Below are 72,089 nucleotides of genomic sequence, written 5' to 3'. Positions count from 1 at the left end.
ATTTTCAGGTGGATGTCACAGTAGAAGCTGCTGCTGAACAGCATAATATACAGTTGATAATCCATCAATTTCTTCCAAAGATGAAGAAAAACTGAAGCCTGTCAGTTCGAAAGAATGAAATAATTACCCATTTGAAGGGTTTAACTTCTCGAACGAGGCTCCAAAAAAACTAACAAACTTAAATTGTTGAGTAGATCGTTATAGCTTGAGTCTATCAAAGTAATAACCTCACATCTCCTTAGGAATTGTTGGCAGCAAAACTTAAATTGTTGATTTATTTATTGAGTAGATCATCTGTATCCATATATTTATTTGTTAATTTAGTTCATGTAATTTCTAAAGGCTTCAATTTATTTTATTTTGTCTATGAATTTTATTTTATCCTTATATTTAAACATATTAATAGAAATGGAATACTAGATTCAAATATTACAACAGATAATGTATCTGTTGCAGCAGATAACATATTTATTGGAAATTATCAAATAGATTTCGGCATATGTTGCAATATGTAGGTCATCTATTAGAAATTATCAAACAATTCCTCCCACTATTTTAATTTATTTCAATAGATGACCTATTGATTGCAACAGATAAATTTAGATATAAACATCTACATAATACAACAGATGACCAACCTATTGCAACAGATAAACTATTTAGAAAAGATAGCCTGACTATTTGTTACAACAGTTAGACAATCTATTGCATTATAAGAAATTCATTTTTTATCAAATATAAAAAATTATCACTACATGTTAAGTGAAGTGACTTGAAATAAAAAATTGTTATGGTTTTTGTGTTTCTATATCTTCTTTTTTATACACAGACTCCAAGCATCTAGTTAGTACCCCATAAACCCAAACCTCTTGTATCCTTGCCACAGCGTTATCGCACAGAAAGGTCATTAGTTCAGCCATTTTTGTGCCAGTCAGCAAACATTCGATGTGTCCAAGCACGTACGACCCGGATGTGGCACCGATTTCACTTTTTGGAAGGTCCTTATCCTTATTTCAACCTTCAAAATCCCATGTTTGCTTCATCAACACTTTCGCTGGCAAATGATTCATAAGTTTACTCTACCTCAATAAGTTGGAGAACAACTCCAACAGTGGCTACATATGGGTAAGAAAATCAACCTCATCAAAGACAGGTAAGTTGCAATCATAAACCTTCATTTTTTCCTCCTCGAGTAGTATCTCAAGAACCAGAAAATGTTTGACTCCACGTTCATGACTACAAGAATCCTCTTTGCTTTGGTCCAGTCCTTGTCATGTGGTTATGTCATCTTCTCTTTAACATAATTAATCATATCTTCATCCCATTGGAACCCAGATACTAACGAATCAAATTTCGATCCACCGAGAGTTGATGCTAGCTTAATAAGTTCATCGTACCTATTCTTGAAATTGTTGTAGAAGTGAAGGTCCATTATTCTATCAGCAACATCATAAGCTTCTAGGTATGTTAATTGTCTGCCCCTCATGAGATAGAGAATTTCATCAACATACTGTGATATAAGAAGATAATTTTTAAATAGGTGGAAAAATGCAACGGATAGTCCATCATTGCACGGGGTTCTCTAAATCTGTTAACAGATTACCCATCTAATGCAACTTATGGAACAGATGGGTAATCTTTTGCAACAGAACCACCACTAGTTGCAGAAAAATTCCCAGTTGTTGAAAAAGATAACACATTTATTGCATAGCTTCTTGTTCATGGAGTAGATTAGGAGGTTAGATTAGGAAAAATAAACTTACCGTGTCCACGTACCACTGATCCATATCTGCCATCTTCTTGAAGTCCTGGGGGAAACGGTATTCATGGTGAAGGTTTTTGTGCGTTGCTTGGAATTTATTATCTTTCTCAAAATAGCCTTATGTTTGGCGTCAAGTTCCACGTATTTGTCCACCCTCTTTAATGGTCCCTAAACTTGAACAACTTTTGGAGAGGAAGGAGTTGCAGATTTTTTTGGTTTTAAATTGAGAGTATATGTCTAATTGTTCTTTTCTTCTTCCTAACCTCCACTGTAGGAGTGTATGGCTTACTCACCTTCTTGGATGGTATGACAACCCTCTTGTATTTAAATTCTTCAATGGCTTTAGTGATAGCCTCTACTTTTTTAAGGAGTTTATCTTATCTGTCCATACATTTTTTACATTTGTAATGACAACATGAAGGTGAAAAAGGGTGAAAGAGACCACCGTAAAGGTTAGAGGGACCAGTGTAAGGGTGAGAGGGACCAGTGTAAGGGGTGATTTCAAACATATTTATTTTTCTTGAGCATCAACATTCTCATCATCAGGACTGGAAGCAGCAGTAGCATCAGCATGGCTGCCACCAACATTAACAACTCCACCAGCAAAACATCCCCAGAAGCAGCACCCAGATCTATTCCAATAGGTTGGTCATGAAGAGCCTCAATATTAGGCTGACCTTGCCTAACTTCTCTTCTTATGACTGTTGCTCCAGCCAATTCCTTTTGTATTAACTCCACCATTATGTTTTCTATTATATCAACAAGACCTAGAGTAATAAAAGAAGTCATTCTCAACTCCTGCTCAGTAGGCACGATCCATGGATACACAACCTAAAAATAGGATAGATACATTTAAATAAAATAATTATGTGCAGTCAGTTGGGTAATGTACAAACACAGACAACTTATGCAACAGATGATCTTTATGTTGCAATAGATGATTCATATATGGAAACAGATTAACCATCTGTTGTATCAGATTACCCATTTGTTGTATCAGATTACCCATCTGTTGCATTAGTTGCAGTAGATGGGTAATCTATTAAGTCAAGTTCAAAGAACTAAAGCAACAGATGGGTAATTTATTGTGAAAAATGACTCATATTTTGCAATAGATTACTAATATATTCAACCACGGGTAATCTGTGAAGAGAAATTACAACAAATGATCCATCTGTTGCAATATATGAATCATTTGTTTCAATATCTTTCTTTGAGTCAAATTATTTTACTTGAAAGAAGACTTACTGCATTATCCAGAGGGTTAAAGAAATCAACCTCCTTAATTCTCGTGTTGCTCTTTGCAGTCAACCACCTGAGGATCCTTGGATGAGAAACCTCATTCGAGTAATACTTGACCTGCTTTCGGAAGGGGTGAATGACTTTAAATACCCAAGCCAACAAAATTATAAACAAAAAGCAAACAAAAAAGTCATAATAATTATTCAATATAAACTAATGTAAGAGTATACAAATAGTGATTAAATTTACCTTGAAAGCCTAAGAAAAGCCGTACAAGGTGATCATATTTGGGGATAGCTGTGTCAATAAATATTTGACAATTAACTTGTAGCTGTCATATCCCCAGGGATGATTGTTGAATTTCTCAAAATCCTCAGCAAGCCCCAACAAATCATCTACTATGACTTTGTAGACGTCTCTTGCCAATATAACGGAATGGAAAAACCAAACTAATCACAATTGCTCCTTGTACTTCTTTGGTATGTGTTTATCTTTGAGATCTTCTAACAACATCGTGGCTCTGTAGCCACGTCCAGCAATGTCCAACAACCCATCTATTTTTCTTTGCGTTTGTTGGTTGTGGTGGGTAGTCGCTTGGACAATTTCTTCCCTTTATTTGATGGTGGCGGTTTGGCTGTCCTGTTTGTCTTGAACTTTATGCGGGGTATTTCCTTGATGACAGATTCTTTTGGACGATCGCATCTCAAGCCTGTCACTATGACAATCTCTTTCATGCTAAAATATACCGGCATGCCATAGTAGTTGATCTAGATTTCATCCATCTTTTTGCCCTTCCACCCCCCCTCCTTCAAATCTTTATCACCCCTCACATACTTGATCCTGCGCTCTAGAAGATCAAATACCATGCTCATTTGAAAACAAGCATTGTTGTTCTCAGGCATATTAAGAAAGTATCCAAAGCAGCTCGGCTTGAAGAATTCATCTAGTTTTTCCTTTTTCATAGTATTCCAAGAGTCATCAAAAGTATTCCACAACTGAGATTTAAGTACAAAAATCACCAGTTAGTTCTGCAGGGTCATCTATCGACATCACAACTTGAAATCTATCAATATTAATAGTTTTGTTAGGATCATGCTGGGATTTCGATCTGAATTAATTCTCCATTGGTGATGAATTCATCTTTCTCATTTTCTACTTCCTCTTCTTCTTGTTTATATTTTTCTTCTTTCTCCTCACATTTATTTTCCTCACCGGCCTCTACATACCTTTCTCCACCTCCCTCAACATTGTTTTTATGACTTTCCTAGGCTTTACTTTTCCCTGACTCAGATTGTTCAGAAAGTTCCTTTGAATCCGTCTATACCTTAACCTTTTTTGTTAGGTGGTCAGAAGTTGATCCACCTTCAGTTTCTTTTCTTTTGGGAGACATCTTTTAACTGCAAATAATAGAAAAATAAAAAATACATTACAATTGATCTCTGCATAATTTTTTAAAAAAAAGGTAAGACAAATTTCAATAAATTTTTATATGCCACATTGTAAAAAACTATTCCAACAGATAACCCATCAGTTGGAATAGATGAATCATCTGTTTGAAGACCTATTTAATATCTCCCAACAAATGTTCCACCTGTGGCAACAAATGGACCACAAAAGCCACCACCAATTCCATCGAGACTACCAATGCGACCAATACAACTACTAAGACCATGAATGCCACAACCAAGACCACCACCATCACCACCAATACTACCAAAACCACCACCAATGCCATTGAGACTATTAACACCACCACTAATATCACCAATACCACCACCACCATCACCACCAATGCCATCGATACCACCAAAACCACCATCAAAATCATCAAGACCACCGCCAATTCCATCAAGACCACCACCAATATCAATACCAATACCAACACCAACACCACCACCACCACCAAGACTACCAGCTCCACCACCAATGCCACCAATACCAACACCAAGACCACCAATGCCACCCACACCACTGCCAATACTAATACCACCACCAAGACCACCAACATCACCACCAAGACCACCAACACCACCAATACCACCACCACCACCAATAGCAATTAACAACACCACAAACACCATCCAATAATACCATGATAGTCAATGAAACACTGCAATAAAAACTAGGATTTTCTAGAGTTTTTTCTATGTTTTTACATCAAAACTCAAAATTATTAACCCATTCTTGAAGATAATACAACTAAAGGTCATTTTTTTCATCATTAACTAAAAAACCCTAATTTTTAGAAAGAAAAAAAGAATTTAGAACTCTGTTACCTGTAAAGACAGAGAAAACTATGGATACAAGCAAGAATAAAGTCAAAATTAATAACTATGTGGTCGGAAATAGGAAAAAAATTGATCTGTTTGAAGGGTTGAGTAATATGTTGAGTAGTTATTGTTTGAATTATTGAGAAAGAAAGAAAAAAGAGAGAATTGGAGATTTAACATGATGAAACATTTTGTCCACAAATGGATGATTTGTATGGGTTTATTTGTATTTTGGAAAAGAATGACAAGTTTTGAAAATGTTAATTCGGTCTGAATGATCTTAATTAATTTTTTAAAAGAGATAAATTTTAATTGTTTCATCATAATAAATTGTATTAAGTTCAATTAGAACACTGATGAATTTAATATTAGCTTAATAATAAGTAAATATGTATCGTTTCAACTTAGATTGATCGATTGACGACTCAGGTCAGAAGGAACACAATACTAATATCATGCAATTGTAATGACTCAATTGAAATTATAGTTGAACCTGTGAACTCATACATAGTCTAGCTAAATAAATTTAGGATTCAAATAATAATTTAATAATAATTGTTTTAACTCATATTGATTGGTTGATGACTCGGGTAAGGAGAAACACAATACCAACATCATGCAATTGCAATGACTCAATTGAAACTATAGTTGACCCTATTAAATCATCCATAATTCTAGATAAATCAATTTAGATATTTCAAATAATATGTTAATATGAATCATTCAACTAACATTGATCGATTGACGATAAAGGTCAAAAGGAATGCAATCCAACATCATCCAATTGCAACAACTAAATTGAAATTGTAGTTGTACCTATTAAATCATCCACAATCATAGCTAAATCAAATTAGGTATTTCAAACAATGGCTTGATATGAATCATTTCAACTCAAATTGATCAATTGACGACTCAAGTAACATTATGCAATTGCAACGACTCAATTGAAATTGTAGTTGACCCTATGAACTCATCCATAATTATAGATAAATTAATTTAGGTATTTCAAATAATAATTTAATATGAATCATTTCAAATAAGATTGATCGATTGACGACTCAGGTCAGGGAAAACGCAATACCAACATCATGCAATTGCAATGACTCAATTGAAATTATAGTTGACCCTATAAAATCATCCATAATTATAGCTAAATCAATTTATGTATTTCAAATAATAAGTTAATATGAATTTTTTCAACTAAGATTGATTGATAGATAACTCGGATCAAGAGAAACGCAATACCAACATCATCCAATTACAATGACTCAATTGAAACAGTAGTTGATCCTATGAACTCATCCATAATTCTAGCTAAATCAATTTAGATATTTCAAATAATAAGTTAATATGAATTATTTCAACTAAGATTGATCAATTGACGACTCAAATCAGGAGAAACGCAATACCAACATCATGCAATTGCAATAACTCAATTGAAATTGTAGTAAAACTATGAACTCATCCATAATTCTAGCTAAATTAATTCAAATTGTAGTTGAACCAATGAACTCAATTGAAATTATATTAAAACAGATGTTCAACCTGTTACAGCAGATGACTTATCTGTTGTAAATTATCAAATAGATGTTGTCATCTGTTGCGACAGATGACTGGGCTGTTGAAAATTATTAAAAAGATATTGGCATCTATTGCAACAAATGACTTATCTATTTTAAGATTTTTTTTTTCAATTTAAAGTAATTTTCTATCCAAAATAAAAAAGATAAAATACTAAGGCGGTAAAAAATATTTCTTAGATAACTCAAAAATCTCCTCTTTGAGTTATCTTATCTTATCTTTTCAATGTCACCATCTCCTCGTGCCTCTCAAAGTTAATAATGAATATTTAAACACATCTCTAGAATTATCTCTGCTTCAGCCATAAATTAATTCATCTCTCTTTTTTCTCTTTCTCTCATTTTTAGGGTAATCAAGGCTTGGACCTCCTCATATTGGCCTCGAGTTGTGTGATCAAAAGCATAGATGCCCATTTGACTTGTATTATTCTCCCCTTTTTTAAAAGGATTCGACTTCGAATCCTACCCTTTCAAAATCAAATGAAGGACAAATGAACATAAATTCCTCATGGCATGAGGATTAGGGTTAGCATAAGTAATCATTTCATTATGCCAAGGCTGCACACACTTAAGATACAACTAAAGATCCTTCCTATTAATCATTAGAAACTTATTGAAAACGTATAAAGGAGTTGGCTATGGGAATCACCAAGATGTAAGGAAACCACAAGGGTCAAATGGCATCACTAAATCCAAAAGGTACAGTTACCTTCACCTTAGGAGCCATAAGGCACAATTGCTTCATCATCTCTTTAAGAGACCACATTAAGAGTGGTGCCTCAATTGGTGTTAAAGTCCACAAGAAGCATATAGCAATGTCACTCAAACAAGTGAATCAACCAACAAATTTTCTAACTCCACATAAAACAAATCTAAAACCAGCATGCATGTCATCATAGGCAAAGAGGTAGTATGGGAAGGAATCAAGTATGAAGGCATTATCCAAGGTTCTATCATCTATAAGATTGCTATTTGGCTCAAAAGATATACCACATAAGGCGCACAAGGATGGAATCAATACATTTAAGCATATATGACTTCTTCATTTCAAGTAAATCATTAACTTGGCATCTACAAGTTGGGATTCATGCAACTTAAGAACAATTCTGTCCAACAAGGATGAAAAGTTATAAGCAACACCCAAAGGAGACCATGACACATTTTCCCCTGGGTTCCCAAGAATGATACCACCTTTGATAAGGAGGTTATCATCTCTACTCACATAATGAGGAAAGGTATCACACGAACGGAGTTTATTCAAAGTAATTTCAATAGAAGACTCTCTCTTTCATCTACAAGTGGTGAAACCTTGGTCAAGAAGGGAAACACATAATGGTGAACTCTCTTGGAGCTTTTCATGGCTCCCCTTCTTTAAAAAACCTTCATCTTGGTTGGAGTTATTTCTCTTACACAATGTTGGTCCCTCAAGTGGATTGTGAATCCCCGAGAAAGACTTCTCATCATAGGGAAGGATACCAACACCCTCAACAAACTTAACTTGTCATGTGGACCAAGCAATAAGTTGGGTGTGTCATAATCACCATATTCAAATTTGGCACCGGGGTTAAATGGAAAGAGTGGCCATAGATATGGGTCTAGAAAACACTCTTTTCCCTACTAGATTCACCTAACCTAAAATATATCCTCTTTCCATTGGCATATACATCATCAAAATCAAAGGAAGAGTAGAGAAAGGTATCACTCGAGTCAATTTTAACTAAGGTGCCCTCATTTACGTACTCACTATTAGATTTAAAATCATCACCATGAGTATTCTCAATAATAAAGTCACACAAAGTAGAAGAGGAAGCAATTTCCAAACAGTTGATATTTTCTCTTTCAATGGAGGAATCCTCAAGTAGACACATACCACCACCAACATTAAAGGGATTAGTACTTAGGCCTTCACAAGAAGTAAGCTATTCATCCTTATAAGTATCAAAAAAGTGTGGGGTGTCATCTAAAGGATCACATCCACAATCATTTTCTAAGGAACAATCACTTATTAGGTTTCTTATAGATTCAAGTAAATCAAAGTTATCATCACCCAATTGATTATTCCTTTCCAAGACGTCACATTCTTTTTCCTTAAGAGTACTCTCATCTTCCTAGAAGAGATTTACTTCTTTAAGAGGAATGTTGTCACACCATAATGGATTGTTATATGAAATATAGCCCTCAAGAGGAGCTATATCAATAATATTATCCACACCACTAGGTAATTCGCTAGGAGTGAGATCATCATCTTCAAACAAGATATTATTCTTAAAGAGAGAAAGGTATATCCATGAAAAGGATATAGAGCATGCAAGTCCATTATCTAAAACACAATTATCAAGTATCAAAGATGTTTCAAGCACATGATTATCCCTATGAGCCAAGCAAGCATTAGGAAATTCATTAAAATACAAGCTCAAAGGGTCATTCCCAATTTCTTAACCAACATTCTCAATTTCATCACTCACTTGAGGTTCTCTAATCACATTACACACATCCTCAAGTGGTGGAATAGTTTTGCACACAAGTTGATTAATACAATTTCCAAAAAATGATGTACTATCATCCAACATAATGGCTTTAACACTAGGTGGACACAAATTAATCTTACAAAAAAATTCAATTCGGTCACTAATAGGATCAACTAGTGTATCCATACTCACAATATATACATCATCATCAAGAGCCAAAGAATTAATAGACACATGTAGGTAAGCTAGTACTCATACTCAATGGGCTACTAGACACACAATCATCATTCACATGCATAAAAGTGTAAGAGTTAGCTATGTTACCTTGAAGTTCTTTAGCACATTCTTCTTTACCTTGGTGTGAAGGTTCTCCATGAGCCTCGGAAGCATCTAAGATTTCCCTCATCAAATCTTCAAAAGGGAACCTCTTTTGTTACTTGTTCTCATCCGTTTTCCATGTTGGTACCTACACACATGTCCTTATTAACAGAAAGACAAACAATGTTATCTCTAGTTGGTGTCAAACCTCTCACTTCACTCCTCACAACCTTTTTTTTCTCTCTTAGGTAGCAACCTTCCACACCCTTACTCCTCTTAATCTTTTGTTTTTTATTTTCATAAGGCTTAGAATAAGTAGCCATCTTTCCTTGATATTTGGGAAGGGTAGGTGGAAAGAGATGATTTTCCCATTGGTCCTTTGCAAACTTAGGCCAATTTTACATATTTGGGATCTTATGTTGTGCAAACCAATCGGCACCCAAACGTATGTGTCCATATTCCAATGAGAATATGCCACACCGCACCTCCTCATAGTACCCATCTCGGGTGAAGGAAACCTTCATGCTCTCAAAGATTCTATCGCTTTCTAAAAAGTATAGGAAACACTTAGACACTCGAGGTATCCCTAGATAATCAAACATAAGAGGATTTATGTACTTTATGTGAAACCAATCATCAAGTATAAGAACACATCTTGCAAATGTTTATGTGTCAAGTTTGGTGAAGTTATCAAGTTTTGGTGGCATTGTAAAAAGATTTAATAGTGATTGGAATGATTTTAAGGGCTCAATGAACTTTTGAAAGGCCTCTAAAGCGTCACACGGCTGCAACCAAGAATGTAAAGCAATATAGTTATTGTACTAGCTCAAATTATACGGTTGGGTTTCTCGAGGTGATAATTATACAACAGAAGATGTGGTGGAAGAATACCTACAAGGAAAAGCGGAGTTGATGAAAATTATATCATCTCAGGCCTTATTAAAGAAGAAACACAGGGTACCAAGGAACGTGTAGTGAATCTGGACAATGAAATTGACTTGAAACATGAAAAATCTGAATGAGGTACAAATATGAAACTGTATCTAAAAATGAAAATTCATCAATCGTCTCTCTAAAAAAAAAAATACTGCAGTTGGCCATTTTGTTAGGTAAATACGGCTAGTTAGCGTGGTTGGAATGATCACCTGCATGGTAAATAGCAGAACACCAAGTAAGCATCTTTGCAAGCACCGAGGGTTAAAATGATGTACATCAAAGAATTAAACTTGCACCAAGAACTTTTGAAGTTGAAATAAGGAATCAAGCCAAGGCGGCAATTTTAGAAGTTACACTTGCATCCTAGGCCTTCAGTTTATGGTACTGGACACGACAGTCGCAGTAAAAATAAAAAGGCTTGGGATTTTTGCCTAACTTCATACCTTTTTGTTTCCGCTGTTATTGACCTGATCAGAACTACAAACAGAAGGCATGGGATGCAAGTTAAAATTCAAAAATTATCACCTTGGCTTGATTTCTTATTTTAATTTCAGAAGTTCTTGATGCAAGTTTCATTCTTTACTGTACATTATTTCAACCCTCGGTGCCCGCAAAGTTACTTTTTTGGTGTTCTATTATTTTTTTTGGAGGTGATCATTTTGACCATGCTAACTAGTCGAAGTTTTCTAGCAAAGTGTCCAACTGCAGTTTTTTTCTTTGAGAGAAATGACTGATGGATTTTTATTTTTTGCTAGACTTTCATATTTTCACTTGATTCAGATTTCTTATGTTTTAAGTCAATTTTATCGACCAGATTCGTTAGAAGTTCCTTGCTTGCTACCCTATGTTTCCTCTTCAATAAGGTCTCAAATGATATAGTCTTTAATTAACTCCCATTTTCCTCACAGGTATTCTCCTACGGCTGCTTCTAGTATATAATCATCTTCTTGAACAACTCATCCATATAAATTTAGGCTAGGAGAATTTCTATTGGTTTTTCATTCTTGTTTGCTGTAGTGGGAGGCTTCGAAGGTCTTCTCAAAGTCTATTGCACTCTGAAAGTCAATCCAATCTCTATTGGATCTGTGCAATGCCACCAAATATTGATCCCTTTTCAAAACTTGACACGCATAAACATGAGCAACAAACGTCATTAAATTTTAACAGGTTATCGACACCATCTTCATGGTCCTTTGGCCTTATCAATTCGAACTATCAAACTTAACTATACAATGTAGGATCTTATTTGAATAATCAATGCCTAATCGATTAAAAATTGCATTCACAAAAATATTATACTTTATGTGTATTATCACGATGACTTTATCAGTAATACATAACTCCCACAAATAAAAGTGGATCCATCCATCTACACGCACCTTATTCTTACTACCCCATCTATGGCTTAATTTGAAAAATTAGATAACTAATTTATTGCAACAGATGACACATCTATTAAAATTATCAAACAATTATAGACATTTGTTACAGCAGATGATCAATCTGTTGCAATAGATGACTTATCTATTGGAAATAATCAAACAGATATATGCATCTATTGCAACATATTACCAATATGTTGTAAATTATCAAACAGATCGAATATATTTTGCAACAGATTACCCATCTGTTGGATTTATTTTAGAGCAATTTTCTTTATGAAATAAAGTAAAGATAAAATATTGTAGTTAAATCTTTTTTTTTAATTTACATAATCGAAAATTCATCATATTTATTTATTAGAGGATATATTTATTAAAAAAAGGGTGACCAGTCATGACTTTTTTACTAACCCATTCAAATTCAATCCTCTATAAATAGGTCTCTCCTTACTCGTTCAGTCTACTCCACTTCTAGATATGACTGATTCAGATTTGGACAAGGTGATTCTGCACGACTCCTTACAGGAACTTGAAAGGTAGATTCATGAAATCCGATGGGAGTTGGGTGCCATGAGAGCAAGGCTGAGGAGGGACCTGCTTCTGCCAGATGACATTGGCCCGTTGACAATAATAATAATAATAATAATAATAATTAAGTTATATTTTTTCTTTTGTATTATATATTTTATTTTATTATATCGGATCTACCTAAGGAAGGGACCTAATTATGTTTTATTTTTTATTGTATATTTGTATATGATGGATTCAAAAATCTATGTTTGGTCAACTTTGGCTTTTTAATTCTTATTTAATTTTCATTCTATCTATTTCTTATTCTCAATATATCGACGGTTGGAGGAAGGGATTGACCATTTATTGTAACGGATAGATGATATGTTGCAACAGATGGTTAATCTGTTGCAACGAATGGACCATATGTTGCAACAGATAGTTAATCTGTTGGAACAGATGAACCATATTTTGCGATAATGGACCATATGTTACAACAGATGGTTAATTTATTATGGCAGATTAACCATATGTTACGATGGATGAAACATATGTTGCGACAGATGGACCATATGTTGCAACTGATGGATGTAAGAGTTGCAATAATTCAATAAAAACGGTTATATTATTGAAAACTTAAAAGTCATGTCTTTTCACAATAATTAAAAAGTCATCAATTGAATTTAATTATGACTTTTCACAATAATCACAACGTCACCAATTAGATTTAATGAAGGAGGTGAACAGTCATGACTTTTTTCTACTATATTCAGATTCAATCCTCTATAAATAGGCCCCTCTATACTCGTTCGCTCTACTCCACTTTATTTATTTCTTGAATTTTGTCTTTCATATTACATCTTTAACCACTTCTTTTCAAAGACTAGATTCCTTTCTCACTAAGGTAAGTTTTTTTTTGTGTGTGTGTGTAAATCTACCAGTTGGTAGTATACGTTGTATTACATTCAGACTCCTTTCTTTACTTTTGTGTTTACATTTTTTATCAATTCATATGTGTTCTAGCTATGGCGGATCTAGTTTGGGACATTGCTATTCTGCGAGACATCGGGTGGTAACTTCAGAGGTCGGTTAATGAACTCCAATGGGAGTTGGCAGACATGCGAGCAAGGATACTCCGAGAGATTCGCAGGTTGAAGAGGGCCCTGCTACTGTCGATTGACGATTGGCCGGCTGATGATAATAATAATAATAATAATAATAATAATAATAATAATAATTAGATGATGTTTTTTCTTTTAGCGTATGTATTTTTATTTTTCTGTATCGGATCTACCTACCTAATGTATTTTATTATTGTTTAATGAAAAATTTATGTTTGGTCGAATTTAACTTCTTGATTCTTATTTAATTTTCATTATGCCTATTTCTTCTTCTTAAAAAATATGTCGACGTTTAGATGTAAGGAACAAGTTTGAATCCAATATCAATAGCAAGAGTTTTGAGTTCTTTCAACAGATAAACCATCTGTTGAAACAGATTGGTCATCCATTAGGTTTCTTACAGGAACTATATTGTGTTGCTCCACTAGATTAACCATCCGTTGCAACAGATTGGTCATCTGTTGGAGGAATACATTCCAGTTTGATGAATTGTATTTTGTTCTTCCAGCAAATATCCACATCTTGCAATAAATAGTTAATCTGCTGAAAATAATTTTATGGTCTGTTGTGTTTAGTTCCTGTTTTACCTCTTTTTATTGATGCACAAGTTAATAAAAAAGATATTTTATATAATAAATAATAATATTTACGTTCACAACAATGATTTAAAAATTAAAAGTTCATAACAAACAACAACACAAGTTTTATTATTACAATGATCATGGTGGATTACGATCCGGACATGTTGTTCTTTTTTATGGCCAGCGTTCTTACATACGGAGCACTTGTTTTTTTTATGGGAATGATTCTCTGACTCCAGTCCTCCTCTTATATTATCTTTTTCCTGATTTAATAGTGCTTGAATCAATATATGGAGGAGGTATTAATCTCCCCAAAAACTCTACAGGAACAACCCAAGATTCTTCAGGAGGCACCGGATTAATATTCTCACTATATGTCATTATATATCATTCCATCGAATAATATGGAGACGAGCACTCATAAATTTTAGTTCCATATTGTGCACTATGTTAGGCTCAAAATGCTGCCATAGCATGTGGACAGGGTATTTTGTCCAAGGAAAAAACTCTGCACGTACAAGATCTTGTTTGAAGATGGACCGTGGAAATATTACCATGACCGTCGATACTGAACTTGTAATCTACTATTTGATGAGCAAATAACCTATTCCTCAGTTTGAAGTTTGTTGATATTTGTTTTTCCGCTTCTAGAACAGATCCGGTTCCTGAGTTCGCAAATTGCATACTCTTTTCATAAAATAAGTTGCCATACTTCTTGTTTATTTCATCAAGCACCATTATGGGAAATTCTCTTTCAATGCCAAATAATGAATTAACTAATTCAACTATGTTTGACGTCATAATATTATACCTATACATAAGAATCACTTAGTACAACATCATACTAAACTTGTAACTCAAATAAGACATTAAATTCATAAGAATGTACCTATTTAACAGACAGAATATCCGGCTCCATCTCTCGAAACCAACACGTACGAGATGTTCTGTTGCCTTGGGATGCATATCCATTATTTGATTAAAATGGTCAAAAAAACTCATCTCTATTGTATGCTTTAGCTGCTCTATAAAAAAGGATCACGACCCTTTCGTTATGAAATTTATTTCGAATATTATCTCCAAGATGCCTCATACAACAACCAAAGTGAGTTGATGTGTAGAAAATTGAACCCATCTTTGGGATACTTGGATGTCTATCCAAAATAAAACACAAATCTTCGGTATCTTAGACGCTGCTTCGCATTTGGTCAAAAAAATATTCATATGAGGCATCACATTCCTTGTCCGCTACACAAAAAACGATAGAAAAGATGTGACTCTCCGCATCCCGTGCCTCCACCACTAGCAAAACTCCTCCATACCTGCTCCTCAAGAAAGTCCCGTCTATGGCTATGACTTTTCTTAAATGTGGAAAAACAAGAATCCAGGCACCTTAGGATACAAAAAGTACTTGAACCTTCTATTTTCATCAACATGCAACTCTATCTTACTTTTGGGATTTGTGGACTCAAGCATGTAACGATAGAAATCAAGGACTGCATACCCATGCTCGTGTGTCTCCCTAACCAAGTCCTTGTCAATCCCCATGACCGTATATATCTTCAAATAACTTACCATAATACCTAATTCCTTAAGGAGTTGATTGGCTATATCACTTGTAGAAGGGTCTTTGCCATTGGAGAATCTATTTTGGAAATATTGACCGAGGACCTTTGCCGTGGCATAAGGATTTTGGATCGTTATGTGCTCCAAACCACATTTGTGATAATTTTCATAAACATTAATGATGAATCTGTTAGAACTTAAGCATTTCACATACCTCAACTACCACTTGCAGTTCTGATTAGCAGATTTGAAGGAAAAGACTTTGTTCAAATTAATCACCTTTTGTAATCTAAAATCTTTTTCAAGCAAGAAATAAACAAAGAAGTAGATAGTTTTGTCTTATCCTTGAATTACATTCCCTTGTTAAAGCTGTCTCATTATCTTGACGATTTCTAGACTGTGTCGACTGAGAAGAACTGTCCACCGTATTGCTCGAAACAACGGGTGTAGATGTTTGATCATCATCTTGAATATTCATGTCTAGATCAACCAACTTATCATCAAAGATGTCTTCTTGTTGTTCTTTTTCTACATTCTGGTTCTCATTCTCTCCCAGTTTTTCAACCACGTACACTCTTAATACGAATAACTAAGATAAGCACGCAACCGAACTTGATCGGTTATCTTGAAAGGTAGTAACCTCTGATTTTCAAAGGAGTTGTGCATGTAGCTGATGATGAGTTCTTCCGGATGACAATTCAGTCAACAATAGCTGATGATTAAATTCACAAAATCATCATACGAAACATCACTTTGGACTGTCATAGCTATTGTCTCTAGTATTTCACCCTCCTTCCAATTCCATAAATATCAATTACTCTTCTCGATCAATTCACCATGACAATCTACCCTTATTGTTATTTCCTCCATTAGTGGTACGTAAATAAAGTCATTTGTTAAAAAATTTAATAATGACATCATAATAAAATTAATGGTGATTTTATAGTGTCGTAACATGAACCCTAACAGATGAGTAATCTGTTGTAACAGGTGAAAAATATGTTGCAACAAGTCAGTGATTAGTTGCAATAGATAACTCACCTGTTGGGATTCATGTTACGATCCTAAAGTTGATTCCAATAGATGAGTCATCTATTGTAACAGGTGAATCATATGTTGTAATAGATTATTCATCTGTTGCAATAGATGAAGCGTCTGTTGAGATAGATGTTACAGTACTAAAAAATATTAAAGTTGATTCCAAAAAATGAGTGACATGTTGCAATAGATAACTAACCTGTTGCAATAAATGAGTTACCGGTTGCAACAGATGACTCGTCTATTCAAATCGAGTTCAGGTTCTGTTCCAACAGGTGACTAATCTAGTTCAACAAATGACTCCTCTGTTGCAACAGATGACCAATCTGTTTGATTCATGTTACGACACTATAGAACCATAAACATGAATCCAACATATAAGCCTTTCGTTGCAACAGATGACTCATCTGATGCAACAGATGAGTGATCTGTTGAAACAGATAGCTCTTATGTTGGATTCATGTTCGGGTTTTATCCATTATTGAAAAACATCACAGTAGCAGTGTACCTAGATGACAAATTCAATTAAAAATCATAATTTTACTTACCAAAGTCATCTATGAAGCAATGCCAAGGTGATGTACCAAACAAAATTTGACCTAAAAATTTAGTAAAATAGCAACAGTAGCAGTAACAACAACAACAATGATCAACAAGAAGATGATGATGATGATAATGAAGAAGAAGATGATGACAATGAAGCAGAAGCTGATGAATAAAGCAACAATAACAATGAACAACGAAAATCGCGAACAGAGAGAAAACAAAAGTTAATTTGAAGAGAAAGAAACACGTATTTTTTTCTCTGTTTCCTGCTATATTAGGTTAACATTTGGATCAAACCGTAAATTAAAAAATTTGTGGGCTATTTTCAGAATTTTTCAACTTTCTTAATCCATAATAAAGTAATTGTCACCTACACTCAATTATTAAAACTTGAGTCACTTACACCTCATTTTGAAACTCTTTTGTCACTTTTAACTCAACTAGTATACGCGTCCGCGCGATGTGCGGAAGATATTAGAGAAAAAGTGAGAGAGACGAAAATTATGTTAAATTCTGATCTTGCTTGTTAAGTATATTAGAATGTATATTTTACTCCCTCCGTTTCAAAATAGTTGGCCCTTTTTGACTTGGCACTCCCCTTAAGAAAGTATTATTAGGTTTTTATTTTGCCAAATTAGCCTTATTAATTATGCTTTAAAAATATAAATTTAAGTAAATATACTTTGTTTAGTTATTTAATGTTGAGGGTAGTATTGGAAGAATATAATAAAATACTCTTAATTTTATCAAAAGGAACAACTAAATTGAAATAAATATTTTTAGAAAGAGGGTCAACTAAATTGAAATAAATATTTTTAGAAAGAGGGTCAACTAAAATAAAACGGAGGGAGTACTAAAATATCAAATGTCATTTATTATTTCAATATGATACATTTAAGTAACATCATCTTTATAAAATTAAAGAAAGCAAATTATACATTTAATTTAATAAAATCTATGTTGTTTTTCTTTATCAAATATCAACTATGTAGTCATTATCTAACATTAGATATATGCTTTTTGTTTTGATTTCATTGTTCTCATTTTTTTCAATTATCCAATTTTTCAATAAGTTTTTTTTTGATATTGTACGCTTACTTTTAAAATATAATTAAAAAATATGTAAATAGTTTAACGTATCTCTAACCCTTTATTCATACATTTTCATATTCTACTATATTTTAATAAATATTTTCATTTTAATAGTGTATGCTATTGATAGCCATTAATAAACAAACACCGTATACAATTTTTAAAATATATAAATAGTAGTTTTCCACAAAATACAACATAAGTAGTAATATAATATAAAATACAGTTGTAGAGCTTTTTTTATAATAGCAGTAATTAAATACAACACATTGATTGTTTGTGTTGTTTCTTTTTTTGAGTATTTAAGATAAATTCTACGACATATAGGCTATCACCTTCATCAGTCTCACCCTGCGGCAAGTGATCTCCCTTATTGAAAATGACCATTGTGAATATAACATCAAGTTTGGTTTGTCGCATTGAAGTTAAACCAATTTGTTAGGCGACTTGGTCAATTCTGATGTAAGCAAATGAATTTTGTTAGATGTTATATAACTATTGTAGATATTTTTAAAAAGGAGGTCAGTTAGTAATAGAACATAATGCATTTTGTAATTACAAAAAAATAATGCATGTATTAGTTATGTGTATTATTAATATCTTGTTTGGTACACTTTTTCAATTTTTGTATAACTAATGCAAGTATTAGTTATACACCCCATTGTGTATTATGTTATGTATTATAACTAATACATGGAAAACTCTTGGTATTAGCAATGCAATGAATTTTCATGCACACATTAGCATGGGTAAAGACACAATAGTCCCTCAAAACTTTTTGGACAAACCCATCGATAGGACCTCAAACTTGTCTCGAAAATTCACTTAGACTCCTAAATTAATACTTATACCTATCAGACCCCTAAACCCTCGAATTTTATTCCAATTGAGCATTTTTTCCTACATGGCACACTGTGTATTATGCACTTACGGGAGGCACGTGAGAAATATTTTTTTAACTAAATCTCGAATAAAATGGTGCCAAGTGGCACTGTGAGTCACCCAAAAATTATTAATGAAACAAAATTAAAAGAAACAAAAGAAAAACCTCATTTTTTTTCTCCAATTTCTTCTTCTCCAACTCATCTTCTTCATATTTTTTTTTCCCTTAAGCTTAAATTTGTTCATCTGAGGCTCAAGGTTCCATTATAGTAATGCCTTCGTCCTTGACAAAAACAATCACGATGGTGAAATTAAAGGTTTCTCATTCAGTTGGAAACCCAAAGTAAACTTGAAGAGTGATATATTTGCTTTTATTTCCATGAAAAACACATGAGTCCATGGCTGGATTTCTTCAATTCAAAATAAAATAACTTGTGTCCATGGCTGAATTCGATTTAAAATCTCTATTGGCAAAGATTCCAAACTCGATGATTTTGTTCCTGTCCAAATCTTGTTAAAAATTTTTGGATTATTAATATAGTGGCTAAAATATTACTTCTTGAAATTTCAATGGTATTTGGCAATGAAGAATATAATTTAGTTTTTAATTTATTGTCTTAATCTGATCGTCGAAAAAAATAAAAAAAAAAGAATAAAAATGGAGTTGTGTGTGAAGACAATGGGGAAGAGGATGAAGACGACAGGGTTGGGGTGGGGGTGAAGACGATGATTATGTGTGAAGACGATGTATGTTTGTGTGAGGGAAGACGATGGAGGGGGATAGGGTGGGGTGAAGAAAATGAAAGACGGCGGAGGGGGTGGGGTGGGGTGAAGAACATGATGATTGGGGGGGACAGTGCTTTTTTTAAAATTAAAAAATTATTATAAAATAGATAATTAAATAGAAAAAAATCAGCAATTTCACATATATTTTTTTTGCCGCGTGTTTTTTTTATTGGGCATTTTTGCCACGTCACGCGTGTGTAACACACTCTCTATATACATTTTGCTGATTGTGTAAAAAATGCCCAATCGAAATAAAATTAGGGGGGTTTAAGGGTCTGATAGGTACAAGCCTTAGTTTAGGGGTCTAAGTGAATTGTAGGGACAAGTTTCAGGTCCTATCGATGGGTTTGGCCAAACTTTTTTCACATTATTGTCAGTAGATTTGTGGAGGATACTTTTGTAACTAAATTTTTTATTTAAAAATATGTCATGCAAGTTATTTTTAACACACCAAATCAAACACTGCACAAATAATCTCAATATAACTAATTCAAGCATTACTAATATACTATTATATTTTATATCATTGAGATACACTCTATCAAAGGATCCCTAAGAAGCATATATCCATACATGCAAGATTGCATTCAACATGTGTTATTGCACATATATAATTTTCCATCTCGATGAATTACTTTATTATTTAATTATTACAGACTTGACATATTAAAAAAAAAAACTAAGAATCTATATGTTTTCATTAATCAATTGAACAACAAATAGGTTAAAAACTAAAATACATTGGTCACCAAAGAATTAAGCATCGGAAAATGAAGATATTATCAAATTTAACATTTTATGTAATAATAATTTATCAAATTGACTTACTGATAAAAATTGCCTTTGAAAACCATCTGAACTACCCTTCTCAAAGAAATCATTCTAACGTCATAAAGAAAATATTAATCTCTAACTTCATAAAGAAAATATTGATCTTTGAAGGTTAATACTTGAATAATAGATAGCAAAATGATTAGAAAAATATGGTGACTCATTCTCAATATTTCTCACCTAAGGATGCATTTATCATGAAATACCTACTTGCAAGAGTTGTCCGATAATAGAAAAATTAAGCTTAAAAAGACAGAGGCCAAACTCTTTTAAACAACTTATCTATTAGAAGTTTCTTTATCCCATTATTATCAAAATTAAAATAGCAAACATGGTGAAATTTGTGCTTCATGTGCGATGAAGATGAGAGATTGATTGACATTAATAAGCAAATACCGAACATAATTTTTAAAATATATACATTATTGATTGATAATAATAAGCAAACATCGAACGCAACTTTCAAAATATACACATAAATCTTTTTATAAAATATAATAATATAGCCAGTTAGAGAATATAAAAAATACATCAACAAAACTTCTTCTATAGCAACAATAACCAAACTTCAGCATATCTATTTTTTATGTTGCTTCTTTCAATATATGCAATTATGCTTTAACACAACAACTAAAGTGCTAAACAGGAAATTAGGATAAACCAATCACACAACCAATATAAATATATTTAGCTAAGTACATTACCTTAACATTATAAAAGAAAGGCTTTTTTTCTCACTGACAATTCAATGGCGAATTGTGATATTTTATTAACATTATTGGAAATATACAATTGTGATATTTTATTAACATTATTGGAAATATACAAATCATAGAAAAGTATTTAACATAGATATATAATCCAATTTCCATAATAATTGATAATTTTGTTACACATTAGAAGAATGCAAGTCACTCTTGTTCTTTGCAAGAGAAAGGCTTTCAATCTTGATCATTTGTAGTACAGTGAAATACAAATACATGCATACGTATACACATACAAACAGCAACAACAACAACAAATTCAGTGTATTCTCACCAAGTGGGGTCATACATGGATACATACAACTTATGTAAAAAGGTCATATTTTTATCACTTCTCATGACAATTACCGCACTATGAAACACAACAAAAGTCAAAATATTAAAATTGTCACTACCGATCTTCAATGATTATCCTCTCATATAAAAGTTATTTAGATGCTAAAACAATATAAATTATAGCAAGATAGTTATAACTAATAATGTGTAACAAACTATGTGATGACCAGAATAAACCTTTGTAAGATTAGTTTTAATTTTTTCAATTCAACAATTATGAAAAAAGAAGGTTGAAAAGAATAAAAGTGAATCAGTACAACAAAAATATCCTACATCTTTCTCCAACTCATAAAAGCTATTGATTAAGAATCGATTCACTTTGTCTATATATGTGAATTGATTCTGTCACGCCTCAAATCCTATTAGGGCGGACTGGCACCCGTAACCGAGGAGGCCCGGGAGAATCAGCTCATAACCTTATACTTCCCATGCATAGCTCTATGACAACCCAAAATTTGGACAGCACCATGTCGCATATAAAAGGAAATAATCACCTATATAAGCTCGAGCACACATATATATGTATATACAATACTTGGCCGTTGGAGCCATCACGTCTATTAACAAAACACCACCTTGACTGTACATTAGGTCTACAAAGCCTCTAGACAATACACAGAGTTTAACTAAGGTCGGGACATACCCCGCCATATAACTAACTTCTATACAATACCAAAAGTGACTGGATATGACACGGAAAGCCCCGAAGCAAACTGGAGCTCACCAAAAGCAGCTGGGTATCCTGGCTCCTACTTGTGCGGTGTATGAGCTGAGGTACCTGTACCTGCAGCATGAAATGCAAGTCCCCCGTGGGGGATGTCAGTACAAAATATGTACTGAGTATGTAAAGCTGTAGATAATCACATATGATATAGGAGCTCAATAGAAATCAGAAACAAGTGAATAAATCGTAATAGGAGTGGACCACACTTACTAGAACTTGTGACAACCTGTACATTGTATTTATTCAATCACTTTACCTTCGTTCTTATCATCTTTGTAATCATTACTGTACTGTACTGTGACCATTAGGCTGCCTCCAGTACATATCAACTGGGATCGACCCATGATAGGCTTATGCCCCTGGAATACCACCCATAAACACATAACTAGGGATCGACCCATGATAGGCTTATGCCCCTGGGATACCACCCATAAACACATAACTAGGGATCGACTCATGATAGGCTTATGCCCCTGGGATACCACCTGATAAGAGAGAACTTTCATTACTTAGTTCAATTAATCTTTGAGATTGTTATTTCGGTCGCCACCACATTTTTAATACTTTGAAACAATGATACATCAATAAGAGACATATAAATAGACCATCAATGCAATAACAATGAAGTAAGTTTTGGAGTCATCAATGCCATAACAATGAAGTAGGAACTTATTGGTATATCAATGAAACGTTTTGGAGTCATTAATAGCACATAGATCTTGTTCGAGTAACCGAATACCTTCTGACATTCATTAGTGCAATAAATATGTAAGATTTGGAAAACAAGTAAGTATTGGAATGTCTTGACATCTTGTAGGGTGGAAACAAGTTCATTAGTAACGTAGGACATCATACAAAATCATTATGGATCATATGTTACTGAATAACTTTGGAAACTTTCTTAATAGAACAATTGTTCACTTTCATGCCAAAGATATGGTATAGAGTATGCTTTACATACCTGACTGTCAACCTTCAATACTAGTCCCAAATGGACTTCTCGTCTTTTCGGATTACTTATCTACAATGAACATATATAGCAATCTAGTATTAGCGACCAAACGTCACAATTCAATTATTTGAATTCACCAAACTAGTGGTTAAGTAGTAAGCCTTAATTACACCATAAAGGGTGTCACTTTAACCCTCTTATACTCCAATTACATTCACATGCCATGCATATTCATACAACATCCTCCAATATCCAGTTTGGATTCATTTATCCTTCCAGCCAATCCATTAAACCAAATTGAGCCATAGACATAAATAATCATCAATTCAATAGTATATCACCATATCCACCTTCCATAACTCAATTACCATATCCACCTTCCACAATTCAATACAACCAAAACATGCAAAATAAACCATAACCCTATTTTCATCACCTTTCAATAACAACCAATACATATAATCCTCTATCACACATATACATATGAAAGAGAACAAAGGCAAACAATATTCATACCTTAGAATTCACCTCTTGATTATGCAATTCTGTTTGCACAAATAATAGGTGTCGTTCGAAGCTCTCGAGATGACAAACGCAGTTATCGAATTACTTTGGAATTTTCACGGTTGAATCAAAAGTAATTTAAAGGTCAAATTTGGCTAGGGTTTGTAATTTAAAGGTCAAATTTGGCTAGGGTTTATTCTTTCTCAATGATTGATGATGAAAATGAGTTTTTGAACTCATATACATGTATATATACACATATTCCCGTCCATAATATCATAGGAAATGACCAAAGTGCCTTTAAAATTTAAATAATGTCAAATCTGTCCTTTGGTGGACTGTTTTGATAAGCTAAAGTAGATCGGCCATAACTCTTTGCTCCGATATCGGATTTCGGTGAAATTGGTATTGTTGGAAAGATAATTCAAAGGAATTTCATTTCATATAAAGTATGCCACCCAGTTCGTCCTGTACAAGGAGTTATGATCGTTTGAAGTTGACCCTAAAAATCTATTTTGAGAGGCTGAAGTAAAACGAGTATAACTCCTTACTCAGACGTTGGATTTGGATGAAACCAATTGCATTGGAAAGAAGACTCAAAGATCTTTCTTTTCATAGGTCGCAGCTCTCCCAGTTCATTATATTAAGGGAGTTATGATCGTTAAAAGTTGACCCAAAAAATTGGTTGGCCTCAGTAGTTTGTGTGTAGGAAATTTTCCTGCACATTTACTATTTCCAAATATCCCGGCCACCGTTTTATAGTTTCGAACGTGCTCGATTATATCCGAAACCTATCCGTTTTTGGAAATCTTTATATCGTTGGAAAGCTTATTCAATAACCTTCGTATGGAACCATCGACGGGCAAATTCCGGTATAAATAAAATAAAATAAAATTAATTCCATATAAATAAGATCAATACACGTACTTGAATACGCCAATACACGTGCTTGAATACGGGGCGTTACATATTCACCTACATTTCAGTGTTGTGATAGTTACTACCATAACACTGCAATAAAAAGTGATGTATTCTGAGTCTTAGGAACAAATCTTGATAAAATTATCATATAAAACAATTATAATTTGCATATGAAGAGGCAAGAGAAAGATGAACAGGAAGATAATTTTTTTGAGAATGAAGAAAAGGATAATACCATAAAAACCTATGGATTAGCTTCATCTTCCTCGATTTTGTGTTCTATCATCTTAGAAAATTTCATTGTTCTTTTGTTTTCTTTTCGCTTCTTCCTGCACCTTAAGAGTAATAGTAGAAACAAATATTTTTGAAGTCTATAACTTAGAAACTCATATATTTACCACAAAGTGAGATAAAGAGGAGAAGTTGTAACTATCTCCAAAGCTGTAAGTATTAAATTCAAAATTCAAATTTTTATCCTTGAAAACTAATTAACTACTCTCAATTAAAAAGATAAGCAATGCTATATTTTTTTATAGAAAAAATAACCAATAATTTCTAATGACGTGGTGGTTCCTATTTTTCTGGCCATTCTGTTTATGTTGTGTTGTAGAATTTTTTCCATTCTGTTTATGTTGTGTTGTAGAATTTTTTATCACATAAATGTGTGATTTATTAATAGTAAATCTGTTTTACTTATTTATTTACGTACTACTTGGTGGTTCCTATTTTTTGGCATTTGGTTATAATGTCCTATTATTACTTTTTTCAAATAAATTGAAAATGACATACAATTTGATAAGTTTTTAAAAAATAATTACATGATTATTAATTAAAAAACATGTAAAGTAATAATTTAAACCTCCTAATTTTTGTAGATACCGCTCGTTCAGATATGTCTGTCAACTTCATTCAATCATGTTATTTTTTTTCAAATGTCAAGGTGGTACCAAATAAGATTTTAAAAAAATATTCTTATCTAAATGTCTGTTCTAAATAAATTGATGGTTCTTTATGTGGTTTATTATTATTTTAATAATTAATATTATATTTACTATGATAAGAATAAATGTACTACTATACATATTCATAGTTGAATAACCAACTTGTATGTTGCACGTTTTTTTTCTTTAACGTTTGTTAGTATTAAAGAAATTATTCATATTTATTTTTAAAATTATTTAAGAAAAAAATGAATTTTAATGTATAGTATTTGTTGTTTTGTGTGGAGAGGAATGGACTGGAGTGTCTATGATTTGAGTAATTTTTTTTAGAAGTGTATAATATGGATAAAATATGTAAAAATTTAGATTTTTAAACTGTAAAGGATTAACACGTTTAAAATAGTTTAGGAGCATACTATTTAGTAGTAGTATAACATAGATACACTAATGAAAAAGTACTTTTTAAATTAGTACTTTCAAATTATCACCACGAATCACCGACTTGGGTTTATTTCCTGACAATACTTCATCCTAATATAAATCTTTCACATCCATAAAGCAATAATATTAATTCTCACAAAACAGAGTAAACAAAATACTACTATAAAACAGTCCATTAAAAAAAATGGAGCAACGAAATATCAAATCAAGCATTATTCAACAAAATAGAAGTAAAAAAAAGATTAACGAAATTGATGGATATTAAAGCATGATATTAGGCAGAAACAATGGAGTAAAAAAGAGAGAAACGAACTTAAAATGAAGAATTTCCTTTGAAAAAATGAGTGGAGTTTACACTGAATCTATGGGCGAATCTGACCACAATCGAAAACCCAAATATAATATGTGGATGGGTGTATACTTTTTCTGTGAAAGTAAAATTCATGAGAGTTTCAGAGAAAGAGAACTGTAAATTTTGGAATGCAGTATTATGCTTAAAGATGGAGGGAGTAAAAATATAAGTGAATGTCCAGTTGTGAATAAGAAATGGTAACCAACTCTGATTCGATTTTAAAAAATATTGATAGATAAGATTTAAAAAACTTTATAATTCTAATTCAACTTTTTAAAACTGTTACAAATAAGCACACACCCACGATTATATTTGGTGCATGAAGTGGAGTCCTGGAAAAATGGGACAGTTTTGTTACTTTTTGTTTCTATTTGTTTTACTTTTAAATAACTAATAAAAATAAAAAGATAAGAAAATAAATAAAATTATGGCCAATTAAGATATGGTAAATATACATGTATATCTTCTGAAAAAATGGGACAGTATTGTGTGTTTTCAACATTACTGTTGAATGTTATGTCTTCATATTAATATACATGTATGGAAATTTACGATTTTTTATGGGTTATTTTGTAAAAGTTTTATAACTTTATATTTTTTGTAATTTAGTTATTTTGTAGATTTTTTGCTTCAAATAACTTGCTATTTCATTTTTTATGGAATAGTAAAAAAAAAAGACATGAGGTTTATAATTTTCTATTTTTTTGTAATTTACTTTCGTTTTATTTTTCTTTTAAAAAGGATGAGTATTAAAAAGTAAAAAATAACAACCCACACTTCCCTAGCTTCTTCTACTAATTTTAAAACTAAAATATTTTTTTAATTTCATCAAATACACGTTAGCCAATTGGAAAATTCTGAATTTAAGAAAAAAATAAAAAAAGGTAAAAGTAACTTCAAAATGAATTTAATATTTTTAAAAACTAGAAAACTAAAAACAAACAACAACTAATTAGTACCTAATTAACTAATTTGTCCTAAGAAGTTCTACATGTCTATTTTATAGACCGCCACTTGACAATTATTTAAGCAAAACTTTCTTGCTATTTAGTATATATATAGATTGTCCTACGTACTTTAAGAATTATTTCTTCAAGCCTTTAGCAATGGTGATTTGTCAATATTTTAAAAATTCGCTTAATTTAAACTCACTTTTCATATTTGAAAATCAAGCCCTATTCTTCAAGCTTGCAGTAATGGCAATTTACTAACTTTTTCAATTTTTCCTACAACATTTATTTAATCTAAACTCACTTTGTATGTGCTAAATTTAATATCCACTACTTCAAGCATTATACTTAATTGTTGCACAAGAAGAAGCCACAGAGGAACAATTTTTTAAAGTTTGTCTATAGTAATTACCAGATAATCTTTTAAAAAAATTGACAATAGATTAATTAAAAGCGTCCAATTAAATTACCCATAAAAAACCGTACCTTTTTGTGCGACTACAAACTTTCTTATTGTCAAGTGGGTCTCTTGAATGCCCATGACTATTTGATTAAGCTTATTTTTAAAAAATAGTCAATAGCCATTATAAAAATAACTAATTTTGAGATTATTGATTTATTTATTTCATTTATCACATTTCATTTTATTTCACTTACGTTACTTTATTCATTTCATTTATGATAATTTACTTTTATTTATTTACTTTCAACCGACAATTATTTTATTCGTCCATTTCATTTCGTCATGTTTTTCAATCATGGTATCTTAATTGAATTTATTCATTTTCAACTTGTGAATGCTTTATTCATTCATTTCATATATTTGGCTCATCACACTTCATCTTTCATTTTACTAATGATATTTTATACATGATATCTCAATTTATTCTCTATCTATATTGCGCTTATATATCCATTTCATCACTCATACTTTATTTTATTTCATGTCTCCTCTATTTCATCCATGATATCACTACTACAATAAATAATCCAAACACTGAAATTTGAGTAGGAGGAGAAGCATATGTGTAGTATTGTCTAAAATTTGTCTATTACGAATCTAAATAAAATGTATTAATAATGTAGATATCTGTGATATTATAATTTTTCATGTATTAATTACAATGCATAATATCAAATATAATGTACAACTAATTACATAAGTTGAAAGAGTGTATAAAATAAGAAATTAATAATACTCAAAAATAACGCATACATTATGTTTTTGTAATGCAACCTACCAAAAGATCTCTAGCTATTCTTAAACAGCAACGTCACAAAATTGTTATCAGTTGATTTCTTGGAGAGAATAAAAATTAAGGTATGCAATTTTTGGCTGCCTAGTATATAGTTAAGACAACACTAAGGATAGTATATTTTACGTTTTTTCAGTATAATTTTCAGTATTATACAATATCCAAACGATTGAGACAAAAAAATTAAAGTAAACCATTCATCTACCCAAGTAAAGTAAACACATTTTAATTTGTAAATACGAACAATATGTCTAACAGGTCATTTTATCAGTCCAATTTGTCTGGGAATCTTTCCATTTTTATACTATATCTTATTGTAGCGATTAATGAAGGCCCCAGTGAATACCTACATCAATAGTTGGGATGATAATAGTTTGATTGATCAAATTTTGTTTATTTATTTAAAAAATAATTTTGCCAGAATATATTTTTTTAAAAATAAATGTAATAATTTGGATTTGATAAATTAACTTGGAAAACACTTTCAAAAGTGTTTCCAGAAAAACTTTACTTTTTCAATTTTTAAAAGCCAACTCTGCTTTTCTCAAATACTTATTTCTCTCTCAAAATAAATCAAGCACCTTTACTTTCTAAAGTAAGTAATTTTGACTTCATAAAAGTTCAGTTCACAGCCTATAAGTTATTGGTATATTTGTTAGCAGTTTTGTCCTAATTTTCTTATTAAATTTGAGTATTAATTTTTTAATTAAAGAAAAAATAAATTGTTATCATAATTATTTTTACTTTTCCTAAAAGAAAAAATATAATTCTCTTCTATATTTGACTAACCTCTTTCTTGGAGGAAAGATTTTTTACATCTATAAATTGAGGATAATCCATTCTCTTATTCTACAACACAATAACATCCATAATGTAGTGATCAAAAGAGTCTGATTTAGGAAAAGGTTTCTCCCAATATGTTCTATACTTTTTCAATATTAGTTTATTACAGTAGTTTATAATATGTAGTTCATTTGATAAAATCGTATCAATAATATATTTTTTTAGTATTTTATATTGTGTCATTTGAATTATCACCGCTTTGATTTGCAACTCGAAACTTCTGCATGATAGCCTCTCAATTTCGAACCCTATAAATGGTATCAAAGTTTGTGGTTCAAAGGTCCGATAGTTCAGAATGAGGACATGTTGAGATCAAAGTTGCATCCCATTTGGCGATAGTGAAGATCTTTTCTCAAAAACTACATGTGGAGATAATTGACAATCATATTTTCAACAATCGTGTTGTTACATATTTGAAAATAAAGCTCACTTTTAACTTTGCAAAGGGCTGCAATATTTTTAATCTGAAAAAGCTCATATTTTTTTTTAACCTAAAAGGACTCCATTTTTAAGCATGTCAAACACCAAATATGAAGATTATGTGAAGAACGAAAATTGAAGAAGGCAGGTCAAGTTATGTCAAGAAATAAAGTCAAAAAGGAGAGATTTGTTAAGGTTTTTGTCATGATTTTCTTACCAAGTTTGAGTATTAATTTTTTATTAAAGAAAAGTTAAAGTATTACTGTCATGACCCAGAAACAAGGGTCATAATGGCACGTATCGCGACAAACCTCGACAAGTATGCCTCTCACCCAAACTGATAAACACAGAAAAAAGACAGAAATGTCCCCAAGGTAAAGCTTCTAGAACGAAGTCAAACCATATAGATATAATAAAAGTGAAAAGAATAAAATCAACATATGCAACCATAATTCTCAAAACCTGATGACAAAGGTGTAAGAACTACTAATACTATCCATGAGTCAAATACATCAAAAATAATAACCACAAAGGAATAATATATGTCTCCGAATACTAATAAAGACATAATTAATACAGAAAGATAGATGTGAACTCTAGATGTATGAATGTCCAACTACTACCTTGAGTAATCTGAAGGCGCTCGAAATCAATTAGTCTGAGGCGCACTCAAACCTGAAGCTTCAACAAAAGGGTGAAGTCGGAGTAAGTATCGTACTCAATAGGTATCATAGGCCGAGATAGTGCAAAGTAGAAAATAAAGCATACAAAATACACACTAAGGACAGGCCACCTACAATCAGAAAATGTCCCACAATGGTAGCCCACTCCACTTACACTACCAGTTTTAATATATCATATATATTGCAACATCACACCACGATAGAACACAAGTATTATTATATCATATATAAGTAGAACATGTATATACAAGATCATCAAATACAAGTAAAGAAAGATACAACAAATACATAGATTACAAGTCAATATGACAATACAACACAACATAACACAATAAAATAAGTGCAATGTATATGATGATGATGATGATGATGCACGAGGTCGTTGCACAACCTCCGAGATTGTTGCACAATCTTTGTATATACATACGGAGTTAAAGCTTCCTAACGTAGAACCCATGGGGGGTTCATCAACCCGCATATAATCCACATATCTCATATTTCCTTTCTGGCACATCCCTCAAAAAGGGTTTTATAAGGTGTTACAATATCTTCTCCCCGACACATTCCTCGGGGAGGATTTTAAAAAGGTATTGCCAGTGTTACTCGGTTGTTGCCACAGTGGTACCAATGTTTCATGAATGAGTATGATTTGATGATGTAATACTCGCAATCAATCACAATGAGTATTTTCGCAACAAATCACATGATATATTTCTACAACCAACCACAATAATACATTTCCACAACCATGTGAGCCAATACCCACTTATTATTTTTATTTCATCCATGAATTTCCACATGTCTCATATGCTAATAAAGTATGAATATAATCACAATATACCAGTGGTACTACATTGAGCATTTTAACAACACAATACAATTATTCACATGTATTCAAAGCTATCAATAGCACATAGGACCCCATACGGTCACACATATCACATAATATCTCAATTTCAATAATTACATCACATATAGGCCCCCATACAGGCACAACACATAGATAGTCATTTTTCATGATTACTTCTCACCCTTAACATGCATTTTGTATCATCATTTACTACCCAACCCGGTCTGAAAGAGTTAAGCCATAACCTACCTCGAGTGTCGAAATTGATCCGCTACACTTCGAACCCATGACCTTATTCCTCATGAACGGTCCCGAACTCCACTAAAAATATCAAAAATAAAATCTACGCGTCAAAACAAAACCAACAACACCCATATTGACTACTTTTGTTTTGAGGTCAAAACGGACCTCCAAAATGAGTTTTTGAAAAAGGACAAAATCATAACTTTACTTCAAAAACGTGTTCCCCATATTTGTAGGAAACTATAGCTGAAAACCAAATCAAATCGAATAAAAATGAGGTTCAAATCGAAGAAAAATCATTTTTAAAGCTTTATCGGGTAAAATCTTTGAAATCCGGGTTAAGATCAAGAATCAGAGTTGTTTTGAAGGTTAAATTGATAAAAGAAAAACTAGTAACTATAAGATTAAAATATGATTCATGTGAAAAGGAGTGGAATTTGGGTTTAAAATCAAGCTTTAAGATTTTTGGAGTTTTAAGAAATTAATCAAGAAATTACTAAGAAAATGGTGAATTCTTACATTAAATCTGTAATAGAATCAAGAAATAAATGTTAATCTAGCAATCCAAGCTCCCACAAGCTTCACTTTTAAGCTCCTAAATTTTAAAGTTTAACTCTGAAGAGGCAAGATGAAAAATGAGCAAAATAGACCCAAAAACTGCTATTAATAGTACAGATTTTTTGCACCGACTTTAGATAAAAAAAAACTATTTTTTTAATTTTAAGTCCAATTTGAACTTCGACGGGGTGCTCGAAATTTATTTAGAGCCCGATATATGCAAACGAACTATATAAGCATACTAAATTTGATGCTCCGGACTCAATGACAATATCAAATTTTTTTAAAAAAATATCATTTTCATAAAGTGGACCCCCAAAATCCAAAATCACAATTTTCTAAATTAAGAGTCGAAATAGATTTAAAAGTCGTAAAATCAGACCAAACATGCAACCACCCTAGAACCGATATTCTAGATCTGCTGGCGAAGTTGGATTTTCCATTTGGGGTTGTTTCGACTGAATGTGGATCCCACACTCATATTTCTAATTTTTCAACTTTTCTATCAACGGTCGAAATGAGTTCGGGTGCATCGGGACCCAAACCAAAGGTCTACCTAGCCTAAAATTGTTATTACAAAGCTGCTGGCGCAGTCCGTTTAGCCATCCATTGTGCGGGTCAAAAGATATCTAGATAAGTTCAAAATAACGCTCTCAAAGCCATCAAAAATCACAATATCGCATAAATGGTATCAAAATGCATCGAAAATCATGTCAATCACCCCCACACACCAGAAATACCATAATACAACTACGGGGAGGGATAAAACATTCAAATCACATAAAATCATAAATTTCACATATTTTATCAAATTTTCAGGTCGTTACAATTACCATAATTACTTTTATTTTTCTTGAAACAAAAATATAATTGTGTTTCATATTTGGCCAACCTCTTTTTTGGGGGAAAGAATTTTTACCTCTATTCTTCTTATTCTACAATACAATAGCTCCATAATAAAGTAGTCCTCAAAAGACTCTGGTTTAGGAGGGAATTTCGCTCAATAGGTTCCATACTTTTTCAATACTAGTTTATTGGTTTATAATATGTAGATCGTTTGATCAAATCATATCAATAATATCTTTTTAGTAGTTTATACTGTGTTACCTGAATTATTACCGCTTTAATTTGCAACTTTAAGCTTTCGTATGACATCCTTTCAATTTCGAACCAAACAATACTATTGAATATCCAATAGACTCAACTCAAGTGATTTCATTGGCAGTGTTAGTGTCGTTGTTAGTAGTTTGTAATCAACACTTTTCTACCAAAAATGTATTATTTAATTTAGTATAAATTTCATTACTTCTATATATATATATATATATATATATATATATACTAATTTCTCAGTTTTAATTTGTATATATTTCTTTTAATTCGTAGGAAAATATTTTTTCTTTTTTGACAATTCTTTAAGTATAAACTTTAACAATTGATCTTAAGATCATAGGGTCAAATTATATTTTAGTACATTCTATATATCTTTAATTTAAGTCTGCAAGATTCAAAAGTTCTTTTTTTTTCAAACATTATGTCAAGTCAAAATAAAACAAACAGATTGTTGGGTGTACAAGCAAAATCTCACATTGGTAGTTTAAAAGAGTTGAGTTATATATAAGGTGTATGATCTTTTAATGTGGTGAAACCTTTGAAGGTTTGATCCAAAGCATATAATATCACAACATTTTAAGAGTATTTTTGAAGCGACTGAGCCTAACAATTGGTATCACAACCGAATTTGACAAGATGAGTATAAGGATGTGACAGAGTGATTGGATGTGGGACTCGACTTACTTACCCTTACGAATTTGGAGATGCAAACACAATAAGAAGTTAATTGTAGGTTTGAATTGTCGTGAATACTCAAACGGTATGAATGACGCATAATGCATCTCCATTACTTTTAAGAGGAAATTATTGAGTGTGTGAGCAAAAGACTTAACATTGATAATAGAAAATATTTAAAACCTACATATAAAATGTCATGTTAGATCGTTTAATACGACGAGGCCTTTGGAAAAAACAAATTAAATATAATTTAAAATGGAAAGAGTACTATCTATTTATAAATCAGTTTCAATTTTCTTAAAAAATAATTTTTGAGCATATTTAAACACTTGTTCCTTACAAGTTAATTCCAATCACTTAATCCAAACACACATATAACTCTCTCCATCTAATAATATTTGTTCACTATTAATTTGACACATATTTTTAAAAATATAAATAATAGGAGCAATACTCTATCATGCTTTGAATTTAATAAATTTAACTCTTTAAAAATACATTGAATAATGAATTTTATTTAATACTAAGATAAAATAGACACACACAAAAAAAATTATTCATTGATTTTCAAAACTTAACAATTATTATTAAACATCTTCTTTTAATAACACATTAATTAGATGGTGTTTTTTCATGATATGGTATAGTACGGTTACTAAGAAAATCATATTTATTTTGATTGTTTCTTAAAATATACGACATGATATGATTTAATTTCATGGTTTGATAACCATGAAAACAATCACTTTATGTAACCACAAATTTGATAGTATCACATGGTTTGTTTGTTTTTTTCAATTATTTCTTTATTTAATATTTTATAATTTTATTTTACCTTTATTTTATATTATTTAACTTTACCTTCTAACCCACCCCCCTAAAAAAAAAAAATCTTAAAAAAGTTTTAAACTTTTTTAGTATTTCACCCCTTACCCCGACCCCGATGCCACCCCCGCCAAACCCCAACACCACAATTTTTTAAAATTTATTTTTTAAAAAAAATTTAAAACTTTTTCTTACACCATCCTCACATACTCCTACCCTTCCCCCACCACTTATCAGCCCTTCTTCCCGTACCACTTTTTTTCTTTATAAATTTATTTTTTAAAAAAAATTAAAAAAAAAATTCTTACCTCACCAGCCTTTCCTACCAGCCCCCCAACTCTCCCACCCACCCACAAAAAAAATTAATTTATTTTTAAAAAATATTCAAAAAAAAATTCTTACCCTACCCCTATCCTCGACCCCCTCTCCACTACCCCACCCTCAAATATTTTTTTTTTAAAAAAATTATAGTTTTTTCGTACCCCACCTCATTATCCTATTTGTTCTCGTTATTTTGTGTTAAACATATACAAATATTTTTAAAAATATTTTTCTATTTGCGTAACGAATACAAAAAAAATAAGTACGAAATAATTTATTTTTTAGATTTTTTCTTGTATTTCATGCCGAACATATCTGTAGCATACACAAAAGATACATTTAGATTTTATACTTATCGTTGGTGGTCAAGTTTCAAAACACCCAAAGAAAATGAAATTTGTTACTATAAAAAATGAATTCGATTACATTTACGTTAATCTACTGTTGTATTGGTTTTGTTAAAATTTTCATGAATTTAACAACTTAATATATTTACAAGGCATCATTTGTGACAAATCAGCAAAAAGAAAATTATTTTATTAACAATTATAAATAGATCTAACATTCATAATAATTAGGGGCATTTTAATAAATTTATCAGTTACGATATAGTATCATATATCGGTTACGATATAGTATCATACCATCAAATCATGAATGTGGTGCAGTGGATGTGACTGCTCTTCCCTTAACTTAGAGGTCTTGGGTTCGAGCCTTGAATATGAAAAAATTTTTGGTAGGGAGAGTTACCCCGAATGGAGCCCTACCCAATACAAATTCAAATTAGTCGAACTTCAATACGAATATCGAGCATCAAATAAAAAATCAAATAATAAAACTATTATTATAATAAATGATATATTTCATTTAAATATTATATTATACTTTACTATATAATATAACATCATACTATAAAATATACACATTATTATGAAACTACTATAAATTACCATCCAAATAAAGTGTAAACATGGACAGTAAAAATATACACATTATTATGAAACTAATATAAATTACCATCCAAATAGTGTAAACATGGACAGTAAAAATAGATGGAGAGAATAATTATCACATGTCAAATTTAGAACAGTCATCAATTTATCTTAACTTATTGAACAAATCATATATTTTTATTCAATAAATAAATGATATAAATACAGCCTTTTTTCAATAACATGTTAAAAAAACTGTTGAATATTCAAAACTTTTCTCTTAGCTCTTTCCTTTCATGTTCCAAAGTACTTTCCCCTTTCATACTCCTATTTCCTATTACCACTCATTATTAGAAAAATATCCACAAATAATAATTCCCCCCTCTTCTAAAATGAATTTTCCACCACCGGAGTTTTTCGCCGGCGCCTCCGACGGCCGTCCATCTCCGACGAGAAGAGAATTACAAGGGCCTCGTCCAACTCCTCTTAAAGTCAACAAAGATTCTTACAAAATCAAAAAACCTCCGGTCGCTCCTCCGCCGCATCCCCCGCCGCACGTCGCCGTATCAACCGCCGCGCCTCCGCCTTCCCAAAACCCTCAAACGGTAATTATCTACGCCGTTTCGCCCAAAGTTTACCATACTACGGTAAGTGATTTCATGAGCGTTGTACAAAGACTCACCGGATCTTCATCGGAATCGGAAACTTCAACCTCCGCCGCCGTAGCAGGCGATGGGAATTTGTCGCCTGCGGCGAAATTGGCTACGATAGAAAAAGCGAGTACTAGTAGTACTAGTCCTTCATCATCTGCTGGTGCTGGTGGTGTTCCTTCTATTTTTCCCAGTACATCGTACGGTGTCGTTGACTCGATGGATGTTTTGGATATACTCGGAAATTCAACGGCGGAAATGTGTCAGATTCCGGGGATATTGTCGCCGGCGCCGGCGACTTTACCACCAGTATCGCCGCCGGGGTTATTTTCGCCGTTTCCGTCAGATCCATTTATGCTTATGTTAAGTCCAAGTCCGTCAACGTTGTTTTCAGCTCCGTTAATTTCTCCTTCTCCTTCTGCTTCCGATCTATTCCATCCATTCTTTGACTTTTAGGTAGACTTTCTTTTTTTTTTTTTTTTTCAATTTTACGTTTTTTATGACTTTTTTTTTCTTTTTAGGTTCAAGTAAAATTGATGTATTGGTTAGAGTATGATGAGGTTAACTTTTTATTTGCCCATTATTAAATTATTAAACATTGTTGTTTGTACAATAATGTATAATTGCCACATTAGTGGGATTCAACGACAATTGTATCATAGTTGAGTTTCTTTTTTATATTCACACTGTAGCTTTTTCCATTGGGAGTTTCTTTTAATTATTATTTTAGTTTCTTAATGGTACCTCTTTTTTCTTTCTTCACTCTATTACTCTTTTCTAATTTTTATTTTGTATAATGTTGGTGTGAGATGAGAATATTAGAAAGATATCATCAAGAAATGTTTATATAATTGATGTCATTTGTATTCGAGGCATTAGTAATTATTATTTTTTGTTGAAATATAATTTTGAGAATTCTTAACGTTAATTCTTGGCCTACTTTTGCAAATACGCAACGATCCTAGAATCGCTGGGGTTTTAACTCGAAAAGGATTTCCTTGCAAAATTTACTTTAAACAAATTTCACATTTGAATGAGAGGAAAAACTTATGAGTCATATAAGGGTGAGTATGTGATTCAATTTTTAAGTGCCTTTGGGCAAGGTACACAATTGTGAGCCCAAAGTCTTGAGAAGACTCATAAGGGTTGGGTTAAAGTGGAAAATTATTTTACAGATCAAATCGTCAAATCGAATCGACGAATCAAGTCAAATTGAAAAAAAAAAACGACTTATGGTTTGGTTTGATGGGTTTGATGTTAGAAAAAAAGACCCGACCATTCTTGGTTTGGTTTGGTGTTAATAAAAAAAAAGTCAAACCGAACCCGAATCAAACCTACATAATATATGTATTATTATAAAAAGTTAAATAGTAATTTACTCAAATAGAGTGGATTATAAATTTTTACAAAGATATCTAATTATAATAACATTGCTTGCTTACAAATCTTATGTCAAAAAAAGATTAAAATTGGACACAATAATAAAATTAAAACCTTATCAATTACATGCACAAAAGATGATAAAGGAAATATTCCTAGAGAAAAAAATGCATTATTATCGAAGACAAAAATAATTGAGAGAATAATACCTTAAAAAATAGTGATGAAGAATGTTGAATAACGGCATTTTATATATAAGTGTTCGAATCCTCCTCCTTACATAAATATCAGTCAAATTTTTGTGTTCATATCTCAAATCTATATAGGCAGATTTATTAAGTAGATATTTAAATTATATTTAGTCGAATTCCTACATCTACATCTGTATGTGGCTCCATATCATCAAATTTTTAAATTTAGATTATGAAGATCAAATATCCACATGTTATTACAAGCAACCAAGACATTCACATATAAACTAAAACCAACTCTATCAAACCCAACCTTCGATAGAGAAGGGTACTATGCATAATGTGATATTGGTGAAAATGACTATACTACAAACAACTTTTTTGCTTCGATTTTATTTTGTTCTTTGAAATTTCATAGCCCCCTTTTTATGTTATTCTCATAAATTAGTATTACGATTTTCTTTAACATAAATAACAATTAATATGTCTCACTTACCAGTAATATGAATTTCTATAGTGGTTGAATTGTACATAAAAGTTATGATATTACAAAAAACATCACTCATAAATAAAAAAGAATTTAACCTCCTATCCTAATTCGTGACCTTGATATGTTTTTTTTTAAAAAAAGAAAAATGGGATTGGGGCCTTTTTTATGTCACGATAATAAAAATTATGTCACGATTGCGCAAAGAAAGTAAAAGAAAAAAAGCAATAAACCTTTGATTTTTGACAACTTCATTCGGCGGCAACATACTTATCCAATTTTTTTATCAGAAACTTTCAACTAAAAGAGAAACACAAAAAATTATCAAAAGTGAGAATCAATGTTAATTGTTGATTATTCTTCTTCATATATAATCTTTAAAGGTATGATTTAAAAGAAATAAATAAAGACAAAAGGGATGATAATAATCATAGTAAGAAAATACGTGAATCAAAACTAAAATAAAACGCAAAAGTACAATATAAAAATTTATTTCGTATAAATTTTGATCCAAAATATTACTTAAATAGAATTATAAGGAATATGTTTTTACAAGGGAAAATTCTATTTTTAAAAGTACTAAATTTTACCTAGATTAAATAATCAAAATCAACAAATATATGTTATTAAATCCTAAAACTCATGTGTAGGAACAATAAATTAAATTTATTCTATTTATAAAGTTTTCCTTTTATAAATCATATAATTAAATATAAATTTTTACGCCTCTTTTTTTTTTTTTTATTTACGTGCACAACGATTTCTGCCCTTTTTAACTTTGACTTGTCCTACAATTTTATTCTTAATATTCTACTTATTCTTCTTTATAATTTTAAATTATGAAGTAGTAGAAGTTTTTAGTTTATCAGGATTCTTTCTATATATTTTAGAAGTTATTAAATTCTTTTCATATATTTTAGGAGTCCTTAATCTAATTAACTAACAAATTGAGGAAAATAGTAAAAATACGTTTTTATCTATTGTAGAGGCTTCTAATGAAGGGAAAAAGGTTCAAACGTCATTTTTAAGGCCCTTCACACTTTTAATATAGTATAGATATAATATTCAAACTTTTTTATACATAAAATATTAATTATAATCTGCTTTTTAAATACTTTTTCAACTAGTTTTAGTAATTTTCAATAATTTAAAAGTAGATGTAGATATATTTAAATTTGGGCCTTTAAGTTGTAATATTTGTCCATTAATTGCTAATTAAATGATCCAAAACTCAATATAAACTTAAAACCTAAACTTTTCACTCTTCATCTCACTTTTTAGTTTCAAGAGAGTTTTTCGCTCCTCATTTTTTCATAATTATGGTTTTTCATTAGCACATGAGTGAAAACATATTTGATCTAGTCTTCTATCACAATATAATTGTAAAAACTAAATATTATTAAAGAAAATCGAAAAAACCAAAAAACTCAAAAAAACTGACTAAAACCTAAACCGAAAAAACTAATTTTATGTTGATTTGATTTGGTTTATAGTTTTAATAAACCGACATGATTGATTTTTTTTTTAATAAAATCGAACCAACCCGACCTATGTACACCCCTAGTTGTGACAAGTGATATTAGAATCGTCAACTCCTCTGATACGACCGTGAAGCAAACTTCAGAGATGACACTACTTAAGCCCCTAAGGGGCCATTTGATATAGTGCATTGAAAAATATAATGCATGCATTAATTAATGTGTATTATTAGTATTTTATTTGGTACATTTTTTTTATTTATGTATAACTAATGCTACACTCTATTGTGTATTGAGGTGTGTAGTAGTAATACACACCATTTTCTATGTATTAGTAATACAAAGACTTTAAACGCATGCACTGACTTATTAAATGACCTTAAGACCCCTCAATTTTCCTCTTAAAATATTTCACAATTCCTTTTCCCACCATTTTAATTTGTAAAAGTGAATTTTCTCAAAACATTTCACTATTCCTTTTCCCATCATTTTAATTTACAACAGTGAATAGTTGGTTTAAATAACTCCAACATATTTTTGCTTTGCTTCGAAGGTCTTTAAAAATATTTTTTAAAAAATTCTTTAGACTATTACTTAATTTTACATCTTGTATTTTATTTTTGTTTCAACTATGTTAATCCGTCTGCATAACATTTCATGCGCAAAAATGAAGGTTTTGCAATTAATCCTAAACCTCTATATACTGGTTCAACAATACTAATTATGTTTGAAATGACAAAAGAACTTTGTTGTAAAAAATGTGTACAAAGTCAAATAAAAGTATTTTTATAAACAAACATTTCTTTTATAAAAAGTATATAAGATATATTATTTCTAATACATCAAACCAAACAATATATAAGAAACAATATCAACATAACTAATACAAGTATAACTAATACAAACATTACTAATACAAGCATTACTAATACACCATATTCTGTACACTCTACCAAATAACCGCTAAGGGAGTAGTTAATGTAAAAGATATGGAAATGATTTAGAACTCTCTTTACAATTCAACATGGTTATCATCAACATAATAAAAAGGCTAAATACATATACATGCCCCTTAACTATTTCACTTTTTTCGTATAGGCACCTCAATTAAGACAGGTACTTATTGAACCCTTTATTCCTTCACAAAACGTATCAATTGAACACAATCGCTGATGTGGCGCTGATGTGGCATAATGCGTGCACTGCACTCAATTTAAGAGCGTGAAACATTAAATTTTAGCTTTTTTTTTTAATCTCTTTATCTTTTTTATTTTTCTTAATTATCTCATTTCTCATATTTTTTATTTTTAAAAATAATTGCCCCTCAACTACTGTTCTTCTTCTTTATTTCCTCAAACAAATGTCAGCAAATCCTTCTTCTCTTTCCTTTACATTTCAAGCTATTCTTGAACAAACAATGCGTGATGAACAAGAAACTGATGTACCTAGTAAGCTTTTTGAACTTTTTTGTTTTGCTAAAGAAGGGAAAATCCCTTTATCGATTAATGCTGCGACACTTCTTATACGATGCTTTGGGCTAGCTAAAATGCTTGAGGAAGCGGTATCGGTGTATAAAGAGCTAGACCCAGATTCAAGAAACACGAGTGTGGTTAATTTGTTGTTAGATTGTTTGCTTCGTGGAGAGAATATTGATCGTGGGTTCAAGGTGCTCGACGAAATGCTTAAAAGGAATAGTGGTGTTCCTCCAAACAATACTACGATGGATATTGTTTTGTCTGCTACGTGGAAGAGGATTTGGGTTGAGAAAATGATGAGCGTGGAGGAAATTTATGGACTTCTTATGAGATTCTTTGAGCATGACATTTTTTTTGGATGATGTATGGTATACTAAATTGATTACCAAGTTTTGTCGAAGTGGGAAATGCGATAAGGCCTGATACCTTTTACATGAATTTGCTTACGAATGAGATGAAGGAAAAGAAAGTTAAACCAAATGTTGTGACATTTGGGATTCTCATCAATCATTTATGCAAATGTTACAGGGTCGATGAGGCATTGTAGGTGTTTGAGCAGATGAGAGGGAGTGAAACTGGTGGCGTTCTTGTTAAGCCATTTTTTCTTCCTTCTCAATTGAAAGGGAAGAGGGAAATGGGGTATGTGTATTTGGAAGAAGAAAAGTGAAGAAGGGAAATGGGAAATAGGGTCTGTGTATTTGGAAGGAAAGAGGGGAAGTGGGGGGTGGGGGGGAGGTGTTAATGGTTTTTTTTTTAAATTTAAATTTAATTATATTAAAAAATTATTTTTATAATTATTTTAAGTTAAAATGTCACGTGTCGTTGTCTGATTTGTCATTTTGTTACGTCATTGGTGTGTGTAGTACACGCATTTTACTTTTTTGGCCACGTCAGTAAATTGGGCTCAATTGAAACCATTTGTGAAGGAGTAAAGGGTTCAATAGGTATTTGGCTTAATTGAGGTGCCTATACGAAAAAAGTGAAATAGTTCAAGGGCCTGTATATGTATTCCGTCTAATAAAAATAAAAGTCATTTGTAAGGTCATACAACCAATATAACCCAAAAGACTACAAAAGTTCATTTGTGGAGTCTCTATGACGTTACAAATAATTGAACAGATTAATGGGCCTAGCTCGACTGTGCAGAAGAAGAGAAGTAATCACATTTTCCCATGATCCAAAATGGACTCAAAATAATATGAACAAAACTAAAATCTAATCTGTACATCTACGTCTGATCTGTACCTGTAACTTAGGATACTCAGTATGCATAAAAGAGATCAAAGAATCATTTCAAGTCACGAAGTATTTAATAAGTTGCTAGTTTCATAAAACATCATAAGAATCATTACATCTTAGCAAAACACCAACAAGAACCACAAATCCCACCCTCTATGTGTCATAAGATTCAATACAATAGGGGTTGTAATGTATTGGAGTACCATTCACAAATGACTACTGCATTCTTACGTAAATTTGGTTATATTAATGTATCAAGAATTCAAGATAACCTATCTGATCTACCCCCAACTGGTTGTGAACTAATGAACAGGGGTAACAATCCATATATAGGTAAACACAAATAATTATCAAATGCATTTAAGTATTGACATTATAACTGAATTCAATTTTCTCTATTTCAAGTATCACCTAAGGCTCATTTCCTTTTTCAACAAAACAAGAGACAATAATTATCAACAAAGTCTTTTTAAACATGCCATGGGATTTTGTGTCTTCGATAGGATATATAAAAAAATATTTAAACTTCATAATGCATCATAATTAAGTCATTTAGTTCATAAGAAAAAGGTCACACACTTTGTAGTTCCAAATCTTATTGACAAAATTAAACTATCATTTATTTAAATGAAAGGGTCAAATTTATTCCTCTACTTCGAATAATTGACTAAATATATTCTTTATTATACTTTGAAGTCCAATTTAGCCTTGTTGTCATACTTTGAGCCAAATTTATCCCTCTACTTTGAAAAATTAGCTAAATATACCCTTCGTCATACTTTGGTGCAAATTTACCCTCAATGTCATACTTTGGGGTCAAATTTACCTTCGTTGTTGTTCAATATATCAACACCACTAGTGAGTTAGTTCAGTATATCAGCACCATAGTTAGTTACAAGCTGTATAGATGGCATCAAGTTTGTTAGAGTTTCTTAGTCGGTTACTTAGGAGGTTAAGTTAACTAGACTAGGTAGTTAGCAATTCTATAAATAGTAATAGATTAGATGCTTTGTAGTTGAGTCATCACTTCAATTGAATAAGAGAAATATTTTCTTCACCTTCCTTCTTTGATTGATCTTTAGTTCAGCTGTGTCAAGCTCCACTGATGTAGCTGAACATGGTATTAGAGTCCTCAATCTTCAATTGAGTTTTTCTGCAATGTGATAATCAATCAACGATCCTGTTTTTGGTATAGACGATAGTTCTTCGAGGAGCGTTTGCATCGATAGAGAAACAATTAGGTTGATAGTGATTATCTGTTGTTTGAGATTGAAACTTTTTCTGCAGTCATTAATGACGACAACTCCAACTGGCTCTGGTAATAGAGGGGAAAATGCACCTGAAACTGTAATTGATTCTCATTATCCATTATATCTCCATGCATGTGAAACACCAGGTAGCTCTCTTGTTTCTATTCAGCTATCTGGTTTTGAAAATTACTTATTATTGAGTAGATCGATGAAAATAGGCTTACTAGGCAAGGGCAAATTAGACTTTGTAACTGGCTAGAGTTCCAAAGATAAATTTGATCCACCTCTGCATGATCTCTGGGAGAAATATAATGTGATAGTTCTCTCATGGATTATGATTTTTGTTAGTAGAGAGTTGCTTAATGGAATTGTATATGCTAGTAATACACAGCAAGTGTGGACCGATTTGAAGGAAAGGTTTGATAACGTAGATGGATCCAGAAGTTTTTATCTCCATAAGGAAATAACAACCCTTAATCAATGAATGATGACTGTGTCAAACTATTTTTCTCGTTTAAAGGAGTTTTGTATTGAATCTGATTCTCTTATGCCTTGTCCTGGTTGTACATGTGTAGAATACAAGACATATGCTACTCATTTCGACTATCAGAGGCTGCTGCAGTTCTTATTAGGGCTTAATAAATCTTACAATCAATTGAAAAGTTATATCATGATACTAGATCCACCACTTAGTGTGAACAAAGCTTACTCTCTAGTAATGGTTGAGGAAAGTGAGAGATTGCTAGAAAAGTATAATGTTGTTGTGACTTCTAGCTCTAATTCATCAGTAAATATGTCTGATGCTATGGTATTCTTCGGTGGTAGAGGGAAATTTTCTCAGGAAGGGTTAGGATCTTCTAATCCTAGGTAAAAACAAATCCTCTAATAGTCAGTCATTTACATTGTAATTTTTGTAACTGGAGTGGTCATACAAGTGACAATTATTATGTGCTTCATGGTTATCCAACAAATTGGAAAGAGAAAAAGAGAAAAGTTCTTGGTCCTCCTGTAGTTACTACTACCTATGGGAAAAGTCATGGTCATGGCACTGGACCTTATGGCTTCAGACCAGGCAACACTCAAGCCAATCTTAGATCTCAACATTCTTTCACTAAATCAGGATCTGGTGTTTTTAACAACTCTTATAGGAACTCTCATGCTTTAACAACTAACGTTCCCTCTCAGTAGTTTGTACAGATGCCACATACATATCTGCAACCCTACTCTATTCCACAAACTCTACAGTTCTTCTCTGAGAAATTTTAGCAACTTCTGCAGATGATGGACAAAGAAAAGACACAGCATGATATTAGTGCAAGTGTGGCATCTCCATGTGTGACTACATGCTTCACTTGCATAAGTGCAGGTAATAAATGGATAGTTGACTTTGGAGCATCTAAACATATAGTGAGTGATCTGAGTTCACTAACAGAATCTCATAAGTTGTGTGAGTCTAAAAAGGGTGTAGTCCATCTGCATCATGCTAGAGTTAGCAATATAGGATGCTCTCAGGTTCTTGGACGTCTTACAATCACTGATCTGTTGCATATCCTCTGAGTTTAAGTATAACTTACTTTCTGTGTAAAATTTGACAAGAGAGTTGAATTATTGTGTTCTATTTTACCCTGATTTCTGCCTTTTTCAGACATCTCCAGTGGGAAACTAAGGGGGGATTTTCAGACTGGAGAATGATCTCTATGTGATGTATACGAATTTCCCCTTACAGTCTTAAGGCAATCAACTGCACTCTTAGGAAGTTCATATTAACATTGTCTCTAAGACTACTATTGCTTCTATATTTTCTACTGGGGGTGAAAAGTCAACAATAAATTTATCCCTATGGCATAAAAGATTAGGGCATATTCCCTTTATGACTTTAAAAAAGGTTGAGTTGTTTCAAGGGTTTGTCTAACAAGACAATGAATGAGCTATGTACAATTTATCCCTTAGCAAAACAATCAAGACAACCATTTTCTCTTAGCACTACTACTACTGATGCTTGTTTTTCTTTGCTTCATGCTGATGTTTGGTGGCCTTACAAGGTGACCAGAGATATTTTCTTACTTTTGTTGATGATTACTTAAGATATACTTGGTTAGTTCTTCTAAACTCAAGATGAAGTCATAGTAGCACTCAGTAATTTCTTTGTCATGATTAGAAATTTGTTTAGTACCAGTGCCAGATCTTCAGATTTGACAATGCTTATGAGTATCTGAATTACTTAACTCTCTTGGCATTTTACATCAAAGTTCTTGTGTGTACACTCCCTATTAGAATGAGGTTGTTGAAAGAAAACATAGGCACATCCTAGATATAGCCAGAGCACTCAGGTTTCAATCTAATGTTTCATTAAGATTTTGGAGTGAGTGTGTGTTTACTAATGTCTACCTCATTAATAGACTACCTTTATCTTCTCTCAAGGGAAAAACTGCCCATGAATATCTCTATAAAGTAGTTCTATCTCTTCATCACATTAGAGTGTTTGGTTATTTGGCTTATTCTATAGAGGTGAGAAAGGTTGACAAATTTACTGCAAAAGCTATTCCCACAGTGTTTCTTGGCTACTCTCACCTTCAAAAGGGTTATAAGCTTTATGCTCCTAGTATAAAAGAATTTCTGATAAACAAAGATGTTGTGTTTAAGGAAGATTTATTTCCTTTTAAGAATATAAATGATTCTTTTTCATTGTTTTCTTCGGATGAAGTGGTGTATGATTCCTCAAATATTGCTTCCTCCCCTTTAGTGATTCTAACTAAATCTAGTTCTCTTTTTAAAGTCCCCTCTTCAGTCATCATTATAGATACCGCAGTTCATTCTTCTGATGCTGGTTCTTCAGCTGTTGCTCCCAATGATGTAGCTTCCATACCTATTGGGAGAAGGACTTCTACAATGTATATCAAGCCTTCTATTTGGCTCAAATATTATGTTACTACATCCACCAAGGCAAATTTTTTTGTTTGTATCCTCTATCTACTTATATGACCTATGATTCCCTCTCTGCATCTCATAGTACTTCTTTAGCTGCTCTGTATACCATTTTTGAGCCCTTCTCATTTGCTGAAGCATCACTTGATCATAAATGGATAGATTTTATTAAGTCAGAAATAACTGCTCTTGAATAGAACAATCCTGGTCCATTATTGACCTGCCTCCTGGTAATCATCCTATAGGATGTAATGGGTATTCAAAGTCAAATATCTAGCCTCATATATTGTTGAAAGGTACAAGGTACGCCTGGTAGAAAAAAGATTTAATAAAAAAAGGGCCTGGATTACCCAGATACTTTTTTACTTGTGGCAAAAGATGGCACAGTGAGGTCTGTTATTCCTGTAGCTACAGCTAAAAACTGGTCCATCTTTTAGATGGATGTTCACAATGCATTTCTGCATGGAGATCTTGTAGAAGATATTTATATGGTAATCTCACTTGGTTTTTGCAGATAAGGGAAGTCTGGTAAAGTTTGCAAATTACAGAAGTCAATATATGGTCTCAAGCAGGCACCAAGGTAGTGGAACTTGAAACTGAGAACTACTCTAATTCAGTTAGGGTTTGTTCAGAGCCACTATGACTATTTTATATATACAAATAAAGAAAAAGAATAACTGGTGGTGGTTCTTGTATATGTGGATATTCTCTTGATCACTGGCAGCAATGCTGAGTTAATTGATCAAACAAGGAGTGACATTAAACTTAAATATAAAATAAAAGATTTAGGACATCTGAAATTCTTCCTTGGCATTGAGTTTGCTAGGTCCAAGGAGGGGTATGTCATGAGCCAAAGGAAATATTCTTTGGAACTTATTTCTGAACTAGGATTGAGTGGAGCCAAGCCTGCATAGTAACTACTTGATCCAGTTAGAGATTAACCTCAATAGAATATATCTCTCATGTGCAAGAATCTGAAGGTGAATCAGGTGACAAACCAATAAAAGACATTGATAAATACCAGAGATTAGTAGGAAGGCTGTTATATCTAACTGTAACAAGGGTAGACATTTTCTTTGTAGTGCAAGTCTTAAGTCAGTTCATGCATACAACCAAAGAGTCCCACATAGAAGCTGCTATCAGGGTGGTTAAATACATTACATCATTACTTAGATTAGGTCTACTTATGCCTTCTTCGAACTCAGGTGTATTAACTGCATTCTGTGATTCAGACTGGGGTACTTGTGTGCAAACCATAAGATTTGTTACAAGGTACTTAGTGAAATTTGGAGGTGCACTAGTGTCTTGGAAGTTAAAGAAGTAAGAAATAGTAGCAAGAAGCTCAGCTGAAGCAGAATTCAGAAGCACAGCTTTAGCTATTTCTGAGATCACTTGGTTTATTGATCTATATCAGGAACTAGGAATACAAATTCAACAACCAGTGTCTTTATTGTGTGACAGTAAAGCAGCCATACAGATTACAACAAATCTCATCTTTCATGAAAGAACAAAATATTTTGACATTAATTGTCATTTTGCCAGAGAAAAACTTTTACAAGGGATGATCAAAACCTTTCATGTGTCCACAAAAGAACAACTAACATATTTGCTTACAAAAAGTGTAGAAAGAAATCAACACACTTATATACTGTCCAGACTGGTGTGAAAGACATCTTTTCATTTACCAGTTTGAGGAAAGGTGTTCAATATGTCAACACCACTAGTTAGTTAGTTCAACATATCACCACCATTAGTTAGTTACAAGCTGTATAGATGGCATTAAGTTTGTTAAAGTTTGTTAGTCATTACTTAGGAGGTTAAGTTAACCAGACTAAGTAGTTAGCCATTCTATAAATAGTAGTAGATTAGATACTCTGTAGTTGAGTCATTCACTTCAATTGAATGAGAGAGATATTTTTTTCACTTTCCTTCTCTGTTTTGATCTTTAGTTCAGCTATGTGATGCTAAATAGTATATATAATGCTAATAAGGTTGGTGCATAAGTTATCAGTTCATTTCGAATATGTGTTATTTGTTGGCTCATACGTTTTTCACTTTACCATTTGACCCATTTAAGCTTCTATACTTGTCTAGCTGTTATTTTGTCTGATTTCATACCAATACATATTGTTTATGTACTGACGTCTCGGGCCTACCATATTTTATTAATACAGGATCAGATACTCAAGATAGAAGACGTTCACGTTAGGCCTTATTGCTATTTTCAATTGATATTTTGGTGAGATCCAACTCTCTATGAAGCCAGTCTATGCCTAGTATTTTGATTATATGTACAGGTCTCTGGTTGGGCATGACGGGCCTGATGACAACTAGTCACTTGTAGTATAGTGTGTTAAGCTGACTAGAGGCTTCATGGACATCATGTAGTATTGTATAGTTTTATTAATGTAACTCCCCCATGTATATATGAAATCTTATTGAATATCCTACTTGCTATTATCCCATAATCTCACGTACATCATAGAGTGCTTGCAGAGTAAGTGTATATGATTCTTGTTCATCCTTATTAATTTGGGATGTGACAAACTTGGTATCAAAGCCTAGGTTTACTTGTCCTAAGGAGTCTATGAAATTGTGTCTAGTAGGACCTTACTTATCGGTGTGTTGCGCGCCATATTTATAATTAAGGAACTATATGGATATTTGGGAATTTGACCTTCATTTATAATCTAGATCGTGAAATAAAGTTAAGTCATATGAAGTTACTTCTGACTCCTATTCTTCTTATTTTTGATACAGACCATGTCTGCTATAGAGAAGGATAAAGCATCCTAATAGGCTATTACTAACATTACTTAAGAGGCAGCCATTATTGGCAATCTCCCGTATTGGTGGATCTGAATAGGACTCAAGAAAGTTTGTCAGGTTCTATACTTTTAGGTTCTCAAATTCCTAGTACGGAGGGACCTACAGGGGCTTTTGCACCTCTAGTGGTGCCAATGGTAGTTCCTATCCCGCCACCAAATGCCTCGGACCCAGATATTAAGGGAGCAATACAGTAGTTTACATAGTTGGTCATCGCTCAGGCCCAAAGACAGAATAAAGACGTACCTATTGCTACTTAGGGAGGGATAGACAAATCTAAGATCAAAGATTTCCTTTGTATGAATCCACCAGAATTCACAAGTTCTAAGTTTGTAGGGGACCCTCAATAATTCATTGATGAGGCTTATAGAATTTATAAGGTGATCCAGGTCTCAGCTACTGATGCAGTTTAATTGGCTGCCTATCAATTGAAAGATGTTGTTGTTGATTGGTATGATATGTGGGTTGCCTCAAGAGGTCGGGAAGCTCCCCCAACAGTCTGGACAGAATTCGCAAAAGCCTTTATGGATTATTTCATACCATTAGAGCTCAGAGAGGCAAAGGTGAATGAATTTCTATCCTTAAAGAAGGGTAATCTTACTGTCAAGGAGTATTGTTTGTGGTTTACATAGTTGTCCAAATATGCTCTAGAGGTGGTTAGCACACAAGCAAAATAGATTCATCGTTTTGTGAATGGCCTTGCGAGTCACTTGAAGGACCTTCTTTCTGTTGCTACTATGAATAAAGATTTGGATATAGCAAGAATCATGGTGCATGCTCAGCAGTTGGAGGAGGATCAAAGTAATTACGAGGTAGATAGAGAGATCAGAGTAAGAGGGCTAGGACGGCCAGCCAGTATCAAGGAGGCAGTGGAGCTTCCGCTAGTAGAGGGCCACCTAGGCAGACCCAGTCAGCTATGCGCTCTACATATAATGCTCCAACTTAGTTCTTAAGGCACAAGTATGAGCAGATTTAGAATTCTAGAGCACCATTTTTACGACCTCAGAGGGACGCTAATCGAGGGTTACCATCTCAACCTACATGCAGGCAGTATGGCCGACCATATGGAGGAGAGTATTGGCATGGTTCAAATACGTGTTACTGGTGTGGTATAGAGGGTCATATGGTATGTAATTATCCACAACTCATAGCTAAAGGTAGAGGTAATCGATCACAACCTACAGGATCTGCATCAGCTTCATTTTTATTAGTGCCTTCTTTTTCTCGCGGTCCTCATACACCAGCAGGTAGAGGATTGGGTAGAGGTAGAGGGCCCGATTCGAGCACTGGTCTGAACCATACATATGGCTTGATGTATATGCCTTGATGGACCCAGGATCTACCTTTTCATATATTACCCCATTTATTGCTAAGAAGTTTGGAATAGAGCTGGAGTTAATAGTCGAACCATTTGAAGTATCGACTCTAGTAGGAGATTCTATTATAGCTAGATAGGTCTATTATGATTGTGTTGTGACAGTATGTGGTCGTGCTACATTGGCTAATCTGATTAAACTTGAAATGGTTGACTTTGATGCTATTAAGGGTATGGATTGGTCCTCTTTTTATGCTACAGTTGATTGTCGAGCTAAAATAGCCCATTTCCATTTCCCATGAGAGCCAGTCTTAGAGTGGAGGGGTGGTTCTATGATGCCTATAAAGAGGTTTATTTCCTTTCTTAAGGCATGAAAGCTTATCGCAAAAGGGTGCTTGTATTACCTAGTTCAAATGAAATACATTGAGGCCGAAAAATAGGCACCAACTCTAGAATCTGTACCGCGGTGAACGAGTACTCAGATATGTTTCCTGATAAACTTCCTGGAATAACTCTCATCAGAGAGATCGATTTTGGTATTGATGAGGATCCCGGTACCTGACCGATATCAATTCACCTTATAGAATGGCACCTGCAAAATTAAGAGAGCTAAAAGAGCAGTTAAAAGACTTACTTGATAAAGGCTTCATTCGACCTAGTATATCACCTTGGGGTGTGCCAGTGCTTTTTGTATGCAAGAAAGATGGCACATTACGGATGTGTATAGATTACAGACAACTGAACAAGGTGAAAATAAAGAATAAGTACCCACTTCCTCGAATAGATGATTTATTCAATCAATTACAAGGACCTAAATGCTTTTCAAAGATCGATTTGAGGTTCGGTTATCACCAGTTAAGAATTTGTGAGACAGATATTCCCAAAATAGCTTTTTGGATAAGATATGGACACTTTGAGTTTCTTGTCATGTCATTTGGACTAATGAATGCTCCAGTAGCCTTCATGGACATGATGAACAGGATTTTCAAACCTTTTCTTGATATGCACGTGATTGTATTTATAGATGATATTTTGATATATTCACGTAATGAAGTTGAACATGCAGATCATTTGAGGTCAGTATTACAGACGCTTAGAGAGCACCAGTTGTATGCTAAGTTCTCTAAGTGTGAGTTTTGTTGACATCGGCAGATTTTCTTGGTCATGTGGTATCTGGAGAAGGTATCAGAGTAGATTTTCAAAAAATAGAAGTTGTGAAGAGCTGGCCTCGACCAACCACTCCTATTGAGGTGCATAGTTTCTTGGGGCTAGCTGGTTACTATAGGAGATTTGTGGAAGGATTTTCCTCCATTTCTGCCCCATTGACCAAATTGACACAGAAAACGGTTAAGTACCAGTGGTCAGATACTTGTGAAAGAAGTTTCCAAGAGCTAAAACATAGATTGAATACTACACCAGTGTTAGCCTTACCAGAGGGCATAGAAGGATAAGCAGTGTACTGTGATGCCTCAGGTATTAGTTTGGGTTGTGTCCTAATGCAGTATGGAAGAGTTATAGCTTATGCTTCTCGACAATTAAAGAGGCATGAATAAAATTATCCCACTCATGACTTAAAGCTTGCAGCAGTGGTATTTGCATTAAAAATATGCTGTCATTATTTATATAGAGTGCATGTTGATATCTTTATAGATAATAAGAGTCTTCAATATCTATTCAAGCAGAAAGAGCTGAATCTGACACTGAGGAGGTGGCTAGAGTAATTAAAAGACTATGATGTCAATATTCTTTATCATCCGGGTAAGGTTAATATTGTAGCTGATGCTCTTAGTCGACTATCCATGGGTAGTTTAGGAAATCTATCACTTGTTCAATGGGAAGTAGCAAGAGATGTACACAAATTGGCCAATATTGGCGTTCTCCTTATGGATTCCGAAGATGGTGGTGTTGTGGTACTTAATACAGCTGAGTCATCACTCGTGGCATTGGTTAAACAGAAGCAGTATGATGACCCCTTATTGATCCAATACAAAGAGGGAATTCAAAAATGTTGAATCTTAATATTTGAATTAGCAGGTGATGGCACTTTGAGGTATCGAGGTAAATTATGTGTGCGTGTTATAGATAGGTTGCGACAATAGATTATGGCTGAGGCACATCGCTCTTATTATTCAATCCATCCTGGCTCTTAAAAAATGTATCATGATCGTAAAGAGATCTACTAGTGGAACGACATAAAGAAAGATATAGCAGAATATGTGGCACGGTGCTTCAATTATCAGCAAGTGAAAGCAGAACATCGGAGACCAGATGGCTTAGCTCAAATATTTAGTATTTCTCTGTGGAAATAGGATGCTATTAATATGGACATCGTGGTAGGCTTACCTTTTTCTTATCAGAAACATGACTCTATTTGGGTAATAGTTGACCGATTGACGAAATCAACCTATTTTCTTCCTGTTAAGTCTACCAGTACGGCTGAAGATTATGCTAAGTTATACATAAAAGAGATTGTTCGCCTAAATAGGGCCCTGATATCCATTATTCCTGATAGATATTCACTGTTTACAGCTTAGTTTCAGAAATCATTCCATAAGAGCTTGGGTACGCAAGTAAACCTTAGTATTGTATTTCAAGGATTTAAGGTTTAGGGTTTAGGGAAACTTTAGTATTGAATTTCATCCACAGACAGATGGCCAAGCTGAGTGCTCCATTTAGACGCTTAAAGATATGTTGAGAGCGTGTGTGCTAGATTTTAAAGGTAATTGGGATGATCATTTGCCTTTAATAGAATTTGCTTATAGTAACAGTTATCACTCCATCATTGGCATGGCTTCATTCAAAGCTTTATATTGGAGACAATGTAGATTACCTATTTGTTGGTTTGAAGTAGGAAAGACATAGGTATTGGGTCCAGATCTAGTCTATCAAGCTATTGAAAAGGTTAAGTTGATAAGAGAGCGATTAAAGATAACTCGGAGCAGTTAAAAGTCATATGTAGATGTACAACGTAGAGATTTAGAGTTTTATGTTGATGGTTTTGTGTTCTTGAAGGTGTCGCTTATGAAGAGCGTTATGCGATTCAAGAAAAAGGGTAAGTTGAGTCCCAGGTATATTAGGCCCTATAGAGTTATTAGTAGAATTGGCCAGGTAGCCTATGAGCTAGAATTACCTCCAGAGTTAGCTGCAGTGCATCCTATCTTTCATGTGTCTATGCTACATAAATGCTTAGGAGAGCCGTCTCGCATCATCTCTATAGAGGGTATTCAACTTATTGGAGACTTATCATTTGAGGAAATCCCCGTGGCTATATTGAAGAGGCAGGTTAGAAAGTTGAGATCTAGAGACATAACTTCAATAAAGGTGCTGTGGAGGAACCAGAATGTAGAAGAATCCACTTGGGAAGCAGAAGCAGATATGAGAACTAAATACCCATATTTATTCCCAAAACTATAAGAAGGTCCTTGAACTACTTGTCCCTTTATATGATCATTAGTTTCTATTACATTTTGTTCTGTTGACATCTAATTCTTACTTGACATGTTTAGGTACATGATTTGTGCCTAGGATCCTTGAGATTTGTATGGATACAACGTGCGGATGCAGATTATACGGTAAGTTGCATGGTTGGTATGACTTTTTAATAAAGTTTAAGGCCAAGAGGAGCCTTGTGTAGTATTTATTGAATTTAAGGCCAAGCAGAGCCTCATATATTATTTGTTGAGTATTATATGTGTTGTGATGCTCTGTGAAACGTATTTGGATGTATTCTGGTTAGCTGACAGGTACCCGATAGGCCTATTTATAAAGGAAACTCTGGCAAAAATTTTTAAAAATTTGAAGAGTTTGTCATATTTTAAGGCCTTATGATGGGATAAAGTGAGACTGAAGGTAGTTAAATGATCTAGTAGACGTCATGGATCGTGGTGGGTTGGAGAGTAAGCTTCAAGCATCATTCAAGGGCGAATGATCCTAAGTGGGGGAGATATTGTGACGCCTTGAAAAAATAAATTAAATTGATGACTTAAAATAAGTACAACCTTGATCTATAAAGAGAATTGCGGTACATTAGCAAATGGTATATATAATTTATAATGCATTTGTATGCTGATACTAGAAAGATAAGGATTTTGGGATATTACTATGCATGTTTTAAGTATGCCAGGTGGTAGGGCCTTTGACTTTTCTTTAATTTAAAGAAAGAAAAAGAAAGTAAAGTAAAGTGAAAGTTGGAAACCTTATTCTTGCTACTGACAAATGTTCCCATGTCGTGGAAACAATATAATCCAAGGGGTCCTACGTCTCCTCTCCTTACTTAGCTAATTGACAAAAAAAATTAAAGGATAGTGCAGCACACCAAGTTTCCTTCAAAGAAAAAACACCCCATGATCCTTAGTTGCAAGGAAATTACTAGTTTTATCCAAGAATCCTCATGAACTCGAAGTGGGGGATTGATTTCAAAAAGGTAATCTCTTCACTCTATACTTGAATTTAATTATAGAATGTATGTTAGGGTGTAATAGTAGTCAATGATTATTGTTCAATTGAATCTTTGTACTACTCTTTGTAATAGGTTCTTGAGAAAGAGGAAAAATGAGAAATTTTGATAAAAGAGGAGCTTTTAGGGATTCTTTCAATGGGATGGATTTAATATTGAATTGCATAAGTTGGGAAAGTTAGAATTCATTCCGAATTCTTGTTAAGGAATTCAATTAATTTTGGGCATAAGTGAAGATTATTGGAATAAGTTATTAAATAAACCTACAGATTACTGATGGACATACATGTTATTCTTGTAGCTAGTAAATTGCGTATCGGATAGTAGGAACTAGTGGTTGGAAGGATAAAGGCTTCAGTATCGCGAGTTAAATTATTAGATGCTCAAATTACTATCGTAGTTAATAAAACATTAACGTATGTAAATCTAAACCTTCCCTCGACGCTGAGGAACCACCCCACATCATATGCTCCTTCCCATTTGATGTTAACATAATTCTCATGAAAAACAAAAGTGGAATATCTATATTGCCTTACATATCATTCCCTCGTTCTACCATCAATCTTATAAGTATCTATCTTTCCCTCTTTGTGTTAAGTTTTCATGATACTCCCATATTATCATAAGTTTTCCTACTTGAATCCCTTAGGCCACAATATATATGTATATCACACATTAGGAGTAAAAGTTAATAGTAATAACATAGTTGCACTTGTATATGTTAGCTAGACAATCATTATTATAATTCACACGTAATAGGCCTTTAAGGAATTATTTGATAAACATTAACGATGGGAGGGTACATAGGTTTGGCTTGGTATATCGCTCGATATGATCCTATGCATAGGGTCGAGACTAGACCGCTACAGTGAGCGCAACCATTGGGCGTACCCTCATTTGTGGCATCATTTATATTTGGAGTCAGATGGAACGTCATGTATTGGTTTTCCGTGACTTGAACCAACATATGACACATATAGCCTGAGGGAAGACCCTCATAGTGAGACCCTAGGTGGGGCGTACTTGGATACAGACTGCGACTACAATTACATATATGGGATTATAGTAATGAGTATGTGAGCAACATATACTTTATACTTGCCTCAGATTGCCTTCAGAAGGCCATCTTGTGATCATTTGTACAACTTATAGGATAAGTGCATCACCTAGGCAAAGTATAGGCCCTATATTATAATGAACACTTTTCTAAATAATATATATGATGCTAAAGGTCAATGCATAAGTTATCAGTTCATATCGTATATGTCTTATTTGTTGGCTTATATGTTTTTCACTTTATCATTTGACTCATTTGAGCTTCTGTACTTGTCCAGCTGTTATTCTATCTGTGTTCATACCAGTACATGTTGTTTATATACTGACGTCTTGGGCCCACCATATTTTATTAATGTAGGCTCATATCCTCAAGATAGCAGACATCTACGTTAGTCCCTATTTCTATTTTCAACTGATATTTTGGTGAGCTCCAACTCTCTCTGGAGCCAGTCTATGCCTAGTATTTTGATTATATTTACAGGTCTCTGGTAGGGCATGATGGACCTGATGCCAACTAGTCACTTGTAGTATAGTGTATTAAATTGGCTAGAGGCTTCACGAACATCGTGTAGTATTGTATAGTTTTGTTAATGTAACTCCCTCATGTATATATGCAACTCTTATTGAATATCCTACTCGTTATTATTCCATAACCTTACATACGTCATAGAGTGCTTGCAGAGTAAGTGTATACAATTCTTGTTCGGCCTTATTAATTTAGGACGTGATAATGCCGAACATGGTTAAGGTAACGATCTTGGTAAAATAATCCATGACCGCATGATAGTGGGATAACCAGTCCATGCCAGAATTATATCAAAATCCAGTATATCCAGAATAATAAGATCAGCACAAGTATCAACATCACTAACTATCACAACACATGATCTAATACATGATCCACTACTAAAGAATCACCCACGAAAGTAGATGCGCACAATGGCACAAATAGTAAATCACTAGTCAAGTCCAACTGTGGTGCATAATAAGCAGATATATAAGAAAAAGTGGATCCAAGATCAAATAAAGCAAGAGCCGACTTGTGGCATACTAAAATTGTACCTATCACAACAGCATCTGAACTCTCGACCTTGGATCTAGAAGGTACTGCATATAACTGACCACGCCCTTCACCTGGCTAGGCACTTGACCGACCTTCTGTCCTGCCTGCCTGAGTACCACTTTGAGCACCTTGATAAACACCTCTGCGACCTCACGAACCATCTTTACCTGAGGGATAAACTGCCTTAAGAGGTGTAGCACCCTGGGCTAAAACAACTATCGCCCACAACTTGGGCACTCTCATAAATAGTGACCAGAAAGTCCATAATTATAATAGGAATCACGAGCAGAACTAGAACTAACAGATCCGGTTGACCCAGAATAATCACTACATCTAGCATGACTAAAAAATGAACCCCTCAAGGACTGTTCACCGCCCTTAATAGGGTGACCACTAGCGCCAAACTGACCTCCATCCATAGTCTGAAGAGTTGCCTAAAATGGTCGGCTAGGCTGACTTTGAGGCAGGGAAGATGAATGCGAAGATACCCAACATGAGAACCACCACCTCTGAGGCTGGAACCACTATGACTCTCACCAAATCTAGACTGGAATTTAGGCCTTTTATCATGACCCTCATGACTCTCCCTATGCATCTCCTCCATCACTCTAGCATGATAAGAAACCTCAATAAAAGTCCTACTCCCAGCAACTAGACTTTGAGTAGCTATCCGAATAGGGAGTCCCAACACTCTGAAAAAGCATCGAACTTTATTATACTCAGTGTCCAAAATAAAAGCCACATGTATGGCTAACTTATGAATTGGGCCTCATACTCGGTGACTGTCCTGGAGCCCCACTCTAGTCTGGAGAGCTGATACCGTAGTCGATCTCTAAGACTACGTAACATATACTTCTCCAAGAACATCTTAAAGAACTGAGTCCATGATAAGGGAGAAGATCCAACTGCTCTAGAATTCGCAAAACCCCTCTACCAGTGACGAGCAGACAAATCCAACTGAAATATTGTGTAATCCACACCAAAAGTCTTAACAAGGCCTAAACCACGAAGCCTATCATCACAAGCAGTAAGAAACTCAAATTCCGCCTCTCCAGAAGCACCAGAAAACCTAGGCGGAGCCAACCTAAAAAATCTACCCAATATTTTGTATGCATCGGTAGACATAGCAGGTTGGGTCACAACTAGCAGGGCGGCTACTAGCTGAATGACTATCAGCGTAGAAGGAATCTCAACGCTGGAAGCTACAGCTACATCCTGCACTCCTTCCCCAGTAGTCTGCGTACCATTAATAACACCCAATAACTAAACTAAGACATCTCTAAGCAATGCAGAGGGAATAAAACAAGGTAGAGCCTAGAATGGTCCCTGTCCCACTGTTGGCTGTGGCGGAGGAATCTCTAGCTTAGGTGCAGGGATAAGTTTCGGGGAAGACGGCCTATCTTGGAACCTATATGGGGATACATTATGAGGCTGTCCTCGACCTCTAGGCCGTCTACGAATAGGAGCAGGATTCCTGGGCCTGATCTCGAGACCCTCATCTCCCATAGAGGTAGCACGTCTCCTCGACATCTGTGAAGTATTAAAGTCAAGAAAATATACTACAAACCAACTCAGATGCTTAGCACGATATGAAATGAAAAAAATAAAGGACTCTTAAGAATGTCACATAGGCTCCTAAATATAGGAAACAGACGTCAACATTCCGATCCACAGGACTCTATTAGACATTTGCTCTTGTATCAACAATACCAGTGAAACCTAGGCTCTGATACTAATTTATCAAGATCCGATTTACGAGTCATGATGGCACCTACTAAAACCCACTAGTAGGTAAGCTGACACCGTAGCCCAGAGCTAAGGCAATGGGTTACTTTGGTAGAAACGCCCAACATGGACCAAATATATGAACACAATTATAAACACAATATTCTAATAAAATAGAGAATCCATAACATGAATACCAATCCCACGACCTGGTAATATCAGTACAAGAGCATCTAAGTTCGACAATATGAAATACAACTCAAAGTCTAAATAGTCTTATATATTCGTCTCGAGTACAAAAGACTAAATAAAGATTGGTGGGAAACAGGCGATTCGAAACTCCAAGAGCTCACCCTGTCTCCGAAAGATCAACGCTGCACGAACTCAACTCAGCAACAACAACTAGTACTTGGGTCTACACCAAAAAGGTATAGAAGTGTAGTATGAGTACCAAAATAATGGGTACTCAGTATACATCATTGGCCAACTGAGCTAAATCATGATATAAAGATGATATACAGTAAGATAATATCTCTAAGTCAAGGTACAAAATTGAACCTGAATCATCTTCGTCATCACTGTATATAATTGATAATCAAACTAGAACAATACTACAACATATCCATCGTCATGCGACAAAACCATTATACATAAGAAGTAAATGCTCCAAAATGTAAAGCGTCACTAATTAAATCATAATTGCATAAATACCAAGACAATATACTAATATTTGTTAAGAATAAGTAAAATAACCCACCTCGACGTCTCATACCACCGGGGAGTACACCCAAAAGAACATAAAGTAAAAAAACTCATTACGGCGTTCCATACCACCGGAGAGTACACTAAAGAATCAAATCACCCAATATATAATCATATAACTAACTCATGAATGTCCATGGTTTACCACTTTCGCATAAACAATCATTGCGAAGTTTATGATCATCATCAATTACCACCATTGAATTAACATATATCAAGTACTCACGATTATACTCATAAGGCTATTTAGATATCTAACTCATCAATATACTATATCCACTCATTTATAATAACCCAAATACCCTTTACCAAGTTATTAATCTAGTAGTCATTAGGACTTCATTTATTAGCCTAGCAGATTTTATAGAGATTTTCCCATTCAAGAAATAAAAACTAATTATCATTCACTAGGTAGCCAACATCCACATCTAGCCATGATGCAATACTAAACCATAGTCTATTTAACCAAAATTCATTCCTAATTATCATAGGTGCACTAGTCACCATATAAGAAAAGGTTACATATTATCAAACACACTTATCTATCTATTAAACAACACCTCTTACTAGTTAACACCATGAATCTCTAAGTCAACAATTAATCGACCAACAACGTTACATACTAGGAATTAATATCACTAATCATCAACAATGTGAAGTCTATTAGCCTTATTAGTCATTTAACAAACATAATTATTATCTATACATTTTAAATAAATAAATCTCACCAACTAGTATTCTAGGGTTTTAGCTATCAAGTAACATAACCACTTTATATATACAATTATTTATCACATAATCCATTTTCTAGCCGAAATTTCACAATAAATCCATTTATTCAAGCCAAATATATCCATTACGTGAATCCTTACTTCTTCACAGGATTTCACTTACCAATTAGTCTTAAATCATTATACAACATATTCTACTCTATTCACTAATTAGAATCAACAAGAGCTATGTCGCTTAACAAGTAATTAATGGTAGAAAATTATAGATAACTTTTCAAGAAAAATATCATATCCCTAATGCACATACGAGCGTAATCATACAAGGACATAACCACACATATACATATATATATTTACATATGCTTACCATACATTGCATCAACATAACATTAATATATCCTCTGAATTTATCGGGCATCATCAGAGAATCAATACCTTTTTCAAATTTATCGGGCATCATCATAAAATCAATATATCCTCTGGCCTTGTCGGGCATCAACATAACATGAATATATCCTCCGTCCTTTTCGGGCATCAACATATCATCAATATATCCTCCGACCTTGTCAGGCATCATCATAACATCAATATGCATATATATATATATATATATATATATATATATATATATATATATATATAAAAATAAAATAAATATATATATATATATATATATATATATATATATATATATATATATAGCCAAATCAATAACAAATGCAAGCCTAACAAAGAATAGAGTGGAAAAGAAGTAAGAGAAGATATATCATGGTCCCTTACCCTTATTATTAATGCAATATATTAGTAGGGGCATGAGCATATGTATACAAATGTTATGAATATTCCACACTTTTTTGGGCTTAATTTGATTATTAGCATTGTCAATAACAAGCCATGGTTATAATTTCTAGAATCTCTTTTGTTAGTCATGCTTCATAATACTAGCACAAAGGGTTCTTTCGCACAAGCATAAGTTTAGTCACTAGGCTTGAAAACAACATGAATCATAACATAATCCAAGACTCAATAGTAAACTTAGCCAATTGATTAAGTGATATCATAATCGTGGATTCAACTTACAAGACTATCCATTGCTATTCAAGTAGTGAAATAAGGTCACAATTAAGCATGCGCATTATTTTCAAAGTCAATCATCATGAATAACCCACCTACCGGGTTTAACCATCACATTCTAAAAGCATATTCTAGGCGCTTAACAAATATCCAGGTCACTAACAATTTACATAATTCAAGATTAATGCGGTCACGTTCCGCTTCTAATATCCCAAAATATCCATTCAAGTCTAACTTCTACTCGGGACTAGACTAATTCATCTACATCATGTATTAGAGGTTTAACAATCCATACTAGTTCTATCGTATAATTCTTCCTTAAGTATTACTCTTAGCTCATTCAAGGCATCTAAGGAAAATTTCACAACTAAACATATATAAGGTCAAATTACTCTTAGTGTGAGTGAACAAAGTCACTCTTGTCTAATTACAACAATTAGAGCATTCTCATATTATTCATGAAATACAAGTCCAACTAGCCAAGGTTCTAAGTTATAAGTCAATCACTACACTATACAAGATCAATGGCCTAAGTAGTTCAACTAATCCCAAATATACCATTTATCATACCAATGTCTAAAACCCATCCCAATCTCAACTAGATATCAAAATCATACTATAATAAAGCTCAATCTAACAAAACTAAGTCTAACTTATCTTAAATTCAAATAAAGCACACGAACCAACAATCTTTGCTTTTCCTATACTTGAAGCTTCTTCAAGGATCCATGCTATAAAAAATATAATCTATGCATTATTACGAGAATAACAACACCCATATTGCAGCATTGTGATTCGGGTCCAAAACGACACTAAAACCCCCCATGTGGGTCCCACATACGAAAATCGAGTTTTTGAGATCAACCAAACGTTTAAATACCATTAGGAAGTTAAAGACCTCAAGAAATTTGTGCAAAACAACCATATTTGCGGCTAAAATCAAGCCTCAAGCCATTTGGGGTTTTGGTCAAAAATTCAAGAAATTAGATTATGAAATGAAAAGATTCTTACCTCAAATCCGTTGTTAATCGCAAATATAAATGTTAAACAAACTTCTAATTCACCCCAAGAGTCAATTTGAAGCTACAAAGTCTTCCTAGGGCTGCTAGGGTTTCAAAAGAAAGTGAGAATGTCCAAAATTCGAACAAAAGGGACTTTTTATATGAGCTTAAATGGGGTCCGGAAGGTCAAAACTTGATCTCCCGGACTCATTTAGACTCCGTTTTTCACAAACGAACTATGTAGCCCCGCTAATTTTGACGTTTTGGATACATTGGTGAAGTTGAATTTTTCATCCGAGGTCGTTTAAGCCACTTGTGGATCCCACACCCATACACTTTTTGATCAATGGATCGAAATAAGCTCGGGTGTAGTGGATCCGAATCAAAGATCTACCTAGCCTAAAATCAATATTACAGAGCTGTTGGTGCAGTCGAAATTTCTATCCGAAACTATTTTACTGAAGTTTTTACTCGGCGGCCATTTGAAATCGGCGAAGACTTCTAAACGAAAAATTGACCTTAAAACCAAACGAACTGCCCGGTAACCGAACTATCAATTCCAGCAAGTCATAAATGACTTGGGACAACTATGGAAAAACTCTAACGATGAGAATAAGCGAGGATACAAAAAATGACCTGAAGGGTCATTACAAGATTGACTAGTTGTCTCGTACGTGGAGTGACGATTATTCAGCATCACCTTCTACTCTTGTCTTCTAGTGAAAGTTGTATCTTGTCTTTTGTTCTTATTCTTATAGAAGATCTTGTACATGTCTAGATCAGATTTTGAAAAGTTGTTAATTTTGTTAATATTATTTTAGTAAAAACTATATTTTTACCTTGATGATATTAAAAGTTGAAACATCCGTTTATTTATCGAAATTGTTAACTAAATTTTGATGTTTAGAAACTAGAGTTTTATTTTTTGCACCCTTGTTCTTCGAGTTACAACCTTACACAAAGCTCTTTAGAGTTGTTGCTGGTTAATTATTCTGGGTGTCATATAATTAATTCAAATTCTCGTCGCTTTGGGTGTGAGACCAACGCTGATGATTTATGCACTCTCTGCGCCTCCATTGGAGATTTTACACAGCTTCGATCCGCATTGAAATAGCTCCCCAGTTATGAGAAGAGAATATCGTTTATTGATTGGAGTTTAACATGAGTATATAAATCTGTATCTTTCATTATATTTTGCTTTGCAGTGTGTGCACTTTTTTCTTTTGAATTGATTAATAATTTGTTACTAGAAAGCATTTAAACATCATAATGCATCGCGATGAAATATTTTAACTCTTAATAATCAAGGTGATTTTAATAAGATAAATGGTTTAAAGTTAAATGTTATTATTTTAATACGAGGTCTTAAATATATCATGAACACACAACAGCACAACAACAACAATTATAATAATAATAATAATAATAATAATAATAATAATAATAATAATTTAAAGCAGTCCTTTATACTGTTCTTACCTACTTTATATTTTTAGTGTAATATTCTTACAAGATCTAAAACCTTGAACCTTATGTAGTAACTAGTTTATGAAAATGTGTGTTGCACGTTTATCCCAAAATATATACTTTCCCCGTCCCATTTTATCCGTCCTAAATTGGGATAGCACAGCTATTAAGAAAACAATGATTTATAAAGTTACTTTATCATTTTGCCCCTTTTAATTGTGTCTTGTTGTTAGTTCCAATATTATCAGGATGACTAATACCAAAGCACCATTTATATTCTTAATGGTACTCCTCTTTGCAACATTTTTCAAGAATGCTAATAATAAGGAGTAATCAATTACACTAAGGGTATAATGGAAAAAAAGAATTGTCTTGTCTTGATAAGTAAAAAGAGATAAGTAAAATGAGAAACAAATTAGGAATTTGGGAAGAGTAAAATGGGACGGAGGGAGCAGTAGAGTATTGCAAACGATATGATCACATAGCTACATTTAATGTTGGTGATCTAAATTTTAGAATGATCTTTGTTCCCTGGCTGAGTATATTTATTCCGTGCACATTCTTCACCAAAATTAGTAGAAATACGGGAGAAATGACACTTCTAAATCACAATATGTTTGTTGCTAAAGTTTAATGCTCTCAATCTCTATATAATGCTCTTGATCACATTTATTATGGAGTTGATTGTCTGAATGATCACTCAACTTGTGGTAATTGACCATCCAAATAATCTATTTCTTTTTTGTCTCCAAAAGGTCATCTTTCCATGTAATTACATTAAGATTACAAAATAAGCTCCAAAAACCAAACTTAAATTCTTACATCAATAAGTTTCATTCAATGCATAAGACACAATGCACACACAAACAGATATATATAGTTCATTTAATCATTACTATAGAAAGAATACAATTGAATACACACATTGTTTTATAATTCATACAACATTAACAGATCTCACAAAAAAAGCTATGAAATTTTGAAAAAATTAATACAAAAAAAAAACTTAGAGAATGAATATATAATTTACCTTTTACTACATTCGATACATGAAATGCTTTCGTAATTAATAAATAATATTAACGTTAAAATTATGATACAGCTTTCGTAATGTATATAAATTAAAATCTACTCCTTACAATGACTCATAAGAAACAAAGACAAAGAAACAAAGACAAAAGGCTCAAAATAGATTTTCCCCACAATACGCAAAACTAAGAAAAATTGAGAATGAAAAATATGATAAATTAAATAAATGATAGTTACACTTCCATAAGCCAAGAGCGGAAGAGAAGAAAAGGAAAAGAGAGATTAAAGGAGTAATTATGGGAAAATAAATTAGCACTACTTAATAATAATAATTACATCTTGTAAGATGTTGAATAATCTACAAAGATAATTGTAAAACACGTGGTTATCCTTTATCATATGTATGCTACATAGTGTATCAGAAGCTTTAGATTTAAGTTCTGTTTCTACCAACACTGCTGCTTCATTTCAATTGGAATTATTATAGTAACCTCGAGACAACCATCATTTATGTTTATGTCTGAAAAAAAGAGAGGAAAAATATTCATATTAAATAAATATGAAGTAGAAGAATCCAGATTCCAAATGAACAAATTCAAACTTGAAAAGGATCTTGAGGTACCTTTGTTAATAAAGTAGCTCGGGCGAACCTTAAGATAGGATGCAAAGGTATGAAAGTACGGCAATGCAGCCATCTTTCAAACTTCCTTCCAGGCAGAAGAGTTAGCAAAGGTACAGACAACTGATCTAGCCAGTGAGCAAGCATGTCCGCTTTCGATTCAATATCTCTCTTAACACCCAAAAATATGTCCCTCTCTTTCCAAAATGATGAATATGAAGTCCGGGAGGCTGCGGGTACTATGGGTCATCTGACACCCAATCGGGTTGCTTTCTCAGGTCTCGCTGGTGTTGCCTGTAGGTCATGATGCGCCTTGAGATGGCTCACAAAGCTGTAAACCACCTACCATTGAGTCTCTTTTATTGATAGGAAACATGAAGCTAACCTGTGAACTCGAGAGGAGAAGTTTGTCACCATAGAGCACCAACAATATAGAAATACACCTTCTTATTGCAACACTTTGGTCAGCGTCGGTGAACCTTTAAACTTTTCAATTTTAGAGATGAGCCATACAGTGAATTATAAGTATACGATGTTTAATAATCTACGAAGATAATTATAGTTGTAGCTCAAGTTGCGCTGACTCTTCACTTTTAAAAGTCAATAGCCTAAAAAAGGTGTAAACATAGTTATATTATAAAGCTAGTTCCATGATCTGCTCAAACTAAGGACACTATTAAACGAATTTTCTCATTCAACAGTCAACATATATTACCAGGATATAGAATTTATTTGTGTGAATTTAGTACATGACACGCAGTGAAACAAACAGCAAAAAGTCATCGACTACATATTTTTATGCGATAATTTGTGCCAAGAAAAATATGGGTTAGCTAATTTTAAGAGGTGAAAAGAAAAAAGAAAGATTCAGAAGAAGGAATTATGATTAGCAAGTTGTGATAATAACATAACAATTGAGTTCATTCTTAAAGTAAGTTGCTAGAGCAACAATTTTCACATTAGTCGGGCAGATATATCCCCCGAATAATTCTATCGAGATGGATAAACCTCGGGGGATGGTAGAAGCTAAAGGAGAGTTTATAGTTAAGTTATCCTGGAACTACATAATGCACAGAGAGCAACCAAATAAAATTTTCACACATATATGGGTTAAAGTCTTACATTTGAAAATTAGCATTTTCATGTGATGATTATGGAAGTTTAACATTTCAGTGGATGATAAAATTAGAAGGTGAGGATATGAGGGACCCTCTAGGTATTGGTGCTACAACAACCTTGATCTAGAGACTCTCACTCATGTGCTTTTAAAAAACCAAACTCCTAACAGAATATGGTCCAACTTTTTCTCTTTTACAAGCTTTAACATTGAAGGACTACACTTATGAGAAGTAATCATGTTGTGTCAGAATGCTTAGGTGAAGATGGGAATGAAACCACACTATCTGAACATGCCTAAAATAATAGTGTGGGAACTATTAAATATGATAAATACCAGCAAGAATGAAGGAAAGAACATCATAGCTCAAAGGCTTGTTCACAATGTTACAAGGCTTTGCATATGCTTTACAAAGTGAGGAAACCAGTCATGAATTTTCCTTTTAATTCACTAGGAATTCTGAGGGAATTGGAAAAATGTTCTCTTAAAGTAACCAAGATTCTATGGGAATTTCCACTTGAAAGATGGGCCTAAGAAAGGTGTAAACATAGTTATATTATAAGGCTAGTTCTATGATCTGCTCAAACTAAGGACTATTAAACAAACTTTCTCATTCAACGGTCAACATATATTATCAGGATATAGAATTTATTTGTGCAAATTTAGTACATGACGCACAGTGAAACAAACAGAAAAAAGGCATCGACTACATATTTTATGCGACAATTTGTGGCAAGAAAAATAAGGGTTAGCTAATTTTAAGAGGTGAAATGAGAAAAGAAAGATTCAGAAGACAGAATTACGATTAGCAAGCTCTGATAATATAACAATTGAAGTCATTTTTAAAGTAAGTTGCTAGAGCAACAATTTTCACATTAGTCAGCCCCCTACAGATCATAGAAGAAAAAACAGACAATCATTATCTAGGTAATGAAATATCAGATAATGCAGCAAACTTATTCTATAGTAGTCCCAACATTTCTTCTTCCATCCTCAATAACCGGTGTACTATTTAGCTTTGAGAAGTAACCATCACAAGCATAATTAAATCAACTCGAGTTCCTATAAACTTGAAATGCGTGTTTAATCCATTTGAACTCACCCGAAGACCCATATGATATGGCAGGAAAAGCAATATACAGAATGTTGTTCTCTTTTGCCACACGCAGGTTATTTCTGCAGTATAGTTAACAGAAAATGAATCAAATAAGGTATAACAGCAAAACAAATTTATGAGATGTATAAAGCATTTACTCGACTTTTTGTTGCTCAGGAAAGGGGATAGGGTGTTGTGTAAGGACTGTAAGGTCATCCCGAGTAAGAATCTTTCGACCCAGCATAGGCTCTTGGTTATGGATTTGGGTATAAAGAAGGATAGGAAGAGAAGGGGTGAGGAGTGTAGACCTAGAATTAAGTGGGGCGGCTTGACGCCAATGAATGCGTGGGAGATAGGGGAGAAGTTGGCGGGAGTGGGGGTGTGGGAGTGTAGGAGGAACGTGAATAGTATGTGGGATAGGGTGGCTAGGTGCATCAGGGAGAATGCTAGTGAGGTGATGGGTGTTTCTAGGGGCCGGGCCGGGCCGAGCATCATCGGGAGGATTGGTGGTGGAATGAAGAGGTTAAGAAGAAAGTGGAGACCAAGAAAGGGGCGTATGCTAAGTTGGTTGAGAGTAAGGACGAAGAAGAGAAGCGGGTAAACAGGAAAGAGTACAAGTTAGCTAGGAAGGAGGCTAAGTTAGCAGTTACGGCGGCTAAGACGGCAGCATTTGAGAGCTTGTATGCGGGGTTACGGGAGAAAAAAGGGAAAAAAAGGTTGTTTAGACTCGCTAAGGCTAGGGAGAGAAAGGGTCGTGACCTCGATCAAGTGAAGTGCATTAAGGGGGAGAATGGTACAGTGTTGGTGGAGGATGGCCACATTAAGGATAGATGACAGTCGTATTTTCATAGGCTCTTGAATGACGAAGGGGATAGAGCTATTGTGTTAGGGGAGCTGGAGCACTCAGAGGAGCGGCGGGATTTTAGTTATTGTAGACGTTTTAAGGTAGAGGAGGTTAGAGAGGCTGTTCTCAGGATGCGAAGAGGTAGGGCGACGGGGCCTGATGAGATACCTGTGGATTTTTGGAAGTTTTCTGGCGAGGCTGGTTTAAGGTGATTGACTGGATTGTTTAACGGAATTTTCAAGACGGCGAAAATGCCCGAGGCTTGGAGGTGGAGTACTATGATCCCTCTTTATAAGAACAAGGGTGACATTCAGAGTTGCAATAACTATAGGGGTATTAAGTTATTAAGTCACTCTATGAAGATTTGGGAGAGAGTGGTCGAGGTGAGGCTGAGACAGATAGTGTCTATTTCGGAGAACCAGTTTGGATTTATGCCCGGCCGCTCGACGACGGAGGCAATTCACCTGGTGCGGAGGCTGGTGGAACAGTATAGGGAAAGGAAGAAGGACCTACACATGGTGTTTATCGACTTGGAGAAGGCATACGACAAAGTCCCCAGGGAGGTGCTTTGGAGATGCTTGGAGGTGAGTGGAGTCCCGGTGGCATATATAGAGCAATTAAGGACATGTATGATGGAGCTAAAACAAAGGTGAGGACTGCGGGAGGAGACTCAGAGCATTTCACTGTCTTGATAGGATTGCATCAGGGATCTACTCTTAGTCCCTTTTTGTTTGCTTTGGTGATGGATGTGTTAACGCAGCGTATTCAAGGAGAGGTGCCTTGGTGTATGCTTTTTGCAGATGATGTAGTTTTGATTGATGAGACGCGGGGGGTGAGAATGATAAATTAGAGGTGTGGAGACAAACTCTTGAGTCTAAAGGGTTCAAGTTGAGTAGGAGCAAGACAGAATATTTGAAATGCAAGTTTAATGATGTGAGGCTGGAGAATGAGGTAGTAGTGAAGTTGGAATCGCAGGTGGTATGTAAGAGGGATAGTTTCAAGTATCTCGGGTCCGTGATTCAGAGTAACGGTGAGATTGACGAGGATGTCTCGCACCATATTGGGGCGGGATGGATGAAGTGGAAGCTCGCTTCGGGGGTGTTGTGTGATAAGAAGGTGCCGCCCAAGCTTAAAGGCAAATTCTACAGGGTGGCAGTCCATCCGGCCATGTTGTATGGAGCGGAGTGTTGGCCAGTTAAGAACTCCCACATTCAAAAAATGAAGGTGGCAGAAATGCGGATGTTGCGTTGGATGTGTGGGCTGACTAAGGGGATAGAGTTCGGAATGAGACTATCAGAGAGAAGGTTGGTGTGACTCCAGTGGAGAATAAGATGCGGGAAGTCCGATTGAGATGGTTCGGACACGTGATGAGGAGGGGCATGGATTCCCCGGTTCGTAGGTGTGAGAGGCTAGCTTTGGATGGTTTTAGGCGGGGTAAGGGTAGGCCGAAGAAGTACTGAGGAGAGGTGATTAGGTGGGACATGGAGCAGTTACAGCTAACTGAGGACATGACCCTAGATAGGAAGATCTGGAGGACGCGAATTAGGGCAGAAGGCTAGGGTTAGTTTGGGTCGCTAGTGTAGGGCATTACTTGGTGGGGGTATTATTCTTGTTATGATACCTTGTTTCATGCTTTATTACGAATCTGTTTACGTTTCTCTGTTTACTATTACTTGTGGGTGTCGTATTTATGTTATGCCATCTTGTTCCATGCTTTATTATGAATTTGTTTATTATTCCGTGTCTAGAACCGGGGGTCTATCGGAAACAGCCTTTCTACTTCTTTAGAGGTAGAGGTATGGACTGCGTACATCTTACTCTCCCCAGACCTCACTATGTGGGAATACACTGGGTTTGTTGTTGTTGTTGATAAAGCATTTACTCACAAACCTATATGCATTTTTCAAAGAGGCTTTAGGATTTGGGTTAGCATCATATATTGGCCCAACGGTGTGGATTACATGAGAAAATGGCAATCTAAAACCTCTGCAATGCTTTCCCACAATGTAAATTTACTGAACAGCTTTAACTACCATTAGCAACTGGAAATTTCTATAATAACAAAATATGGTTCTCTACAAAGACAATCGTCTCAAAGATGGAGATCTTGTGTATGCAACAAAACTAATCAAGGACAAAAGAGATGTCCTAATCTATTCAAAACTATATTACACCATTCTTCTGTTCCTTTCTAGTGGGGCTATATCCATGCTCTATTTTATCATCTTCTTCTCCTAAAGGCCCAGCTATGCATCAACCCATCCATTGTGTTCAGGCATTGCCTAATGTGCTCCCATAACATCTGTGTCACCCCT

At 33.7% G+C, this 72,089-nt stretch overlaps 1 protein-coding gene and 1 long non-coding RNA gene across 4 annotated transcripts in view; one reads left to right on the top strand and one right to left on the bottom strand.

Annotated features, from left to right (window-relative positions):
* Window positions 1-36,760: 36,760 nt before the first annotated feature.
* On the top strand, window positions 36,761-37,869 carry LOC107849571 (protein MKS1-like). The gene has a single exon (XM_016694128.2). The coding sequence runs from the start codon at window positions 36,815-36,817 to the stop codon at window positions 37,622-37,624; it is 810 nt and encodes a 269-aa protein (XP_016549614.1). The 5' UTR covers window positions 36,761-36,814; the 3' UTR covers window positions 37,625-37,869.
* Window positions 37,870-66,385: 28,516 nt separating this feature from the next.
* LOC107851281 overlaps window positions 66,386-72,089 on the bottom strand; it is a 9,619-nt gene continuing 3,915 nt past the window's right edge. For all 3 annotated transcript variants that reach the window (XR_007048275.1, XR_001668943.2, XR_001668946.2), the window contains 3 exons: window positions 68,937-69,010; window positions 66,721-67,102; window positions 66,386-66,618 (listed from right to left, as the gene is read on the bottom strand). This is a non-coding gene — a long non-coding RNA (uncharacterized LOC107851281). The remainder of the gene's footprint in view (window positions 66,619-66,720; window positions 67,103-68,936; window positions 69,011-72,089) is intronic.

Source organism: Capsicum annuum, chromosome 12, assembly GCF_002878395.1.
Source record: "Capsicum annuum cultivar UCD-10X-F1 chromosome 12, UCD10Xv1.1, whole genome shotgun sequence".
Classification (NCBI taxonomy): domain Eukaryota; kingdom Viridiplantae; phylum Streptophyta; class Magnoliopsida; order Solanales; family Solanaceae; genus Capsicum; species Capsicum annuum.
This window is presented reverse-complemented; position numbering and strand designations above follow the sequence as displayed.

What these genes read in the sequence shown, in the direction of transcription:
- LOC107849571 (XM_016694128.2), top strand. Translation starts at nt 36,815, where the DNA reads ATGTTCCAAAGTACTTTCCCCTTTCATACTCCTATTTCCTATTACCAC.